This window comes from Elephas maximus, chromosome 22 (genome assembly GCF_024166365.1).
Source record: "Elephas maximus indicus isolate mEleMax1 chromosome 22, mEleMax1 primary haplotype, whole genome shotgun sequence".
Taxonomy (NCBI): Eukaryota; Metazoa; Chordata; class Mammalia; order Proboscidea; family Elephantidae; genus Elephas; species Elephas maximus.
The window spans coordinates 26958827-27029149 of NC_064840.1; the positions used below are offsets into that span (position 1 = coordinate 26958827).

General features: G+C 46.7%; 2 protein-coding genes across 3 annotated transcripts; both read left to right on the plus strand.

Moving 5' to 3' along the window:
- Positions 1 to 1906: 1906 nt before the first annotated feature.
- On the plus strand, positions 1907 to 19971 carry NIPSNAP1 (nipsnap homolog 1). Its single transcript, XM_049866453.1, has 10 exons — positions 1907 to 2035; positions 8475 to 8602; positions 8781 to 8826; positions 9042 to 9136; positions 14477 to 14547; positions 14703 to 14843; positions 15141 to 15172; positions 15559 to 15653; positions 16856 to 16939; positions 18833 to 19971. The coding sequence occupies exons 1-10, from the start codon at positions 1932 to 1934 to the stop codon at positions 18895 to 18897; spliced, it is 861 nt and encodes a 286-aa protein (XP_049722410.1). The 5' UTR covers positions 1907 to 1931; the 3' UTR covers positions 18898 to 19971.
- An 803-nt stretch (positions 19972 to 20774) lies between these two features.
- Positions 20775 to 54097, plus strand: THOC5 (THO complex subunit 5). Of its 2 annotated transcripts, XM_049866054.1 has the most exons (21): positions 20775 to 20953; positions 23693 to 23824; positions 25378 to 25521; positions 27392 to 27505; positions 27638 to 27735; positions 29761 to 29907; positions 31305 to 31419; positions 35185 to 35317; positions 36021 to 36056; positions 37294 to 37371; positions 38268 to 38308; positions 38554 to 38653; positions 40413 to 40521; positions 44414 to 44515; positions 45105 to 45201; positions 45800 to 45914; positions 47412 to 47515; positions 47661 to 47748; positions 50004 to 50119; positions 50782 to 50972; positions 53867 to 54097. In XM_049866054.1, the coding sequence occupies exons 2-21, from the start codon at positions 23729 to 23731 to the stop codon at positions 53928 to 53930; spliced, it is 2088 nt and encodes a 695-aa protein (XP_049722011.1). In that variant the 5' UTR covers positions 20775 to 20953; positions 23693 to 23728; the 3' UTR covers positions 53931 to 54097. The 2 variants fall into 2 exon arrangements, with proteins under 2 accessions (XP_049722011.1, XP_049722012.1); XM_049866055.1 differs by lacking the exon at positions 36021 to 36056.
- The last annotated feature ends 16226 nt before the right edge of the window (positions 54098 to 70323 follow it).

Below are 70323 nucleotides of genomic sequence, written 5' to 3' on the forward strand. Positions count from 1 at the left end.
AGTCTCCTACTCATCCATTCAAGCTCAGTTCCAAAGACAGGCCTGCTTCCAGGCCCTGGAGCGGGTGGTCAGTTCCCCTGCCCCAGGCTCGCCACACTCCATTCCAAAGGGAAGGACAGCTCCCACCCAGTGACACCAGTGGGAGCTGTGTCACGAGTGGTTACTCCATCTACCCATCCAGGCTTTTCCTGAGTGGGGATCCTGTGGAAATCACACTGACTTCCAGAAGGAGGCGCTCCCTCTCTATTGATCCCTCCGATAAGCCCAAGGAGTAAGGGTAAGCACAGGCCCAGTCGCGTCTCTAGCCCCCTCTAACGGCTCATCTTTGTTAACATAGAGAGCAGGCCCCAGTTCAGAGCCCTAACTACAACGCAGCAGTGACACTGTGTTCTCTCATTGCAGTTATCTTACTGGCATCACCTGTTTATGATAATTGATTGCTTTTCTATTATGATGATCTGCAGTTTCCTTTTTAAATAAATCACACAAACACTACATTTTTTTTTTTTGGTAGCAACTTTAGAAAACACACACAAAAAATTCATAGTTAAAAGCTCACATTTTCATACAGATTATTTCCTCAATCTGTACAGGGCTCTCCCTCCACTTACCCCCTCCCCCACCCCCACCCCCGTTATAACTCCTCAGGCTCACGCAAGAGGCTAAGGCCTCTGCTCTGGAGGGCTGACAGTCAGCAATGATTTGACTCTGTAGGGTTGATATGAGTCAGAAATTGACTCCAGGGCAAGGGGTTTCTTTGTTTTTTTGGTCCACCCACCAGGCCCGAAGCCCCAAGAAGGCCAGGAGTTTTTTCTGCCCCACTTTGCTGTCTCATAGACCCCCTGGCGGCACAATGGTTAAGAGCTCCAGCTGCTAACCAAAAGGTCAGCAGTTCAAATCTACCAGCTGCTCCTTGGAAACCCCATGAGGCAGTTCTACTCTGTCCTATAGGGTGTCTGGGAGTCAGAATCGACTCCATGGCAACGGGTTTGGGTTTGAGTTGGTGTCTCACAGCCTAGCCCAGGATCTGGCCAGGCTGACTCTCAGTATCTGCTGAACAAATCAGGGAATGCAAGCCTGTCACCCGGTCAGCGGGTGGGCATTATTTTGGGGCTTGTGCATGCAACCTGCCCCTCTGGAAGCGATGAGGGCCTGGGCCCCCAGATGTGGGGCCTGCAGACTCTCTGCCCCTGCAGAGCTCTGTGGTCTGGGGGCTTGTGGGCTGAGACAGGTAGGTTTTATCGACAGGCAAGAGTTGGGCAGGGCAGGGCAGGTGGAGGGCATGTGGCCCCAAGAGGCCCAGGTCAAATGGCTGAGAGGAATGTAACAGGAAAAGTGCATGGTGGAAAGATACGGTCCGTGCGGCCCAGAGCCTTGCCTAGTCTTTCTTAGATTATTAGGGGATTTGTTTCTTTGATAAACGCTGCCTGTGGACCCCTACCCAGAAAACCACTCAGGTGTACACCGCTTGTATACAATTTCAAGGGCCTTACTGAGGGTCGCTACAGATTGGCCCTCTAACTGCCCCATAGGGCACTTCTATTCTGTTCTCTAGGGTCACTATTGGTCGGAACGGACCCGACAGCAACGGGTTTGGTCTTTTGACCCTCTGCCGCTCATTCCCCAACGCCCTATTAAGAACTCCTGGTATTATTCAAAGTGCTCATTTTACCGAGGTGGACACTGAGGCTCCAAGTGGACAAAGTGCTTAATCAAGTTCACAGAGCGAGTCCGCGGCAAAGCCACAGAGGCTCAGAGAACTAGAACCCCGACTTCCGCTTAGCATCTGCGGAGTTGGGGTACGCAGAGGAGGAACGCCCACCTTGCCCCTGCAGAGCGAGTCGGTGCTCCTGGGGGCGGGGCTTGTCGACGTCCCGCCTCCGCCGCCGGCTTCGGGGGCGGGGCCTTCCTCCAACCTGCGCCGTTCCAACATGGCTCCACGGCTGTGCAGCATCTCTGCGGCGGCGCGGCGGCTGCTGGGTGGCCCGGGCCCCCGTACCGGGGATGCTGCGGCTGCGGCTGCGGCTGCGGCACGGTGAGAGTCGGGCAGGGCGCGGGAGGCGCGCGCGGGGCTTGCAGGGCGGGACAGGGGTCTGGGTCTCAGGGAGGGACTGGTACTCCTCGGCTTGGAACCTGGGGGCTAGGGGCGGGGGCAAGATCGAGGGCTGGGCAAAGAATGAGGAAGGTGGGAAAGATAGGGGCATGGCCCTTGTCCGAGTGGGGACTAGGGTCTGGGCGGAGAATGGAAGATGGGGGTGGCAGGCCCTGGGTCCTGGGGCGGGGGGCTGCCGGTAGAAGGAATAATACCTGATGAAAGAGAAGCCTCCTCCCTACTGGGGGTTCTAGGAGGGTGAGCTCCTCCATGGGGAAAGGTCCGTTCTCGGGGGAAGCAATGGGGATTCCCCAAAACAATGGCTACACAGGCATTGCTCCCCCACCCAAACAGTTCAGGTGAGGCAACTGAGACCGGCGGGGAGGAGGGGATGGCAGTTGTCGAAGCTCATGCCACTTGCTTTCCCATGGCAACACTGGGTCTGGGATCCAGGTCTTCTGACACCCTGTGCTCTTTGCACCACAACTGGGTGGCTTCCTGGGAGAGGGAGGCTGGCTGGCCATTCACTTGGCCTGGGCCTTTGTTTGTCCCACGGTGGCCCCTCCCTCCTTCGTCTCCAGGGCTCTGCATTTCCTCCATCTCTGCACTTACCACCCTGAGCACTTATGGCTCTTGGCTTGCCTGTCTCCCTACTAGACCTTCAGCTCATTTTTGTTTCCCCAGCACAGGGCTCAGGACAGTGTATGTTCAAAGAACATTTCCAAAGACGTGAGAATGCCCATTTCTCTACCTATGGAAAGGAAGCAGGGGCCCCTCCTGTCCACCAGCCCAGGAGTGAAGCTGCAGAGTTCTCTTAGGCCTTGCTATGAGATGTTAGATGGCTGGAGAGTGGGACTGCTGGGCTGCTGGGGAAGAGGAGATTGCCATGTGCCCCCATCCATCTGCCCAGTAATTGAGGAGAAAGCTGGCATCAGGGAAAGAGCTTGGAGTCTGCCTGCCACCAAGCAAATCTCACTCAGCCTTTTGTAGTGACCTTGGGCAAGTCATTTGACCTTTTCAAGCCTCAGGTTCCTCATCTGTAAAACGGGGGTGATAAAATAAGGTGTGTCTCATAGGGTTGCTAAGGATTAAAGAGGCCATCTGTGTGAGGCATGTAGCACATGGTGGACATGAAACAAATGTTGCCGCTTGCCCTAGCCTGCCTCTCAAGGAATTTCTGCTTGAGCCCCTTACAAGGTCAAGGCTGAAAGGGCTTTGGGGAGATCATCTTTTCTGAGCCTCCTGGTTTCCAGATGAAGAAATCAAGGCCCAGGAAAGGGACTTCACTTCCCAGTGTTACAGAATCAGTTGGTGGTAAAATCATCTGTGTGACGAATATCCGCAAAAGAATATTCACAAAAGGAGCATGGGACTTAGCCGTAGCCGCTGCTTCTCACGTACTTACTCTGTAACCCTGGACGAATCACTGGACCTCTGGAAAACTTGGTCTCCTTCTCAGTAAAGTGGGTTGGTGATCTACTGGGTTAATAATTATCAAGTCCCTTGAGGACTGCTGCTCAGCTTCCTACATGCTTTTACTTACACCTTGGTCCCACATAGGATACCTGGGAATATTCTCTCCTGCTGACCCTCAGCCTGCCCCACATCTCCCTGGAGTCACTAGGGGAGCCAGCAGCAGCCCTTCTGGCTTCTGAGGTTTGGAGGCAACAAGGCTGCTCGGGTGGGGACAGAACATGGACTTTGGAATGACCACCCTGGCTTGGAAGCCTCTTGGCCATGGACTGGCCATCTTTGAATAAGGCGTGGAACATCTCTGAGCCTCCTTTGTCTCAAAAACATTGTGAGGATTAGCTTGTAGCACATAGCAAGTGCTCAGTAAGCAGCAATCAACTGCTCCTTACCATTGTACCAGGTATCCTGTTGATAGCAGAACTTGAGTTTCTCTAGCTAAAAACACACTCTTGAACAATAAGGAGAAACATGGCCCCTTTCTGAAGTCAGCCGACTCAAATCGGAAGAGCATTTCAGGATGTGCACTGAGGCAAGCTTCCCAGCATATAAATCTGTAACATTCCTGAGCAGATCGATGTGTGGAGGGGTCACATCCTTGTGACGATGCAGGTATGTCGTCGATAGTAACTGCTCCCAAAGAAGGATGGAAAAGTTCTCATCTGGGACAAAATTTATTTTTGGTGAAAATACACACAGCAAAACCCGCTCCCATTCCACCGTTTCTAGACATAATGATCAGTGACAGTGGTTATATTCTTCACTTTGTGTCAACATTCTCATTATTTCTGTTCTGGTTGTTTCACTCCTGTTAATTTAAACTTCCTGCCCTCCAGTCTTCTCATCTATGCTTTTAAAATGGCAATTGATCATTTGGTCTTATGTAATTTTTTTTTTAAAGGATACAGTACTCAAGGGTGCCCATCTTTACTTTTTGAGCTAAGCTGTTTACTTAGTTTTAAAGTGACTTTAGGGAATAATTTCAATTCAAGGTTTGAAGAGTTCCTGGGACTCCTCCAGCCTCAATAGGTACAGTAAGTCTGAATTATTTAAGAATTTGAAGTTCTCTTCCATACTTTTCTCCCTATCTACCAGGATCCATCTGTTGTGTCCCTGATCAGAACTTTGCGTAGTGGTAGCCAGGCACCATCTAGTTCTTCTGGTTTTAAGGTAGAGGAGGCAGTGGTTCTTAGAGGCAGTTAGTCCTATAGCCTAATTCTTTCTCTGATTCTTGAGTATCCTTCTTTCTCTTTTGTTCCAGATGGATGGAACAACAGTTGTATCTTAGATGGCCATTTGTAAACTTTTATGACCCCAGACACCACTCACCGTACTGAGAAGTAGAACATAAACTTTAGAACTAAATTATGTCCGTTGACTGAATTGTGGGACAAATTATTTATTGAGCAACTCCCATGCCAAAATCACTGTGCTAGGCACCCTGAGGGATGGAAGGACATTAGCTAGTCTTCTGGTGAGGTTGGAGAGAGCAGACCTGTGATATGAAAATAATGAAAGGGTTGAGGGGGAAAAGGGCGAAGCGTTTTGTGGGAAGGGGCTGGACCAGGCTCCAGTGTCCACATTTTCGGGACACTGGGAGCAGACAAAGCTGTATTGTGTCTGTCTTGGCCTAAGAGGCATTCCTAATGTAGTTTAAGTACCAGAATCTGGCATTTCTGGGATGATGTATTGGATTACATGGGAAAACAAAACAGAAATCTGGACTGCTGTAGGGTAGTGATCCCCAAACTTGATTGTGCATCAGAATCCTCTGGAAGGCTTGTTAAAACCCAGATTGCTGGCCCCACCCCCAGAGTTCCCAGGTGATGCTGGTGTCTCACTTGGAGAACCGCTGGGCTGGGAGATCCTGGCTTATGGTCACCAAATTTAAAAGGGATTTGACTGGCAAGTGGATTGGAACTAGATGAGGAAGGTCTCAGAATCCCAAGTGGAGGCATTGGGCCTTTGTTTTGTAGGCAATGGGGAGCCATGGGAGGCTTTTGAGCAGAGCAATGACATAACAAAAGTAGTGCTTTGCAAAGATTGATGGGCAGATTAAGAAAATGGGGAGACAGTGGAAGCTGGAGAAAGCTAGGTAGGAATAGCAATAGTAGCTGTTGCCATGTATCAGCACTGATGAGAAAAATAAGACTCACATAGATGAAGTTGTCCAGGGTCACACGGCATGTAGTGGCCAAACCAGGATTAGAACCTGAGTTTGTCTAGAGCCTGTGCTCTTAAATACTAATACTAATTCTACTGCGATGGAAAGGGCCCCTGAGCCCCAAGTTCACACTCTGGGTTGAAGCCTGTTCTATTTTTCCTTTCTTACTTTCCAGCTTTCAACATTTTCAGTGACTATGTCTTAGCTCCCCCACCACTTCTCCATTCATTCCCCAAACAGCGATTGAACATGGACCTGTGCCAGGCACTGTGCCAGGCCCTGGGATGCAGCAGGGAACAGAACAGACAAGACGCCTGCTCTCCTGCGGACGACAGACAATAGACAAGGCACATCGTAAACAAAAAAATGATGTCCTGTGTTAGCAGGGGGTGTATCCTATAGAAAAAAGAGACAGCAGGATTGAGAGGAGTTGAGGGATTCAAGGGTAGGAGGATGTTCTGATTTCACTGAGAAAGTGAAATTTGAACTCTTGAGACTACTTGAAGATGCTAGCTTCAAGTTGAGACCCTGCCCTGGGATCCTGGACAAGTCTCTTCTTGGATTTTGCCTGTAGAAAAGATCTCTAGAGATGGGCTGCTCTACCCTGCTCATGTGACAGATGGGGAAACTGAGGCAGGAAGGAACAGGGAGGGGTGGGAACCCATCGGAACTCCTGGGCTCCTCCTGCACCCCCCAGCATGCCAGCCACCAGGCACTCTATTCAGGGCTGGCACTGGGCTGTTTATCTTGGTCAGTAATGATGTTAATAAATTACTCCATGCTCTGTCCTGGAGCAAAGGTCTTGGTTGCCAAATAGTGGGAACTGCTCTCCTCTCTGCCGCCACCCACTCCAGGAGAAACAGCCCCTCTACAAAGGTCAGGTCCCTGCTGGCAGTGGCTTTGTAGAAAATAGCTGGTTTCTCACTGTGTCTGCCTGATGTCCCCTAGGTCAGTGCCTGCTCTGAGGTGGGGGCTGGCTTAAGAGGAAAGAGTTGGTTGTTGCCTCAGCTCTGCCCTTGATTTGCTCTGTGACCTAGGGCAAGTTCCTTAAACTCCCTGAGCCTCAGTTTTCTTGTCTCGAAAATGGGGATATAATAGTACCAACAGTATAAGATCCTTGCATAGCTTCAGAGAGATCATACTACTAAAAAGTGGATCCCAGCTCCCTGGTGGAGAGGAGGTCACCAGTGAACGTAATTTATAGCGAGGCTCCCTTATTCTGGTCCAGAAATTTCACAGACCACACTGCCCATTTGATGAAAATTGTCTTCTTGGTTTTTGTTAATGAAGCAAATACATGCACAGTGACAGAGCCTATGAATTCAAAATGCATGAAATTTTTTTGTTTTTTTAACTTTACGAAAAATTACAATGCATAAAGAAAGCTTAAACAGCCTCCCTCTGCCCTCTCCCAGGTAAGCAGTCGTAACCGTTTGGGATGAATCTGTTCTCACCTTCCTGCATGCTCAAATGGTATTCAAAATGGTGTTTTAAATTCCATCAGTTGCAATGGCTGCTGCATATCTGGAAAACAGTAATGCTTTTATTTTAGAACATTCATTCTAGCCATAGAGGAGGCTTGTAAAGGGAGGGGACCTGCTAACCCCTAGACCCTCCTCTGCCATGCTCCCTGGCTGGGATCTGCCTTCCAGGGGGACTTGCTCTTCAGGCCTGGCAGCAAGCAGCACCGAGCAGCCTCTGGCAGTGTCAAAATAAATGCCACCCCTGCTGGGACCTTGAAGGGGGTGGCCGTTTTGGGTGTAGAAGGACCTGGTGGCCGGTCCCTCTGCTCTGAACCATAGTCCTCATGGGCAAAGCACATGTTCCCCATTGATTCACTCACTCACTCATTCTCATGGCACCTAAGGGAGCTGGGCAGGGCAGATAAGTGTCAATTAGATGTTGTGTGAGTGACTGAATCTTTCCTTGCAATGCCTTTCATTCCCCTCTGCCTGGAAAATGCAAAATCAGCCCTGGAGACTCAGCCAGATCACCTCCTACTCTAGAGTCTGCCCAGGTCGCCAGAGGCAATTAGGGCCTTGCTCATCTGGGCTTTCCCAGATGCTCCCAGCTGAAACTGTGTTTCAAGGCCCCTTTCTTCCAGTGGACTATGACCTCCTCAAGGACAAGAGTTATTTGTCTTCAGCTTTCCATTCGTGGGGGCTGGCAGGAAGTACAGGCCAAGTGCAGTGCAAGCTCCAGGGAGGGTGGTGAATGCAGCCTTCTCATCAGACGGAACAGAACTTTCAAAGAAAGCCCAGAGTAAAAGAGCCCGGTGTATTCTGGGAGGAGCAGACCCGAAGGGTACACAGGTCGGGGGTACAGAAGAGAAGACTGACAGGACATGTTGGGCTCTCCAGGGCTCTGGGCATCAGACAGTGTGGGTTTGGGGTTGATCCTCTTGGCAAGAGGCTGCAGCTGTACGGACCAGGTAGAGGACACCCTGGAAGGGGCTGAAGTGAAAGCAGGGAGGCCAGAGAGAGAGGCGGGAGGCAGGGCTTCCTCTCCTGGCCTCCTGAGGCCCTGCAGAGCTTTGAAGGCCGACTGGGCAGCTGGAATCTCTGGAGGGGACTGGATCTACCCAGCCAGCTCCCATGACATTTCACACACTGCAGCTACTGTGGGATTCTTTGGGCCCATTCCTAGAAATATGGGTCACTGGTCCCGGGGAGCAGGGTGGCTGAGCAGACAGAAGAGCCAGGGCTCCCCATGCACCTGCACGTCCCACTGAATTCCTCTGTCCTGCAGCTTCTATTCCAAGGACAACGAAGGCAGCTGGTTCCGCTCCCTCTTTGTCCACAAGGTGGATCCCCGGAAAGATGCCCACTCAACCCTGTTGTCCAAGAAGGAGACCAGCAATCTATACAAGATCCAGTGTGAGTCGCTGTGGAGCTGTGAACCGTGCCCTCCCATGGCCTCTGGGGGCCTGCAAGGCTCCAGCAGGGAGATCGGAGGGTCTGGGACATCCCCTGGCCCTGCCAGGCTCCACCCGCTCTCCCTCTCTAGACATACACAGCCCCTGCTTCACCCACCGCTCTCTATCCTCTGTTGCAGTTCACAATGTGAAGCCTGAGTGTCTGGATGCCTACAACAGCCTGACGTGAGCATCTTCTTCCACCCGCCCTCCCCAGCCCCTCTGCTCCCATAGCCCCTCTGCATACCTCTTCCCCGTGCCCCCTGCAGAAACCAGGGGATGTAGGCATCAGAGCTGTCCAGCCTCTGCATCTTAGAGGTGGGGAGACAGAGGCCCAGCCCTTACCCCAAGGGCCCTGCTAGCTGGTGTGAGCTCTGCCCCCTCTCCGTGCCCCTCCCCAGGGAGGCCGTGCTGCCCAAGCTGCACCTGGACGAGGACTACCCATGCTCGCTCGTGGGCAACTGGAACACGTGGTACGGGGAGCAGGACCAGGCAGGTGAGGGGCCATCCTCCTCAGTGCCACTGCCACTGCCCAGCCCAGGCCTCCGGCTGCCCTCCATCCCCTGTCCATAGCAGCACCCAAGGGGTCTTTCCAAATGCAAACCTCATCACCTCACTTCCCTGCTTAAACACCTGTCATGGCTTCCCACAGCTCTCGGCATGGCCCTGGAAGCCCATCCCTGCCCAGCCTCCAGCCTTGGGTCCCCATTCCCTTCCTGCTCACTGTGCTGCCCCCACCCAGAACTTTCTTTCCGTTTCCCAGATCAGCAGTTCTGCTCTCTGGTTCCAGGCTATTGTTCATGCTATTTCCTCTGCCTGAACATTCTTTCTCACTTGCCTGTTCTACCTCGCGCCCTCCCTTTTACTTATCTTTTTGTTCAGTGTAGACCTCACTTCCTCCTGGAAGCCCGCTGATTCCCTCCACCCAGGCTGGCTCCCCAGCCCCCAGCACTTGCCTTTTCGCAGGCTTGGTTCCACACCCCTGTTGCTGCCTGTGTGCTTGTCTGTCTCCCCACAGAGGTGGTGAGTTCTTGGGGGGCAGGGTCCGTGCCTGTCTGTCTTCACCACTGAGACCCCAGCTTCCCACACATGTTTGTGGAGTAAATGAGGGTTCTTGTTTGAGCTGATTCCTTACAGCTTCCCAGGGGCACCCCTGGCATGCCCCATCGCACCCCAACATGTCCATCTCAGCACCAGCTGTTAGAACCCACAGGTGAAGTTGGTTGGCTCACACCATCTCAGCCACTCAAAGGGGCCTTGGCATTTAGACCTGTGCTGTCGAAGACGGCAGCCACTAACTTCTGTACCTACTTGCATTTAAATTAATTTAAATAAAATGGAAAATTCAGGTACATTTCAAGTGCCCACTGATAGACACATGTGCCTTGGACAGTGCTGATTTAGACTGTCTGCTTGGCACAGGGAACTTGCCCTGACAGAGGGGCCTTTAAGCTTCCCTTGAACACCTCCAGCAGTGCAGAGCTCACTACATTGTAAGTCAACCTATCTCATCCTTTGAGAGCCCTCATAATTGTGTGTAGCTTAAAAAAAATGTGACCTGCGGATGTTGTTCTTGTTAGTTGCTACTGAGGACAAGACATTGCCCAGTCCCGTGCCAGCCTCGTGATTGCCAGCATACTTGAGGCCATTATTCCCTTCCAACCTAGGGGGCTCATCTTCCAGCAATATCAGATGATATTCTGTTCTCATCCATAAAGTTTTCATTAGCTCATTTTTGGAAGTAGATTGCCAGGCCTTCCTTCCTAGTGTGTCTTAGTCTGGAACCTCCACTGAAACCTGTCTAACATCGGTGACCTTGCTGATACTTGAAATGCCAGAGCTTCTAGCATCATAGCAGCATGTAAGCCACCAGTTTACAACAAACTGACAAATGGGTGGTGGGACTTGCAGATAGATCAAACCAAAAGAAAAAAAAAAACCAAACCCGTTGCCATCAAGTCAGTTACAACTCATAGCAACATTATACGACAGAGTAGAACTGGCCCATAGGGTTTCCAGGGAGTGGCTGATAGATTCGAACTGCTGACCTTTTGGTTAGTAGCTGAGCTTTTGACCACTGCACCACCAGGGCTCAGATAGACATACAGATTCCCTTAATTTATTCCGTTGCAGTAACAGACTGACACATCAGTACAGGGGTTAAGGAAGAAGCACACTGTCTTCAGTTTTCCCATTTTGTTAGGTGCCGTCAAGTTGATTCCAACTCAGCAATCCTATGTACAACAGAACAAAACACTACCCAGTCGTGCGTCATCCCCATAATCATTGTTATGCTTGAGTCCGTTGTTGTAGCCACACTGTGTCAGTCCATCTCGTTGAGGGTCTTCCTCTTTTTCACTGACAGTCTACCAAGCATGATTTCCTTCTCCAGGGACTGGACCCTCCTGATAACATGTCCAAAGTATGTGAGATGAAGTCTTGACATTTTTGCTTCTAATGAGTATTCTGGCTGTACTTTTTCCAAGACATTTGTTTTCCTTCTGGCAGTCCATGGTCTATTCAATATTCTTCTCCAACACCGTAATTCAAAGGCATCGATTCTTCTCAGTCTTTGTTATTCATTGTCCAGCTTTCACGGCTTGGGTCAGGCGCACCTTAGTCCTCAAGGTGACATCTTTGCTTTTTAACACTTGAAAGAAATTTTTTGCAGCAGATTTGCCCAGTGCAATGTGTCGTTTGATTTCTTGACTGCTGTTTCCATGGGCGTTGATTGTGGATCCAAGTAAAATGAAATCCTTTACAACTTCAGTATTTCCTCTGTTTATCATGATTTTGCTTATTGGTCCAGTTGTGAGGATTTTTGTTTTCTTTACGTTCAGATGTAATCCATACTGAAGGCCGTGGTCTTTGATCTTCATCAGTAAGTGCTTCAAGTCCTCTTCACTTTCAGCAAGCAAGGTTGTGTCATCTGCATAATGTAGGTTGTTAATGAGTCTTCCTCCAATCCTGATGCTGCGTTCTTCATATAGTCCAGCTTCTTGGATTATCTGCTCAGCATTCAGATTGAGTAAGTATGGTGAAAGGATAAAACCCATACCTTTCTTGACTTTAAACCATGTGGCATCCCCTTTTTCTGTTAAAACCACTGCCTCTTGGTCAAAGTACAGGTTCCTCATGAGCACAGTTAAGTGTCCTGGAATTCCCATTCTTTGCAATGTTATCTGTAATTTGTTGTGATCCACAGGGTCATGCCTTTGCATAGCCAATAAAACATAGGTAAACATCTTTCTGGACTCTATGCTTTCAGCCAAGATCCATCTGACATCAGCAATGATATCCCTTGTTCCACGTCCTCTTCTGAATCCGGCTTGAATTTCTGGCAGTTCCCTGTCGATGTACTACTGCAACCACTTGAATGTTCTTCCACAGAGTTTTACTTGTATGTGATATTAATGATATTGTTTGATAATTTCCACTTTCTGTTGGATCTCTTCCAGTTGGTTGGCCAGGTAGCTGTCTTCCAAATTTCTTGGCATAGACGAGTGAGTGCTTTTAGTGTCGCATCTGTTTGTTGAAACATCTCCATTGGTATTCTCTTAATACCTGGAGGCTTGCTTTTCGCCAGTGCCTTCAGTACAGGTTGGACTTTTTCCTTCGGTACCATTGGTTCTTTATCATATGCTACCTCCAGAAATAGTTGAATACCAACCAATTCTTTTTGGTACAGTGATTCTGTGGATTCCCTCCATCTTCTTTTGATGCTTTGTCATTTAATATTTTCCCTGTAGAATCCTTCAGAAGTGCAACTTGAGGCTTTCATTTTTTCTTCAGTTCTTTCAGCTTGAGAAAACCCTTTTGGTTTTCTTTCTCCAGGTCCTTGCATATTTTGTTATAATACTTTACTTTGTCTTCTTCAGCTGTGCTTTGGAATCTTCTCTTCAGCTCTTTTACTGCATCATTTCTTCCTTTCGCTTTAGCTACTCTGTGTTCATTTTAGGTATGACTAAATGTGCTCTAGCTGTACTCCTTGGATTCTCACAAGTGTTTGCTGCTTGTGATATGTATTTTGAGAGATGGGATTCTGAATCTTTAAAGCATATCTTATATTTTGTGTGTCTCAAAGTGTAGGCCCCTCAAGCGTCTGTATTAGAATCAGCTAGAGCAGACCCTCTGAGCTGTACCCTAGGAGCAGGGCTCAGAAATCTGCATTGTAATGACTTCGTAAGAACCACTGACCCATCTTCTACAATCATTAAGAGGGAGTCCTGATGGCTTAATAGTTAAGCGCTCGGCTGCTAACCGAAAGGTCTGGTTCGAATCCACCAGTGGCTCTATGGAAGAAAACACCTGGCAATCTGCTTCTGTAAAGATTTCAGCCTAGGAAACTGTACGGGGCAGTTCTACTCTGTCTTATAGGGTCACTATGAGTCGGAATTGACTTGTAGGCACACAACAACAACAAATAATCACTGGAAAATTCTCTTTTGTCTTCCGCTGCCTTCCCTGTAACTTTCCCTGCTGGTCTTACTATAGGAGTGAACCCCTCTTCCACAGGTCAGCACTTCTGGTTTTGGTGGACTTTCATCCATATAGTACTTTTGCTATTGATCTTTGAAAGAAGACTTTACAATGCAGGATCAGGCCATTTTGTAGATGGGAAAATCAAGGCACAGATGGAGTCAAAAGGCGGGTGGGGACAGGCTGCTGACTGGAAGTAACAGAGGCTACGCTTTCTTTGACAAGTGCTGGTCAGCCAGTGACCACAGCTCCAACCTGCCCAGGTGACTCTTTGGAGACCTGCCTTCTCTGATGGGCCTAGCCATGCTCTCAGGATGGCAAAACTGTTCACTTTTTTCTCCTCCACAGTGAACTAGGTCTCTTTATTGTTGGCAGTGGTGTTTCAGCGGTAGAATTTATGCCTTCCATACAGGAGACCTGGGTTCGATTCCAGCCAACCACCCGTCTTGTCAGTGGAGGCTTGCATGTTGCTATGATACTGAACAGGTTTTAGCAGGACTTCCAGACTAGGACTGAATAGGAAGAAAGGGCTGGGGATCTACTTCTGAAAAACAGCCAATGAAAACCCTATGGGTCACATAGTCTGATCTGCAACCGATCATGGAGATGCTTTAGGACCGGGCTGCGTTTTGTTCTGTTGTGTACGGGGTCCCCATGAGTCAGGGACTGACTTGATGGCAGCTAACAACAACATTATTGGATGATGTGATAAAAAATCCAAACTGTGCAAAAGTTTTCAGTGAAAAGTAAGCCTCCCTCCCACCCACGGCCCCAGACCTCAGTTCTCTGTTAAGGAGCATCTGCTGTCATGATCTCTGGGGGCTGCATCATGAGATGATGCATAGAGAGCTTCTCTGGAAATGTCTCATGTAGCACCCCCCCCGTCCCCCACCAAACACAGGGGGCAGCCTACTGTGCATGCTGTTCTGTTTCTTGGTTTTTTGTTTTTTAATTTGCTGTCTTGGAGACTGTTCCGTATCAGCTCGTCAAACCTACCCTCTCCTTTTATCCAGCCTTATGCTTGCTGCTGCTCCCGCGGAAATACATCTGATATCGTCTTGCTTGCTATTGAAGCAAGGTTGGGTGGGAGTACTACCTCATTTTCAAGATGAGGACATTGAGGCCTAGAGGGGTCAAAGGCTGAACCCAGGTTTCTTGGACTTGTGTCTCGGTCATCTCATGTCCAGTGCTGTCCTTCACCAAGACAGGGAACTCAGAGAGTCTTGATGTTAGAGGAAACCAGGCTGGAAACCTCTCCCCCACCCCTCATTACATATACACACTTGTTATCCAGCCTTGGGGTAAACAGGGTGGGGTCCCAGTGGCCCTCTGACCTGTACCTCCTACCCCCCGACAGTGCACCTATGGCGATTCTCTGGTGGCTACCCAGCCCTCACAGACTGCATGAACAAGCTCAAAAACAACAAGGTATGTTGGCATCTGGCCAAGCCTTCCTCTAGTCAGGGAACCTGTTGTTGGCTGTGGCCCAGTCCTGTGCTGGGGGCTGCCTCCATCACCCTGTGGGGCACACTGTTGGGTGGGGGTACTTTCTGACTGCTGTGCCCATACTGCTGTGCCCACAGGAATACCTGGAGTTCCGGGAGGAGCGGAGCCAGATGCTGCATTCCAGGAGAAACCAGTTGCTCCTTGAGTTCAGCTTCTGGAATGAGCCAGAGCCCCGAGCAGGCCCCAACATCTATGAGCTGAGGACGTATAAGCTCAAGGTACCTTCCTCTTGGCAGAGCCCTGCCTGCCTCCTACCTTCCCTGCTGCAGTGCTACTTTGCAGGTGCGCCAAGATGGGCCCTGGGCCCCAGCACCTAGACTGGGCCTTCTGGCTTCCCCCTCCCTGCAGGCTCCCTGCAGGCTCAGAACAGAGGTGTATATGCATCTGTGCGGATGTGCACACCCAGGTTCGAGTCAGGGCCTGAATGAGGCTCTGGGAACAGTGATACTGGGGAGGATCCAAGGTGAGGCTCCAAGATGGGGCTCATTCCCATCCTTTCTCTGCCTGTCTTTCAGCCGGGAACCATGATCGAGTGGGGGAACAACTGGTGAGTGGCGGTATTAGTGCTGGGGTGGGAAGACCCTACCCATCCTGCCTCAGCCAAGGGCCCTAGTAGGCCACCTTACCCAGGACCATATCATAGGAAACCCAGGATTCTCTGCCCCTCCTGGACCTGGGAGAAGGATGTCCAAGGAGGAGGTGAGGATCTCCTGGAGGATTGTGAGGCCTTCCCTGGGAGAACACACAGCCAGTGGCTGCCCCTCTGTCACCCCATTTTCTGAATCATCTCTGCCAGCTGGTGGCCATATCTCCCTGTGAGGTGTGGCTGAGGCATCAGCTTGGGCACACTTCAGGGAGCCCTTTGCACAGGCGGAATTCCCAGGCCTCCCCCAGAGTCCTGGCTTCTGCCCAGCACTCTTCTGCCATCCCCAGGGCCCGGGCCATCAAGTACCGGCAAGAGAACCAGGAGGCAGTGGGCGGCTTCTACTCGCAGATAGGAGAGCTCTACGTTGTGCACCATCTCTGGGGTAGGCTGGGGACCCTCTGGGAGCCCATGCTAGTCCCTGCTCTGCCATCAACACTCTGTGTGGACAGTGGGGATATACCAGTGCCCTCACGGAGCTGACATTCTAGCAGAGGGGAGACCACCTCAGATGTGAACTAAAAAGAAAGATCATTTCAGATTATTACAAATGCCTTGCAGAAAAGAAACAGGGAGATGTGATGGAAGAAAACATAGAGGACCTACCTTGACTGGGGTAGACAGAGGCAGCCTCTCTGAGGGGGTAAAATGTAAAAACAGCTAACGAATAAGAAGGAGCCAGTGGTGAATTGCTGGGGGAAGGGCATTCCAAGAGGAGGGAACAGCACGTGCAAAGGCCCTGCAGTGGGGAAAGGTCTTCAGGGTTTTGAGGCGGGGGAGGGAGGTCAATGTAGAGAGTGTGAGGAGATGGGGTAGGAGAGGGGGAGAGGCGCAGATCAGGCTGGGCCTCAGAGACCATGAGGTGATGGAATTTTCTTCTAAACGCAACAGGAAGCTGCTGGAGCATTTTAAGCAGTAGCAACACAATTGGATTTATGTTGTAATATGATTCCTCTGGCTGCCGTGTGGTTGGTGGTTTGTAGGGGAGCAAGAGAGGAAGTGGGCTATCAGGAGACAGTAAGACTAGTGCAGGTGAGAGAGGATGATGGCCTGGCCTAAGGTGGTGGCAGTGAGCATGATGAGAGGCCACAGATTCATTTTCTGGAGGTAGAACCAGTGGGACTTGTGGATGAATTGGCTGTATGGGGTGAGGGAGGGAGAAGAAGATTCCAGAAGAACTCCCAGGCTGCTGTTTGAGCCGCTGGGTGAATACTGCTGTCACTTAATGAGATGGGGAGATCTAGGGGAGGAATGGATTAGAGGGTCAGGGGTGTAACTGGCCCTCGGAAGTATCCCGTTTGAGACACTGGCACATCCAAATGGAGACATCAAGTGGGCACTGGATACATGAGTCTGGAGCTCGCAGGAAAGGTCAGAGCTGGAAGTATAAATTCGGGAGTTGTCCGCATAATCAGCATATGTACTAGCTGGATGAGACTATCAAAGGAGACAGGGTTTGCTAACAGTCCAGGGCATGTGGGAGGAGGAGGTGGCAGGGCAGGGTTTGGGGCAGTAGGAGGAAGGCCCATGCTGGATACAGGATCAAATCCTATGTGCCCAGGGAATAAGCATATGCGTCTCCCACAGCCTATAAAGACCTGCAGTCTCGGAACGAGACTCGAAATGCTGCCTGGAGGAAGACGGGCTGGGACGAGAATGTCTACTACACAGGTGAGCGCCACCTCTGGGAGTCAGTGGGGCCCTTGGTCCTTTGCCAGGAGCCCTGTCTGAGGATGGAATCCATTCTGCGTGGAGGTCTAGCCTTGCTTGATTACCTCCAGTGATGAGGAACATGAAGTTAGTGAGCTTCTATCCTGGTGGCACGTTCTGTGTGATCCAGGCAGTTATGAGTGCTCTGGGGGACGATAAGGTAGCCCAGAGGTCCCTGCCTCAGAGATGTGGAGTAGCTGAGCACACACCTTGGACTTGGCTTTTCACCTTGCTGAGGCTGTTTCTTCCCCTCTAAGATGGTGATGGAGATAGTGCCTCCCTGAGAGCTATAGGGAGAATTCCTTGAGGTAATCTATAAAAAGTGCTTTGGCCAGAGGCTGGCCCAGAGGAAGCACGCCACAAATGTGGCCTGTTGTTTTTGCTCAAGGAGTTTGCCACTTTATTGGTAACCCCTGAGAACCACCTGGAATCAGTAGGTGTTGATAGAGCCCTCACCCCGGGCCAGGGACTGTTGTGGGTAGGTGGGTGGAGAACACAGAACTGAACAAGAGCCTGTCCCTGCCCCTTGAGGAGCTTAGGGTTAAGCTTACAGATGCCATCTGGTGTGAGGAGAGAATGTGCTTGCTGAAGGAGTCAGCGGGAGCCTGGCTGCTCAAAGTGTCCCAACGGACAGTTTTGGCATCCCCTGGAAGCTTGTTAGAGATGCAGAATCTCAGGCCCTCCCAGACCTACTGACTCAGAATTTGTACTTTAACAAGAGCCTTGTGACCTTAGACATGGCTGGTGACTTGCATGCATGTTTAAGTGTGAGAAGCCCTGAGGAGGTAGAAAAGAAGTCTGACTTCCTGGGTGACCTTGGGCTGTTCGTGACCCTCTCTGGGCTGCAATTTTCCCATCTGTTAAATGAGGCAGTTGGACAAAATCAGCGTTTTTCAAACCTCAGCCACTCGAGGACACCCTCACAGCTTGCCCTATCAGCATACTCTCGCCACAATTATTTTCTTGATATTTTTCCTTAAAATATCTTTCTTTCTTCTTAACCTGGAGCCCTGGTCGCACAATGGTTAAGAGCTTGGCTGCTAACCAAAAGGTCAGCAGTTTGAGTCCACCTTGGACACCCAGAGAGCAGTTAGCAGTTCTACTCTGTGCAATATAGTCACTGTGAGTTGGAATCAACGCGACAGCGACAGGTTTGGGTTTTTTTTGGCTCTTAACCTAGCCTTGGAAACCCTGGTGGCGTAGTGGTTAAGTGCTATGGCTGCTAACCAAAGGGTCGGCAGTTCGAATCTGCCAGGTGCTCCTTGGAAACTCTATGGGGCAGTTCTACTCTGCCGTATAGGGTAGCTATGAGTCGGAATCGACTTGCTGGCGCTGGGTTTGGCTTGGTTTTGGTAACCTAGCCTTTTGTTTGTTTTTCAAAAATTTTTTCACAATTTTATCTGTGAAATCACTTTTCACTATGCTAGTTATTTTTTCGTATACACAGGAAAATAAATACATAATTGTTAAAATTTTAAAATGTTCATCTCATTACTACCTAAAAAAAACTAGCAGTTGCTGTCGAGTGGATTCCAACCCAGAGTGACTCCGTGTGTGTCAGGATGGAACTACTCCATAGGGTTTTCAATGGTTGATTTTTCAGAGTGAGACTGCCAGGTCGGTCTTCCGAGGTGCTTCTGGGTAGCCTTGAACGTCCAACCTTTTGGTTAGCAGCCAAGTGCTTTAACCTTTTGTACCACCCAGGACTCTGTTACCACCTAAGTCCCCTCTTATCCCACAATGTTGGGAACCTGGTCCTCTCTCTGGGCCCTTCCAGGAGGACATTCAGAGCCTTCTCCTCCTCCAATGGCTAGTGGGGGTAGGCGCTCACGACCTCTGCCTCTGTCTCCGCAGTCCCGTTGGTGCGACACATGGAGTGTCGGGTCATGATCCCCTTGAAGATCTCACCTCTGCAGTGATGTTGCCTCCACATCCTTGCCTTTCTCCCTCAGGTCCTGGTTCTGCTCACATCGTTTCTTCTCAGATCTGCAGGGGTCTAGGGGGCAGTGCTCAGCTCAGGCAAGGGGGTGCTGAAGGATGATAAGGTCTGAGATTTGCAGCTGTGCCCAGACCCTGCCTGCCTTCCCCGGCCTCTTCCTTCCCTTCCTGCTGGAAAGTTTCTTGTTTCACTGACAGAAGAATAGCAGCCTTTTATGTCTTCCCACATCTTCTCCTAAGATTCCTCAGCTTAAAGCCCTAGCCCTTAGTTATCACCACAGAAATTCCCAACTGCACTTTAGTTGCCCAAAAGGTAGTGTGTCCAGTGGTTAGTAGTGGGGTGGGAAGAGAGGTGGTTGGCACTGTGCCAGGTCCTCAGGAGCTCCCTGGCCTCCACTGGGCCAGACAGTCTGAGTCAAGTCCCTCCTGCTGGGGACAAGCCTGGAACTGCCAAAAACTCTCATATCAGCAGGATCAGGAGGAAGTCAGCACATTCCATGGGGGGGTGGCGGGGAGGATGGGCTGGGAGAAGGGACGGGGGATGGGAAAGATTTCGAGGCAGGAGACGGAACATGGGATCAGGGAACCCAGAAAGCAGACCCAGGTTTGAATTGCAGAATTTGGAATCCAGAATTAGGAAGATAGAATAGAGATGACTGAAGACCACTTGGGGAGGGATTCTAATACAAGACAGACGAGGAGAAATTCATTTGTTTTTCCCTAAGTAATGGGGTTGAGACCTTGAATGTGTAGTTCCAGTGTCTCCCACCCTCTTCCCTGCTTCAGGCAAAGGGACAAAAGCAGGGCCTGTGTTTCCCCCACTGGCATTCCTTTTTCCCCACTCCACATTCCATTAGCCCAACAACCCTCATTTTACTGGGACACCGGGAGTATAGAATGGGGTCAGTCATTCTGGGTGCCTCCTCCATGAACCTCATACCTCATGAACCCCTTGCTTGCTTGATTGTGCCTCCCATCCAGAAAAAGTTGTACTGGAGTTGCTGATGGAACCAATTAAATATTTACTGTAAACCTCATGTGTCTTTTTTTTCTATCTGTAAGGACCTATGGCAAATGCCCAAGGCAAGGCAGAGCTGGCTAACTTCCAAGTCCCACCTAGCTGATCTTTCCCCCTTAAGGGCTTTGTGTTCCCTTAGCCACTATCAGGTGGGGGGCCATTTTCAGCCTCACCCAGGGGTAGGAGAAAGAAATGGCCATGTACTGATTCAGGACATGGGCGTTTCTAGCCCCAGATAAGTAGGATTTTACATTAAAAATTCAGGATATTTCATGCCAGGGCTAGGAATCACTTGAAGCTGTCAAATACTGCGTTAGAGCTGTGACTATCCTAGGTAAATTGGCCCTAAAAATGGGGAAACTAGTGATGTACCTGTGAAAAAACAAGTGTAAAATGGGGCTAATGCCTTCGCTGTGTGCCTTGGGGCCCTGAATGTGACAGCATGTTTTGAAGGCAAATCCACTGGGGTCTAAATCTTAGCACTACCTCGTTCTAGTGTGATCTTCAGCGTAACAACTTTATTCACTCAACAGACACTTGCGAAGCACCCACTACTTGCTGGGCACCACTTTTAGGCCCTGGGGAGAGTGCACGAAGCCCGGAAGTTTTTGCCGTAACGGCTCCAGTTTCCCAGTCTTAGAGGAAAGCGTTGGGGTGGGGAGGTGTTGGCCCGCTGAGAGCCTCGCTGACAACCGAGGCGCAACCACCTTCCGCTGCTGCCCAGCTCAGACGTTGTCAGCGCTACACGCCGGCGGTCGCTGGGAGGCTCTGGGCTTCGCTTCCGGCTTCCACGCCTCGCTTCCGGCCGGCCGTTCCTTCCTTCCGTTTCTCTATGGTCACCGCCGGAAGTGGCTCGTTACCGGGGGCAGGTTCGCGACACCGTGAGGTGTGGAGGAAGCCGGGTCGGCAGGGCGCGCGCGGAGCGGAGGGCGGAGCCACGTGTTCCCGAACAGAAACGTCGCTGGTCCGAAGGGCTCCGCGGGGCTGGTGTGACCCGGGCTCTCCACCCTCCCCACTAGGTACCTCGCGCTTAGTTTCCGCATCTGTAAATGTTCGCTGCATGATTCTCAGAGTCCATGTTGTAGCCTAATGGTGTTTGTTGTTGTCAGATGCCGTCGAGTCGGTTCCAGCTCATAGCGACCTTTTGTACCACAGAACGAAACACTGCCCGGCCCTGCGCCATCCTTAAAATCGTTGTTACGCTTGAGTCTATTGTTGCAGCCATTGTGTCAGTCCATCTCTTTGAGGGTCTTTCTCTTTTTCGGTGATCCTTTGCTTTACCAAGCATGATATCCTTCTCCGGGGACTGAACCCTCCTGACAACATGTCCGAAATATGTAAGACGCAGTCTCGCCATCCCTGCTTCTAAGGATTGTACGGGTTGTACTTTTTCCAAGACAGATTTGTTCATTCTTTTGGCAGTCCATACATAGTATATTCAATGATGATTAAGACGGTGATAAATACGTTCACTGCAGGCTCCTCAGGGCCCTGGTAGTGACGACGACGGTGATGGAGGTAACAGTTCGCATTTGTTGAGCACTCATACAAAAAAAAAAATTTTTTTTCATACCTGTAGGGCACATTTTACCAGTGTTGTCAAAGTCGGGATTCAGCCTTTTGGGTGTGGGTGTCACCTTTTGGGGTTTTGTCAAAACAACTTATCATCCATAGATTCCTTACTACAGTTTTAGTTGAGTCTTTTTTAAAACTTAAATTTATTTTAAAAGGAGACTTTGCTACTATAAATTAAAACTGCTCTCACTTGTTGTATGTGGATGGTAATGCTAAAACCTGATGTATGAAAGCAGATCACTGTTAATAAGCTCTGACTAGATTTTGCTGTCTAAGGTTCCTGAAAAGAGCCCTTTATTCACAAGTGAATATTAGCATTCATAGATGTTAAAGACAAACTAGGTGAACTTAGATGTTTTCCATGAAGTAATTGGAATGTTTGAAAAACAATTGAAAAGGGATTAACTTTCTCCCTAGGTGTTTAGCCTTGTTTAAGATCACCCATTCACCATTTAAAATCACATCTCCAGCCCCAGCTCATCTTCAGCTCCAGTACCCCCTTAAGGAAGGCACTGTTATTCTCATTTGAAAACCCAAGGCAAGTTAAATGTTTAGCACTTAACTTTGGTAGCCATAAACTAATAGAGTGGAGATGCCAACTCAGAACTTTCTGACTGACTTATTGGCTCCCTCAGTAAGTGTTGGTAACAGATGTGTTGGGACAGGGACAGTGCTACTGATCTTGGGGCTGTGGAGATGACCAGAAGTGGCTGAAGTAAGGATGCTTTGTGATCCTAGAGCCCCATGAAATGTAGGGTCATTCTCTTAAATTTCAGGGTCAACCAGGGAATTAATGGCATCACTAGATGAGGATGGTGGCAAGACTAGGGAGAACAATAATGTGTCATTGAACGGACCCAAGCTTTGTAACCTTGGGCAAGTCATTCACTTTTCTGAGCCTCCATTTTCTCATCTGTAAAATGGGGATAATATTAGTTCTTATCTCAAGCGTTTATTGTGAGGATCAAATTAGAACATACCCAGAAAGTGCTTAGATCAAGATTCAGCATACAGTAATCAATCAGTAGTATTGGGGATGGGTTAATATACCAAGCTGAGGAGTTTGGATGCCAATTTAGCCAGCTTTTATAGAACACTTTGCCAGGCTCATGGGAGAGAAGGCAGAGCTCATAGTCCAGGTGGGGAAGACAGGTAAATGGTTCAAAGGGGTAAACTATCTAATAAACCATACCAAACCTTTTGCCATCAAGTCGATTCCAACTCATAGTGACCTTATAGGACAGAGTAGAACTGCCCCATATGGTTTCCAAGGAGTGCCTGGTGGATTTGAACTGCAGACCTTTGATTAGCAGTTAACCACTATGCCACCAGGGTTTCCAATTACTTAATGGTGTGTCTAGAGAACTCAAAGGAGGGAAGGCCTTCGGGAGGTCTAGTAGTAGGCTTCCTAGAGCAAGTGAGCATTGTTTTGTCTTGAAGGATACAGAGGTGGAAAGGAAAACGGTTACTGCAGGCAAGGGAAAGAATGTGGAGTGTATTGGGAATCAGGAATGGTGTGTGTACTTACACCTGGAAGTAGAGATCTGAGGGGGATGAGGAATAGGAATGAAAGAAATGTGGTTGGGATATTGGGTTGGGGACAGACCATGAAGTGTCTTTATACCAGGTCAGCAAATATGGACTTCATATGGTGCATTGTGAAGGGCTAGCAAAGGTTTTGAAACAGAGAAACATCAAGTTGGTTTTTTTTAAAGAAAGAATTTAGACCACAGTGTTGGACAAGACAGGAGGCTGTTACAGTGGTTCCGGAGAGGAATACAGAGGGCCTGACCTAGAGTGTTGAGATGAAGAAGATAACATGATGCCTGGGATCACTGGGTAAACACCTGAATGAAGGGACACTTCTGTAGAGAGAGTGTGAGCAGGTTGTGGATATAGGGGAGGGAATGATTGAAGTTGATTTTGAGGTCAGTTTGGACAGTAGGATGGGTCATTGTGCATTTAAAGAAGGTGGAGGTGGAGAAGATGAGTTCATTTTGGACAGGATGAGGGATGCTTCTCTTGTTTTACAGATGAGGAAACAGGCTTTGGAGAGTTAAGTAACTTTTCTTGAGTTACCAAGTCTGTGAGTGGCAGACTGCTAGTTAGACTTCAATTTTCTGACTTAAGAAAAATCTTCAATCCGATTCCAGAAAATCTCACAAGCTTTCTCCCCTTAACAGTTCTCTACTGTTTCTACCTGACCTTGCTGAACAACCATGTCATCAGAATCAAGCAAAAAACGGAAGCCCAAAGTGATCCGAAGTGATGGAGCCCCAGCTGAAGGGAAGCGAAATAGATCTGATACTGAGCAGGTAAGATCAACCAGGGTTCCTGTGCCACTGAGAAATTGCAGCTTGTGGCCAAGACCCCAGCTGTGGGTTTGGGGGCAGTTCAGGGTTGCCCTTAGCCGGTGACAACTTCCCAGGTGGCCTCTGCTTGGCCGAACCGAACCGGTTGCTGTCGAGTCGATTCTGACTCATAGCGACCCTAAAGGACAGAGTAGAACTGCCCCATAGGGCTTCCAAGGAGCACCTGGTGGATTCGAACTGCTGACCTTTTGGTTAGCAGCCATAGCTCTTAACCACCACGCCACCAGGGTTTCCCTCTGCTTGGCCAGGGGACTGAAATTCCCTTGGCACTACAAAACCTGAAGTGTCTACATCAGCTTTAGGTGCAGCATTCCAAGAACTGAATAACAAGCCTATATTAGACACGATTAACAACTGAACAAGGAGCCCTGTTGTTGTAGGGTTAAGCACTCAGCTGTTAACTAAAAGATTGGTGGTTCGAACGCACCCAGTGGCTTCACAGGAGAAGGACCTGGCGATCTGCTCCTGTAGAGATCACAGCCAAAAATACCCTCTGGGGCAGTTCTACTCTGTCACATGGGGTCGCTGTGAGTTAGAATTGTCCCAGCATAACCCGACAACAACAACAGTGCCTGAACAGAGAACGTATTTCAGTACAGTGTGTGTGTCTGGTTTTCCTGATGGTCCGAAGAAGACAGTCCACCTACAGCACACCACTGGGGCTTCAGAGATGTTACGTACCTGGGTTTGCTACTGAGAGTACCAGAATCATCTGCCCACAGAACCTGTTCTCTGATCTGAGAGCCCGTGTCATCGGGCTCTTCTCTGTCTTAGGATCTGTCAAGCTAACTTAGGATTTTAGCTGTTTTGATTGGGTGTTTGTTTCGTTTTTAACTAGAGCAGGGAAATATACCAGCATACATTTAAATAAAAAGTGGTGCTTTCCTCAGATTTAGGAAATTAAGCTTAAATGCAGAGCCTTATCCTTTTTAGCCGTTGATTCTGGCTCTTGCTTAAGGCTCATGTACTCTGTTTGTGAAGGCTGGGAGATATTTCAGCCTCTGCTAAAACTTGATTTGACAACCTAAGCACCCATCAGTAGGAATTTGTTTAGATGAATTCTGGCTTAACAATATCATGTAGCTATTTTGGGGGAAATTTGTATTTATTGGGATGGAAAATCATAGTAACCAGCATAGACAATATGATCCCATTGTGCTTAAAAATAAAATGTATATTTAGCTCACAATGTTAATAATAGAGTTGTTTCAGGCTACGAGGTTACAGGGAATTTTTCATTTTCTTTTTGATGCTCCTCTGAGTTCTGAATCTTTGACACCAAGCATGCATTAGCTTTGTAATCAGAAAGGATAAAAAAGTTCCCGTTCTGAAAAGAAGAAAAACATTTGACTTGAGGACCAGATCCTTTGGAGATCTGATTTGGGGCTTCATAGTTACTGTTCTTATGTAACAAGCGATATCAGCTAACTGTCTCTGGTCCTGACAGAGAGACTCTCACCCCGCCCCACCCAGGACCTCTCTCCTTGTCTCCACAGGAAGGTAAATACTACAGTGAGGAGGCGGAGGTGGACCTGCGGGACCCTGGCAGAGACTATGAGCTGTACAAGTACACGTGCCAGGAGCTACAGAGGCTCATGGCTGAGATCCAGGACCTGAAGAGCAGGGGAGGCAAGGACATGGTAAGGAGTGGGACTGGGTGGCCATGAACCTGGTGGGTCTGCATAGATGGAACTAGACGTTGTCGGCTCAAGAAGTTTTTATAGTCACCAGGGCCCGCCTCATCTTGCTCTTCTGTACTGGCCATAATCAGGTGGTTGGAGCCCTGAGGCTCCAGAGACCTACCTATTGTTGAAATGTCTTATCACCACCCAATTACCAATTATCGTAATGAAAGCACAGAGTTATTTATTTTTTCCCATAAATATAATCTGATAATTCATCCAACTAATATTTATTAACTGCCAGGCTTTTTGCTACGTGTTGAGAAATGATGGTAGATATAAATTTCCTCGATGTTTTAAGAATACCAAACCGAAAAAATGTGTTGTCATCAAGTCGATTCCGACTCAGGGCGACCCTATAGGACAGAGTAGAACTGCCTCACAGGGTTTCCAAAGCCGTAATCTTTACGGAAGCAGGCTGCTGCATCTTTCTCGTGTGGAGTGATTAGTGGGTTCGAATCGGTGAGCTTGTGGTTAGCAGCTGAGTGCTTAACCACTGTGTCACCAGGGATTCTCATTATAAGAATTGATACATACAGATAAACAACAGACCAAAAATGAAATTGTTGTTAAATGGCTTTAAGGGCAGAGAAAAAAACTGTGGCTAAAAACCAGATGGATAAGTTTTAAAATGATGAATCCGGTTGTTTTCCAGGAATCTCACTAATTTGTGCTCATGCTGTCCAATACTGTGAAGGTTATCACATCGAATCTGTTTTATCGTAGCCAACCTGTGGCACTCTCATTGTTATTGTCATTTAAATTATTCTCTAATGCCATTTACAGGCATCAAATTTTATTCATGATGTCATTGTTGTTAGGATTTCTATACAAAATCCCCAGGGACAGTTTTTTGTTTTTTTTGTGTGAAAATATACACAACAAAATGCACACCACTGCAACAATTTCTTTGTGTGTAATTCAGTGACGTTGGTGACATTCTTCAAGCTGTGCCATCTTTCTTGACAACCTTTTCCAAACTGTTTTACTATCATTAACACAAACTCACCACCCTCCTAAAGTTCTCACATATCCTTTCAAGTTGCTGTTGTCAATTTGATGACATGTAGATAATTCTTTAAAAGAGTATAATGCAAACATTCTTTTCTAATTAGGCTAAATTATTTGGTTCAAAGATGACTTTAGGGGACAGTTTCAATTCAAGGTTTAAAGATTTCCTCAGGGTAATGGTTTTGCTGCATCATTTGGCCTCAGTGGCTCCAGAAAATCAGGATTCCATGAGAATTTGAAATTCTATTCCTCATTTCCCCCCTTTTGATCAGGGTTCTCTGTAGAATTCTTTATCTAAATGCTCATCAGTGGTAGCTGGTTACTATCCAGTTCTTCTGGTCTCATATCAAAGGAGACAGTTGTTCACGGAGGCAGTTGGACACAAATTCCGTTTCCTCCACTGATTCCTGACTCTCCTTCTTTCTCTGATGTTCCCAGCAAATAGAGACCAATTGTACCTTAGGTGGCTGCATGCAAGCTTTTAAGAACCGAGGCACTACTAGGAACTAGGAGGTAGAACAGATGCACCAAAACCAATCTTAGGCCAATTGACTAGAATGTCTAGAGGCAGGTATTAATTGTGTATTGACTGTACTTGCTCCATATTCGATTCTTGTTAGTTTAGTCCAAGCAGAAATTGCTTTTTTACTTAGGAACCTTATCCAGTCATTCTTCCATTTCCCTCTGACATTTCTCATGTTTCTGAGCTCCCTCCAGTGTCTGTTTTTGCCCCTGCGTGGGTCAGCAGTGAGGGAATAAAGCAGGCTGGCCCCAGCACCTGTTGCCAGAGGTCTTGCCCGGTTTTCTCTGCCCACAGGCAGTTGAGATCGAAGAACGGCGGATCCAGAGCTGTGTACATTTCATGACTCTCAAGAAGCTTAACCGGTTAGCTCACATCAGGTTGAAGAAAGGAAGAGATCAGACCCACGAGGTAGGAGTTGAGAGGTTTGACTGTCCTCCTGCCCTTCGTCTACCCTTTTCTTTGTCCATTTTACCCCTTCCCTGGGTTTGCTGCCCTATTTCTGACTTGCCCTCCTTACCTCTGACCTTGTCCTCTTTTCAGGCGAAGCAGAAAGTAGATGCCTATCACCTGCAGTTGCAGAACCTGTTGTATGAGGTGATGCACCTTCAGAAGGAAATCACCAAATGCCTGGAATTTAAGTGAGTTTGGGAGGACAGGGCTTTGGCACAGATGGTCTGTTGGTAAACTGAGTTTTGCTTAGTGTCAGCCGGCCTCTTTAAAAAGAAATCTGATGAGCTTGAAAGACTGAAGAATCTGGAAGAAAGACAAATAAAAATCAGAAGCAATTGTTTTAGGCTGGACAGATGACCTCAGAAGCCTGTTTGACTCTTTGGCTTTTTGAGCTCTGTACCTGATAAAAGCAGTTCTCTCTCCCCAGCAGGGACTTTACCTTACCAGTTTGATTTCCTAGCATGCTGTACGGGGACAGCTCACTTCCAGTCATAGCCTTTTAACCTTTTGACTGAGTTTTCCTCTCTAAAGTCCCAGCAGTTCATTTTTACAACTGCAGTTTATTCTTTAGAACCTCACCTTTTTGCTGCTTCGCTGCCTTCAGGTGAACAAACTACAGTTTGTCAGCGTCCCTCTTAAAATGTGATGCCTCTTGGAGAAAAGCTGATACTACAGAGATGAGAAGGAGGGAGGAGGATTCAGGGGAAGGGAAGGGGAATGGTTCCTTCTTGAGCAGACCTGTTTGTGCAAACTGAAAGGAGTCAGGCTTATTTTGTAATAAATTTGGGATAATGGGGGCCGTGTTAGGTTGGGTTCAGCTTGTTTTCCGTAACGACGACAGTGATTTTTGAGAGGCATGTTCATCTCCTCCACAATGTATCGCCTAATAGATACTTAAATACTAAAAGAAGTAAAATCAGAACAAGGTCTGTACCTGAGTTAGTACTGTCTTGCCAGTGTCAGTTTCCTGGTTTTAATAGTGTCCTGTGGTTTATAAGAGACTTTCATTGGGGGAACCTGGAAAAGGGCATATGGAAACTCTGTACTATTTTTGCAATTTCTTGTGAGTCAAATGATTTCAACTTAAAGAGTTGTAAAAATAAATAAAAAGAATGGGATGCCCAGACCTGTACCCATTGCTTCAGTTGGAAGCTAACAGATCCAGAATACCATGGACATGGGGCCAGTGGCAAGGCAGGTGACCACGTGGAAGGGGCGTGGGCCCTGGAGTCAGAGAGCCTGGCTTCAAATCCCAGCTCTGTCACTCACTCGCTTCTGTCACCTTGGGCAAGTGGCCCAGCCTCTCGAAGCCTGTGTCTCATTTGAAAAACAGAGACAAAAATCCCTGCCTCACGGAGTTGTGAGAATTAAATGAGGTGACGACAGCACGTTGTTGTGTGCTGTCGAGCTGATTCCGACTCATAGTGACCCTATAGGACAGAGTAGAACTGCCCCATAGGGCTTCCTAGGCCAAAATCTTTACGGGAGCAGATCACCAGGCCTTTTCTCTAGAGGAGGCTCTGATGGGTTTGAACTGCCAGTCTTTAAATTAGCAGCTGAGTGGTTAACCATTGCACCACCAGGGCTCCGAGGACCGCATATACTGTGCTTAATAGCTGCTGCTGTTATTACTGTCGTTTGATCCAACCTGAGCACTCTACTATGTTAATGCAGCTAAGATGATTGTTTTTTTTTTTCTTTTATAATCATGTGTCACTATGGATACAACAGTGAAAGCCTCCGGATCTTTTTCACATCTGTTTCTGCCATGATGGGTCTTCCCCATCCCATGCTTATACAGTTAATGTTTTGAACTTAAGTGCAGACTTTTATGTTTATTCCTGTTAAATCTCTTGGTTTCATCCTTACAGTCTAGGCCTAGGTTGTAGTGTTTTTATTTGACTCTCTTGGCTTATCAGCTCTCCTGCTTAGCTTGGAGATGTCTGTAACTTTGATGAGGACTCCTTCCAGGTCCTTAGCTAATTCACGGAAGGTTGGACAGCATGGGTAAGAATCCTGTGGCACGTTCCCAGCTTCCACCCTTCATGCAGAAACATCCACTCGTGAGCATTTGTTGAGGAGACTGAATTCTAGGATCCCGGGTAGTTGTAGGTCAGGGCCGAGTGGGGATAAACGGAGGGCACCATGGTCTCACTTAAGCCACAGTTTGAGTTCCTGAGAACGGCAGCTTGACAACTGGTTTTTGCCTGCAGGTCAAAGCATGAAGAAATTGATCTGGTCAGTTTAGAGGAGTTTTATAAGGAGGCTCCTCCAGTTATCAGCAAGCCTGAAGTCACCATGGGAGATCCTCACCAGCAAACCCTTGCACGTCTGGACTGGGAGCTGGAGCAGCGGAAAAGGTAGTATTTCTCCTTCCTGGCCTTGGCAACCTGTGGACGCATAATCATGGCAGGAGAGTACTTTATCATGACCCAGGATCAAAGGGCAAAGCACCGTGGGACCAGCAGGATAGTCGGAAGACTGAGTCCCATGTTGTGATCTGGTTCAGACTTGACCAACCTTATCAAGGGTGGGACTGAAATTGCTTACAGCTGTTAACAGAAAGTTGAATAACTTTTTTCCTTTAAAATCTTAATGTCTGAGACCTAAATTCTTTTGTACCATAAATCTAATTTTGTGTTGGGGATATAAGCATATCCCTGAGGAATTATAAAGTTTTGCAAACATTATTTTAGAAGATGATAGGTACTCCATTGCATAGATAAATTGTAATTCACATAATCATTCATTGTCCTATTGGATTTTTTGGTTGTTTTTGGTTTTTTGCCATCATAAATCTTCAAGGCAAGGTTTTATATATAAGACTTTCTTTACTAACTGTAGTAGAATGTCTATAGTATGTAATTTAACCTAGATTTTTCTAAGAATATAGTATATAATATAGTGTATAGTGTAGTTTTTTTTTTTTTTTCTCATACTGGACTTTTCATGATTGCATTTGTTCCATTTATACTGACTTTCCCCTTTCATTTTCGTACAAGAATTTCAGGGCTTTTAGTGACATGTCTGCTCTGTTTTACATTGGAGGAGCAGCTGTTTTTATACCTTGCCTTATTCTGTTAGAGAATGTATTCTGTGCTTTTGGTCCGTGTTATGAATTAAATAAGCATTGAGTCTAGTTCTTAGGGAATTGGTGTTAGTTTTTTAGCAGATGGTGTTGGCCTGTCTCTCCCCTATCCAGTCCAACACTTGCCCTTGGCACAGGCTGAGCTGTGAGTGTCACATCTCAGTGGCCCTGGACTGGTATATATGCCCGCCCCACCTCACTCAGGCCAGTCTATAGGCTTTGTTTGGGTCGTGTGGTTACTAGGTCCATATATTTGTGAACTGTTGGGTCTAGCATCTGAGGCAAATCGTGGAGCAGAAGGTATAGGGATACCTGTAGTGGTTGCAGCAGAGGCTCAGGAGTCAGGACAGATTCAAAGCTCAGTTCTACATTTACTATTAGTATTACTATTTACATTTCCTGGGTGATCTTGGACAAGTTACCTACTTCCCTCAGCCTTAGTTTCCTCCTTTAGGCATAAGAAATGTCCCCACCTTCCAGGGTTTTTATAAAGATCTAATGTACTAATGCTTATAAAGAGCTCACCAAAAAACTTGCATGTTAGTAAGTGCCCAGTAAACATTAACAGTTAATCATGGCTGCTGCTATTAGGTGGGGCCTGACAATGAACAGACATGTCTGGGTATCCCTGGGGAGCGTTGGTGACAGTGCTCTGTCGTCCCCCAACAGGCTGGCAGAGAAGTACAGAGAGAGTCTGTCCAACAAGGAGAAGATCCTCAAGGAGATTGAGGTGAAGAAGGAGTACCTGAGCAGCCTCCAGCCTCGCCTCAACAGCATCATGCAGGTGAGGCCCTGCCACCCTTTTGGTTTGTCTTCACCACTCCATGAAACTTCGCTGACCAGATGCTGCCAGCGACCATATCACCATTCAGGTCTTGCTGGTTTTGTCACCCTAATCAGTATTACAGTATAATGCAAAGAGGTCTTATCTATAGTCCTGCTCAGGTGGTACAGTAAAGGCATGTGCTAGGTGGAAGAAGCTGGCTGGATGGGCTCAGGAACACACACACCCACTTATCTGGAGTGATTTCTTCGCCTAGCCTTCCCTGGTAAAATACTCAGACTGTGTTAGTTTACCACCTGCGTGCTGTCACCAGCCCAGCAGACTTCAGGCAACCTTCCTGTGGACATCTGTGAGGCCCCCTTCAGCAGATCCACTCACTCTGATATTCGAATATTCAAATATTCAGATATTTAATCACATTTGAAAGGCATTAGATACCTTAGAGAGGGAAGTCCCTACTTTACCCATAAAATCTGATGTCCTTCTATATAGGTGACCAGATTTTTTGTTTGCTTTATGAAGCCAGATTTGGTCTCCATTCTTATAGTTTCATGAAGCAGGATAAATGGCTTATTTGGAGGAATTTTCTAACACAAGACCCTTGAAAAATTGTAGGATTTGGCAAGATCTACATTTTCTCCCTTCAACTCTAGGGATAGAATTAGGGTTAACAGAAATAGTCTCCACTAGCACTTCATAAGGGGACAAAAATAAAAACTGAAAGTCTATTGTTTTGATCATGCTTAACACCAAGTCTCAGCATTGTTCAGTTTTCTCCTGTTCCTGGGAACTCTCTAATGTTCTTAAATAGGGTACAGTTTAAATAAGTTATTGTAACCCTGGTTGCACAGTGGTTAAGCTTTCAGCTACTAACAAAAAGGTTGGTGACTTAAACCCACCAGCCACTCTGTGGGAGAAAGATGTGGCAGTCTGCTTCCGTAAAGATTACAGCCTTGGAAACCTTATGGGGCAGTTCTACTCTGTCCTGTAGGGTTGCTATGAGTTGGAATCAACTCGATGGTAGTGGGTTTTACAGCCTCGTAGCTGTGATGGAGGTATGGGACATCATGCCTCTCTTAGTTATGTAGTGCTGCTGTAATGGAAATACCACAAGCCTCTGGCTTTAACAAACAGAGATTTATTCTCTCACAGTCTCGTAGGCTGGAAGTCTGAATTCAGGGCGCCAGCTCCAGGGGATGGCTTTCTCTCTCTGTCAGCTCTGGAGGAAGGTCCTTGTCATCAATCCTCCCCTGGTCTCGGAACTTCTCAGCGCAGGAACCTCAGGTCCAAAGGATGCACCCTGCTCTTGGCATTGCTTTCTTGGTGGTATGAGGTTCCCTTGTCTCTCTGCTGGCTTCTCTTTTATATCTCAGAAGAGATTGACTTAAGGCACAACCTAACCTAGCAGATTGAGTTCTCCCTCATTAACATAACTGCCTCTAATCCTGCCTCATGAACATCATAGAGGTAGGATTTACAACACATAGAAAAATCACATCAGATGACAAAATGGTGAACAATCCCACAATACTGGAAATCGTAACTTAGCCAAGTTGCCATATATTTTGGGAGACACAATCTGTAACAGTGCCACTGATAGAAATAATAACTGGACGGAAAAAAGATCTATCATGTTATTAAAGAAAAAATGCAAGTTGTAGAACAAACATATGGTATGATCTCCTTTGTGTACTTTATTTACAAAGTATCTATATGGATACGTACATGTGTAAGTCACAGGTATGCTAAGAAAAGCCTGTATTCATACCAAACCATTAACAATTTCATCTGGGGCTGGAAACTAGGAGTTTTGACTTAATAGACTTCAGTATAACTTTTTAAAACCATGTGTATATGTTGAAATAAAATATATATATACAGAAAAATGTGCAACTTGTAAATGTGCGACTTAATGAGTAAGTGAACACACCTATGTAGCTGGCACCCAGATCAAGAAAGAGAACATTATCCCCTTTCCAGAAGCCTCTTGTATCTTCTCCCAGTCACAATGGTTACTCCTTGGGTTAACTTGACTTGTAACCTCGTAGGCTGGTTTTGCCTTTTTTCAGACTTCATATAAAAGGACTCATCTGGTATATATACTTTTTTGTGTCTGGCTTTTTTCGCTCAGCATTATGTTTGTGAGATTTATCTATGTTGTTGCCAGTACCGGGAGTCGTTTATTTCGTTGCTGTGTTCGATTTTGGTCGTTTCCAGTTTGGGGCTGTTATCAATAGTGCTGCTATGAACGTTGTCATACTTGTCCTTTGGTGCACATGTGTACACATTCTGTTGGATGCATGCTCATTAATGATATTGCTGGGTCATCACATGCACGTATATTTAGCGTTAGTGGACACTGGTAAACAGTTTTCGGAAGTGATGTACCAATTTACATTCTCACCAGCACTATATGAGAGTGCTAGTTGCTCCAAATCCTTGTCACCAGTTGATATTTCAGGCTTCCTAATTTTAGCCATTCTGGAAAGTATCACATTTTGGTTTTAATTTTTATTTCCCTGAAGACCAATGACATTGAGCGCCTTTTGTATACTTACTGGCGTTTTGGATAACCTTTTTTGTGAAGGGCCTGTTCGAGCCTTTTGCCCATTTTCCTGTTGGGTTACTTTGAGTTCTCCATATATTTTGGAGATGAATCTTTTGCAGCTATCGTTTCCCATTCTGTGACTTACGTTTTCACTCTTGTAATTGTGTCTTTTGATGAACGGAAGTCCTTAATTTTCATGTGGTCTAGTGATCAGCCCTTTCCTTTAAAAATAGTTCGTTTATGTCCAGTCTAAGAAATCTTTCTGTATCCCCAGGTAATGGAGATATTCTCCTGTGTTTTCTGATAGAAGCTTTATTGTTTACCATTTACATTTAGATTTACATTCCACCTGGGAGTGATTTTTGTGTACAGTGTGAGATAAGGGTGAAGATATCTTTTTTTTTCTTATTCAGCGTACCCATCTATTGGGAAAAAAACGTTTTTTCTCCGTTGTTCTGTAGGGCCCCATTTGCCATAATATATAGATCTTAGTGACCTATTTGTGTATCCTGGTACAATTCCTGTAGCTTTATCAGAAGTCTCAACACCCAGTAGTGTAAGTCCTGCAGCTTTGTTTCTCAGGATTATCTTAGTTATTCTTGGTCCTTTGCATTTACATATAAATTTTGTGCTCAGCTTGTTTATTCTTTCCCACTGGGATTTCTGTTGGAATTGCATTGAATCTGTAGACCAATTTGGGGGAAAATTGTTACTCTGACAACGTCCAGTCTTCTAAAACATTAACATGTAACATATATCTTCATTTATTTAGATCTATATTTATTCTTAGGTATTTGATATTTTCTTGAGTGCTATTGGAAGTGGTTTCTTTTTATACTTTCCTCTTCTTACTGTTTCTTGCTAGTACAGTGAAACCTGTGAGAGCCGGAACTCGACAGGACTGCCTTGTTTTTCTGAGTTGCGTATGTTGTCTACCTTTGACAAGATGCAGTCTTACCACTTTTCTGTTGTTTGTTTTAGTGGAAAAATTTTGAATTTCCTTCTCTGACAGGTTTCCGTCCTAGATAGGTTCCAGCTTTCACAGGTTTTACTGTATTAAAAAAAAATTGTTTTTTTATATTGACCTTTGTTTGTTATTCTATTAGTTTACGATGTGTCACTGTTATAAGTAAACTATATACAGTAACTAAGTGGCCATATGAGCATATGTGGATCACCTGAAAAAGGAAAAACAAAAATCCTTTTGTTGCATACAGGCATCCCTCCCGGTGCAGGAGTACCTGTTCATGCCATTCGACCAGGCCCACAAGCAATACGAGACAGCCAGACATCTGCCACCTCCTCTCTACGTTCTCTTTGTACAGGCCACTGCGTATGGGCAGGCCTGTGGTGAGTATGGGTGCTGGGCAAGAAAGAGAGGCTATGGGAGCAGCTGCATAGCCCATGAGTCCTTTGGAAGCCCTGCCTGCTGAGGAGCACTCCTGGCCCTGCTCCACTGCCTGCAGGTGACAGTCACTGCCTCCCCTGTGCACCGCCCAGCATGGCTGCCTTGACCAGCTAGCCTGAGGCTGGCATTTTGGGATGGATGGCTTTGAGTCTTTCATGAGCCTGGCCAGATAGCCGTTGGGTACAGAGCCCAGGCAGCCTGTCCAGGCTCCCAGGTGGCTGCTGTGTTCACCCCATCAGGCACTCCTGGCAGGTGGATCACCACCTCTTGCTCAGCTTCAGAAAGAGGACTTGGTGACCACAGGTCCTGGCCTGCTCTCCCAGGCTTTCTCCATGCCCCCAAACAGGCTGCATGCTGTTATGGTGAATCGCCAAATTAAAGGGTGTGTCCTCAATAAGCTTGAGGGATGCCCATGACTCTGCCGGGGCTTTGAGAAGTTTTTGGAGACCCTGGCTGTTGCCCTAATGCAGCTTTCACCCAGCACCTAAACTTTTCTCCCTGCCTCATTGGATGGACAGCCATTGCACAGCGCATGCCTCTACCCCCAGCCCTGACACCAACACATTACCGTCTCTCTTCTTGTGTCTTTCTGGTCCTTCCGGCCCTCTCCCTTCCCTTTGTTCTCCGTCTTCTTTCCATCATCAGCTCACATGAAATCCTCCTCCCAGCCCCCTAGGCAGGGTGAGTAATTTTATTTTCTTTTGTGTTTAAAATCAGTGGGTCTCCTATCCCATTTTACTGTAGAATTCCAGGATTAAACTACTCAACAACATAGTGCACCATTTGCCATTTGGGGATGGAGTCAACAGCTTGTTTGGTGTGGGGTTTGATGGCTCATGAAGGGTTGTCAGGGAAAAGGAGCAGTCAACCGCCTGGGAATATTATCTCAGTGGCCTGCCACTTGGGGGAAGTTTGCCATCCCTTCTTAGTGAAGTTGGACAAACCATTTCAGGCTCTTGTGATTCTTAGTACCCTTATGAATGGAATAGGGAGGGAAAGTGGCCAGTCTGACCTCACCAAGCTAGACCCACAAAGTTCCACAAGGGCAGGAAGGGCAAGCCCAAGGTGTTAATTCTCTGTGGTATCAGGCCTGGTGCATGAATAGGCCAGTTAGCTTAATGCTTTAGAGGACCGGCTCAAGTTGAACAGACCTGGTCTTGAATTCCAGTTTATGTGCTTCCTGGCTATAATATCTAACTTCTCCAAGCCTTGACTTTCTCATCTATAAAATGGCTTTAATAGTAGTATCATTCTTACAACGTTATTGCGAAGACTAAAGATTGTTTTAAAATAATTTTATAAATTAGAATTAAGAGCGTCAGCTCATTCAGTCTTCCCTGCCCAATAGGGAAGATACTGTGGTCAAGTCCCCATTTCATAGAAGTGGAAACTGAGGCTCAGAGTAGTGATGTTTTTCCAGGTTGTGTGATTGGGATTTGGAGGGACAGGGACTCAGGCCGAGGGCTAGTCTACAGGGTCCAGGTACCTCCCTGGTAAATGTGACAGTGCCAGTCAGGTGCTTGGTGTAGTGAACAAGCACTCAGGTGAGAGCACCATTTCTAGGAGCTTCTGGGTAAGAACCTTTAAGACAACTAGCAGAAGAGTTCCATGTAGTATTAGGCCCTAGGTTTGAATTTTTGTACCTTGGTATAAACCTGAAAAGAGAGGTGTTTACCACAAGTCTCAGGCAGTGCCTGTCCAGGCATCTGGGTTGTTTGTTCTCAGTAAATGATGGAAAAAAGACTTAAGCTTCCCACCTTGTTCCTTTTCATCTGGAGAAAAGGGCTTGCCCTCCCACCCCTAGTCTATAAGGAACTGTGGCAAAAGCAGTAGATACCCGGTCCCAGAGCTGGCCTGGGCATGTAGCTCAGCTCCTTCCCTCAGTGGCTTTCCCTACGAAGCTTTTTCTTGCCCCCAGATAAAACATTGTCTGTGGCGATCGAAGGCAGTGTGGACGAAGCCAAGGCCCTGTTCAAGCCTCCCGAGGACTCCCAAGGTAATGTGGTGGTTTAGGTGACTCCCCTAGGAGACTTGTGTAGCTCATTCTAGGGGAACCAAGTTACCACCCCAGGGTGGTGCTGGTCCTTTGGAAATTGACTGTGCTGGTTCTGCCTGGTAGGAAGCTTGGCTTTAGTATCTTAGTGCTCTGGGGTGGACAGGGAGGCACTCAGTTCCTTGAGTCAGATGCTGCCCTTGGATTTCAGCTCTGCTGCTCAGTAGCTCCAAGACCCTGGGGAAGGGATTTACCATTCCTCCTTCTCAATTTACTCAACTGTAAAAAGAGGATTGTAATGTCTCATGTAGAACCATTACGTGGATGGAATGATGTGTTGCACACAAGGGCCTTAGCACCGTCCTTGGTACATAGCAACCCCTCAAATTATGTGAGTTACTGCTGTTGCCACCAGCACCACTATTAATGGTTTGTAGCTCATAAAAATGACATTAAAAAGCCTTTTAGAAAAACAGGGGTATATAGAAGATCGAACAGTAAGGGGACAGGGAAACCGGATTACTGGAAACAAAATATCCAGAATTGAATTAATGAGAATGTTGACACATTGTGAAAAATGTAACCAGTGTCCATGAGCAACTTGTGTAGTAGTTGTTAAATGGGAACCTAATTTGTTGTGTAAACTTTCACTGATAACACAGTAAAATATTTAAAAAACAAAAACGGGGGTGGTAGGATTATCGTTCATTTTTGTTCTTTTGCATTACTGTGTTTTCTGTACTGAATAAAAAACAGTGAATTAATTTACTGTTTATTCTAAAGAAGCCCGCTGACAAGAGAAGCAGTGTCTGGGCCCCTTCAAGCCCTGTGGGTTTAGGTGCGTTGGGGAGCATTCTGGAGCCCCCTCATCCCTAGCTGCCTTCTCTCTGTGCTTGCAGATGACGAGAGTGACTCAGATGCTGAGGAGGAGCAGACCACGGTGAGAGCTGTTTTCTCTTGTGGGGGCGCCAAGCAGCCGCACCAGGGTCTACTTGTTGGCCGCCGCCAACCTCCCTAAGATGCAAAAGGGAAGAGGTTTGAAAGAAAGGACTTGGGGAGTCTGGCAGCCCAGAGAGCTGAAGCAGCAGGTCCCAGGCAGTAGTGCTGAGGCACTGCGGGTAGGGACAGGGAAGGGGAGAGTCCCTTGGCCAGTGCTCACTGGCTCGGGCCCCTTCCTTTGTCCAGAAACGCCGGCGACCCACGCTGGGAGTTCAACTGGATGACAAGCGCAAAGAGATGTTGAAGAGACACCCGCTGTCTGTCATGCTCGACCTGAAGTGCAAAGGTGTGCCACAGCCAGTCCAGCACCCTCCTTGCCTGGGGAGTTCCATAGCACTGAGAGCCTGGCCAGCTGCAGGCGCAGGGGGTCAGGCCAGCCGGAGGCCTCTTTGCCCAAGGAAGGATTTGTTTCAAACTTCTCTGCTTTTCCTCCTTGTTTTGCATGAAGTTTTAGTTATTTATAAGCCATAACTGTAACAACATAGCAACAAAACTCTAGACACATAAGGGAAGCTTGGTAAAACGACACCTTTTTCTGAATTTGACAAGTCAGGTACACAGAACAGGCAGGAGTGTACAGGTTTTGATGAATTCAATAAATGTAAGTCGATTGATTTAATAAATATAAGTAGAGCTTTATATTCTGTGGGGAACATATGTGTGTTTTGAAACTGGCTGTGTACAGAAAAAGCAGTACATGATAGAACATCCCAGGCATATAAAAGTCAGCAATGGAATGTAAGAGTTAAAAAACTCTGTACTCCCAGACTCTTAGTTCTAAGTCTTATCCCCAAGAACAACCATCGTTACAGGTTTCTTATTTTTTCCTAGTAATGTTTTGTGCCTTTAGAAATTTTTCTGTGAGGGGGTGTTTATCCCTTTCCCTACTGGTTTGTTTTTTTCATGGTTAATTCTTGCTTTTTTTCAAGGTCAGAACAAGGAGTACTTGTTGCTTGATTTCAGGGTTAAACTCAGGGTTACTTCTTTCATTTCCAGCTCTGTCTTTATGGGTTCTTCTTGATGAATTTCAGCGTTTGTACACATGAGTGTTTCTAACTTAAATTCAGGGTTCCCTACTTACTTTTTACACAAGTGGAAATGTGCTATACACACGGGTAGATCTCTTTGCCTTTTCTTTTTCAGCTTTTTATTTTGAGATAATTTTAGATTCACAGAAGAGTTGCAGAGATGATAGAGAGTTTCCATGTAACCCATATAATCTTCACCTGGCACCCCCTAATCTTATCATCGTCTTTACCCACAGCACAATGGTCAGAACCAATGTTAATTTCATTGGTACAGTACTACTAAGCTACAGAATTGGTTCAGATTTCCCCAGTTTTAATGTCCTTTTTCTGTTCCAGGATGCAGCCCAGGTCCCACATTGCATTCAGTTGCCATGCTCCTTAGTCTCGTACAGGGAGTGACAGTCTCTCAGTCTTTTTGTCTTTCGTGAACTTGACATTTTTGAAGATGAAGCTTAGGTATTTTGTAGAATGTCTCTCAATTTGGAATTGTCTGGTGTTTTTTCATGATTAGACTCAGGTTTTGGATTTTGGGGGATACTGCCATAGATGTGGAAACCCTGGTGGCATAGTGGTTAAGTACTACGGCTGCTAACCAAGAAGTCGGCAGTTCGAATCCACCAGGTGCTCCTTGGAAACTCTACTGGGTAGTTCTACTCTGTCCTGTAGGGTTGCTGTGAGTCAGAATCGACTCGATGGCAGTGGGTGACCATAGATGTGGCATTCATCATCACATCATATCAGGTACATGATACCAATATGTCTTATCACTGGTGATGTTAACCTTGTCATTTGGTGAAGGCGGAGTCCGCCAGGTTCCTCCACTCTCAGATTACCATTTTCCCTTTCTGTACTGTGTTTGTTAGAAGAGACTCGCTAAGTCGAGTCTATACTCAAGGGGAGGGAATTAAGCTCTATCTCTTAGAGGGGGAGTATCAAAGAATTTGCATTTTTTCTATAGTACTGTTGACTCCAGTCTAAGTGTTTACTCATAAATTATCTTTCTCCCCCACCCCCCAGATGACAGTGTGCTTCACCTGACCTTCTACTACCTCATGAACCTCAACATCATGACCGTAAAAGCCAAAGTGACAACTGCAACGGAGCTCATCACCCCCATCAGTGCCGGGTATTGTCAGGGGCTGCAGGGTGGGGCAGGGAGTTGGGGATGTGGTGAGAGCCTCAGTGCTGGGCTGCTCCCTCACTGGCTCTGAGGAGGCTCTGTCCACAGAGCCTAGAAGCCCTGGTACCTCACTGGTATTTAGAAAGCACTCACCGACTTTAATTTGTGAAGTCCTGTTACTACACAACAGATGATAAGGGTGACTACAGAGTATTTGCAAAATGAGTAGGCAGGGCAGAGCACCAGCTTTTTATAACTAGTAGTAAGTGTGAACGTGAAAAGGAGATTTGGCAGACATTATCAGGTTGACAAATTTAGGTCGCTCTTTTCCTGTTCTCTCTCTGTCCCAAGGTGCTGGGATTTTCGCTTTGTAATAGCTCAGCTGAATCTAGGTTACCTGGGTAGTGGAAGGAGGGACTGTGGTGGGTCCCTGTGGGGGTTTTGAGGAAGGTGAGCCGAGGCACAGTAATGACAGCCACCAGCTGAGCATCCCCAGGGAGCCCCTGACTACTATAGTCTTGTTGCACAGCCAGGGCAGGTGGAAGGGAGGGCCAGAAGGGCCGGGATGAAATAACCTCCACTCACAAGAATCCTGCCCCCGGCACTATACCTACAGGGTCCTACCGAGCCCCTATGTCATCTGTGGAAAGATGCAACCACTACAGCTCAGGGAGGCACAGATCTGGTGGCTGGTGGGGCAGGGATCTTCCCACAGCTGCCTGAAGGTGGGATGTCCCCTAAGTTTCAGACCCTGCACCCGGAGCTCCCCTCCTCTTCAGGCTGTAGACCCGTCCCTGTGCTTGAGCATGTTCTTGGACCACCCAAAGGCAGTTCCCACCTGACCCCAGCAGAGGGAGCCCAGGGCTGGCTTCTTCAGGGTGCCCACTTAACACTGCTCAGCCATTGCTTGTAGTCCAGGAAGCAGTTTCTGGGGCCCATGGGCATAGTGGAGATTCTTGCCATGAGCATTCTGCCTGCTCACTTCTTAGATACCTTATCCACTAATAGCAGTGCCACAGGCTGCCCTGTATTGCATCCTTAACTCCAGCTCCTTCTTAAGCTTGTATGTGCTACAACAAAGGCAGCACTGCAGACTGGTTATGCGTTTGGGCTCACAGAGCTGAGCAAATCCCACTGCTGCTACTTAGAGCTGTGTGTGTAACTTTAGGCAGGTTACCTGGCCTCTGAGCCTGTTTTCTAGTATCTCCTTCCAGGGTGCTTGTGAAGAGTCAGGTCAAGTGCTGAGCACAGATGAAGCACTTGGTACACATGAGCTGTGTTTATCATTGTCAACACATTTAACTCTCATGGTAACTCTACAGAGTGAAGAAACTGAGGCTCTGGAGAGTTAAGGAACTGCCCCGAGGTCATAGGTAGTGAATGGCGAATGATGATTCAAAGTCAGCCAGGTCTGTGTAATCACTGATCGATACTGCTTTTAAGGCCCCAGAGAAGGAGGAGACATACAACCAGGATTAGATCTTTAAGGGCCTTCAGGTATTGTCTAGCTCATCCACCTGTTTTACAGATGGAGAAACTGAGGCCCAGGGGGCGTATGGCCCAATTAGTGAAGCTCTGGGTGTAGAATCTGAGGCCCCAAACTCCCAGCCCAGAGGCCTTTGCTCAAGTATAGATTGCTGTAACCCCACAGGGACACCAGCCCAATGCCTGGTTTTATTTATTTATCTAATTTTTGGAAACATGGATGTATACATGGATGGAGTCAACTCTGACTCACAACCTTATGTACAAAAGAGCAAAACATTCCGTGGTCCTTCGTCATCCTCATGATTGCTGGCATATTGGAGCCATCATGGGTATTGTGCCCTAAAACATAAGACGCCCCAGCATAATCACAAGAGCACAGTAATTTCTTAATGTCATCAACTATCCAGTTAGGGTTAACATTTTCTCATAAATGTTTTTTGTTGTTTTCTGTTCACAGTTTGTGTTCCAAATTTGGATTTCTGTAAGGTTCATAGATTGCGTTTGGGTAGAGCCTCCAACAAGACTCACTTCATCTGAATGTTCCCACCATCTTTTTTGTTCTTGCTGTTTATTTGTTGAGGAAAGTGGGCTGTTTGCTCCATAGAGTTTTCTAACTGTGGATTTTGATGATCGTATCCCTGTGGTACAATTTAACAAGTTACTCTTTCCCCCTGGATTTTCTGTAAATTAGTAGCTAGATTTAGAGGCTTGCTCAGATTCTATTTTGATCTTAGGCAGAGGAGGCAAGGCTGTATCATCGATGTTGTTGGGGACTTCATCGGGAGGCACAGACTGTCTTTGATACTAGTGACTTACTTGGACCTACTAATTCATTAGGGTATTCGTGTTTTTAATGCAAACATTTTAATCAGAATCATACCAATGTTGCTGGCTTTTCCTTAAAAGTTACTTTCTTCGAGTCCAATTTAATTCATTAATTTTTTATTAAGCCATTAAACCATTTTTAATCATTTCCATTTTTATTTTACTAAGTTTTTTTTTTTCTTTTCCATTAAAATTTTATGAGAAAGATTTGACTCATTGAACAGTTTTTTTGTATTAGAGTTTTATATATACAAAAAAAAAACTATTGCCTTTGAGTCTGTCCCGACTCATAGCTACCCTATAGGACAGAGTAGAACTGCCCAATAGGGTTTCCAAGGAGCGCCTGGAAGATTTAAACTGCCAACCTTTTGGTTAGCAACCGTAGCTCTTAACCCAATATGTCACTACGGTTTCCGTTTTATGTATAGCTTCCCCTTTTATGTCCATTATTTTTATCAAATGCAGTTTTCCTGAGCCATGTGTTATAGATCTAAGTTTTGTCAAGATTTGATTCTTCCATTAGTTTTTGTCAATCAAAGAATTTTATGTGTGGTTTTAGATGTTCTGTTTTGGTTAATTCTTTCTACCACTGATGGTCACCAAACACTGGTTAAAAGTCTGAAAATTTTTACTTTTCTAGCTTCTCTTCTCCATGTGAGACAGTGAAGGAGGCAGAGACCCCCTGGGGGCACGGGGAGACTCTAGGTGAGACAGAGGCTAGGGAAGAGCCAGAGTCACCACTGTCCTGATGTTAAGTCCCCAAAGGCATGCTGGGGCCAAAATGCTCCTGGGATGCAGATCAGCAGGTCCTCCCAAGTTGCTCCTGGTACTGTCCTTGGAAAGATGATGAGAACCCTCTGTTGGTTCAGGGAAAGAATGGGTCTTACTTATCCTTTGTGATAAAGCGAGTATTTTCTGCGCCAGAGCAAAGCCATCTCTTCTCTGCTTGTCACATTAAATTACAGACTGTGTCCTAATCATTCCAGGTGAGTGGCTATGGTGTCACTGCCTCTCTCTCTTTACAGCACTGGGTCACCTTGTCTCCAGTACATGTGATGATTCCTTTTTCCAGGAGCATAAAGGGGTATTTTTCTGTGATTAGCACGAGATTTGGCCAAAGCGAGCTAGACACAGCATCAGAGCAGCACACTCGTTCCCTCTGGGGTGGAAAGGAGTTTATTCTGCTTCCGTGAGAATTGTAGTTATATCTGTTGTCGGCGTCACTGAGCTGTGCTCCCCTTTGGCAAGGCCTCGGCCCCCATGTAATTCTTGAAGGGATAGGTTTTAAAAAAAAAAAAAAATCAGGTGGTTAAGAGTATTGTTTTTGATTAGACCGTGCAAATCCTGGCTTCATTACATACTAGCAGTGTGATCTCGGGCAAGCCATGTCTTTCAGAGCCTTGAGTTTGTCCTCTGTAAAATGGAGGTGATGACACTCCCTACTCGTAGGGTTGTGAGGATTCGGTGACCTCAAGCATAGAAAGGGTCTGGCCCCCAGGAAGCATTCAGTGAATGGTGCCCAAGTCCTACCTTGAGGCAAGATGTTGGCTGGCATTCTCACTGCAGGCTCTTCTCCCCTTTCCAGTGACTTGCTGTCTCCTGACTCAGTCCTAAGCTGTTTGTATCCTGGGGATCATGGAAAGAAAACGCCGAATCCAGCCAATCAGTATCAGTTTGATAAAGTTGGGTGAGTCAGCAAGGCTTCCTCGGATCCCAGCCTCTCCACTTCTGAGTTTCTTGGGTGGCTTAGGCCCAAGGCTGCAGACCTATTAGGGTTAGAGTCTTCCCCGAGGGGTGGGAGGTCCACAGAGTAGGAGGGAATGTCTTGTGGAGAGAAGGGACATGTGCCCCTTCCTGCTTACAAGGCAGAGGGAGGTCGTGGTGTGGATGGCAGGGTCAAAACTAGGGGAGGATGGTAAGAACACGAAATACAATAAAAATGTGCAATATTTTAATTCTCAGAGAATTAAAAAAAAATTTTTAATATTTAAAAAATTGGTAGATTAGTGAAGAAATCAAGCCCTACATTTTTATTTGAGATTTGCATGTGAGTTAAAGGCTGCAAGCGGGAAAAAGGATAAGTGACCGTGAGAGAGATGGAATTCACAGGAGCCAACTGATGGAGTGAAGAGGCGTTGATGGCAGCCTGGGCTGTGAGCTCACTGAGCCCATGGACCAGATTTTTGTGGGAGATGGAGACTGGGGGAAGAGCTGTCTCCTGCGACCACAGCAGACGTGATTTATAAAGCCATTTTATCCTTTGTTTCTTTCTGCAGCATCCTGACTTTGAGAGACTATGTGCTTGACCTGGGTCACCCCTACCTGTGGGTTCAGAAGCTGGGTGGCCTCCACTTCCCCAAAGAGCAACCACAGGTACCTGGTCTCCTTGGCTGAGGAGCTGCCCCTCCTCTCCTGCTGTGGGCTCCAGAGAGGCCTCTGATGGCCTTTTGGGGCTTTGAACCAGCAGAATGCTTTCCCTTGGGGCTGTGGTCAGTCCTCCATCAGCTCAAGAGAATTTGAGGCACAGGGGACCTCATCTCGAAAATGTCTGAGGCCTACAAATATTTAGGTAGCTTTGGCATTCTCCCTGAGTCTGGTAGCCCTCTAAATCAAAGTAAATTGGGTCCCTGCTCTGGGCAGCTTGGTTCCAGGCTCAGCTGCCTATCGGTCTCGTGTACAAGGATGCCAAAAGTGACGAGTAAGTAGAACCCCAGGGGGACCCGGCCCCTTAGCAGAACCTTTCCTTTTCTCAGGAGGTAGCAACAGCCGCTTGTTAACACAGCAGCTGTGTGCTCCTTCTGGGACTCTGCCTCTGCCTGTCACAGCAGGTCAACCCTGCCGTTCCCATAGGCCTCCTCTCAAGGTGTGGGCGGTCCAGGTTGCCACAGGTAGGAGGTCCCAGGAGAGTGGTGGTGCCTGACGAAAGGGAGGAGAGCAGTCAACAGTGTGTGCCATTCACTGTCATTCACAGCATACGGTGATCGCAGACCACTCACTGAGTGCCAGCCACATGGAGACCACCATGAAACTGCTGAAGACCAGGGTGCAGTCTCGCCTGGCCCTCCATAAGCAGTTTGCATCCCTTGGTAAGCGGGGGCTGGGGCTGGGGCTTGGAAGCTGCTTGGAGAGGGAAAAGAATGACAGTCTTTCCACGCATTCTTGAATCCTGACAACAAATCAAAGAGGGCAGGATTCCTGGCTCTTACGGAGCAGAGGCTTTGGGGAGGGCTGCAGTTCCATCCAGGCCGAGGTCAGATCACCCCTCAGGGCCATCGGGGCTGTCCCCTCCCTCAAGACAGCAAAGCTTTCTGGGTGGCCCATGTTAGCAGATCAGTCAGGAGCAACTCCATCCTAGGTCAGTGCGTCCCAGGCTTTGGCGTGCATCCCATGGGTCTTTAATGCGAGCCTGGTACCAGCTAGGCACTGAGCACGGTGTTGGGGAAGAACTGTGAACAGCTGATGGAGCCCCTGCCTCCTGGAGCTTATACCACTCTCCCAGGGAATGAATGTTTTCTTGAGTGAGGCCTGGCACTGAGATAATTCTGATGAGCTGCTGACCTAGGCGGTGGCCACATAGGGACTTCCTTGAATTTGTTCATTCAGTAAATGTTTATCAAGTGCTTAGCATGTACAAGGAGCCTCCAGGTGGTGCAGATGGTTAGCTGGAAACCAGAAGGTTGGTGGTTCGGACCTACCCAGAGGTACCTTGCAAGACAGGCCTGGCAATCTGCTTCCAAAAGGTCACAGCCTTGAAAACCCTACGGAGCATTTCTACTCTGTAACACATGGGGCTGCCGTGAGCCAAAATCGACTCAACAGCAGCTGGTTTGTTTGTTTGCCTTTTACCATGTACAAGGCGCTTGCAGGGTGGTTGGAGTTAGCATCTCTCTGATCTAAAAAAGCCTCTGTTAAGAAAGGCATTGCATCTCCAGGGCCTACCTGGAGACCTCACCCTTGGTTCGGCTCTTGTTGTGCTCCACATGGACACTGATCTCTCAGGGCAGCATTGTTTGTCTGCCAGGCCCTGCTCCCCGTCAGCATTGCTGTGTTTGTTTTGTCCCAGGGTTGGTTGTCTTCCTGGACAGTATTTTCTGTGTTGGCATATTTGTTTACTGAAGTGCCAGCAGGAATGTCCCCTGGAACAGTTCTCTAGCTCTCCTCCCCAGCAGAAGAACTGGCACAGAGCACTTCAGTCGTTTACTCCATCAAGGTCAGCTAGGAAAACACAGCCCTCTCGGCTCTTTGATCTAATTAACAGTCACTGCTGCATAGGCACCATCACTGTCTGTGGCTGCAGGGATTTTAGTTTTGCTGGCTGACGTTTGCATCAAGGATGAAACCAGGAATGTAGGCACTCATGCCTGATCTTCACCCAATACCATATGCCTGGGCCCAGCACTAGCATTCAGGTTGGTGTCTCTGTATTCCCAGCACATGCTGAGTTTATACCGCCTGTGTGCCTGGCGTACCAGGACAGCTGGGAGGGCCATCTGAGACTTCCAGAGCACCCCAGGAGGACACTGGGTACTCAGTTGTGGCACGTGCATTCTCCTTGTGATAGCACCTATCTTGCTCTCTTTTAGAACATGGCATTGTGCCAGTTACCAGCGATTGCCAGTACCTCTTCCCTGCAAAGGTGGTCTCTCGCCTGGTGAAGTGGGTGACGATTGCCCATGAGGATTACATGGTAGGTAGCAAGGCAGTGCTCAGCCTTGCTTTCCTGGGGACTGCAGACCCATGTCACCTTTCAGCTTCTGCCCCTTCATGTGCCGGGCTGAGCATTTGACCAGAGGACCAGGCAGTTCACTCCCTCTCCATGCTGACTGTTCTAGGAGCTGCATTTCACCAAAGACATTGTGGAGGCGGGACTAGCTGAGGACACCAATCTCTACTACATGGCCCTCATCGAAAGGGGCACAGGTAATTGCTCTGCTGATCACAGTGGTTCCAGGTGAGGGGAGCCGCTAAGAAGGGAAACTTCCAGGGGTTGTCCAACCCAAATGAAAAATCCTGTAATCTTGTGGTAGGTGCTTAGCAAGTAGTAATGGTTGTGATAGCCACTGTTCAGTGATGATGTATTCTGTGATACAGGCACATGCCTGCTGTATCTAATTTAATTCTCCCCTCAGTCCTGGGAGTAGTAATGTCGTTCCCATTTTATAGGTGAGGAAATTCAGGCTTAGTCACAAAGTTAGTAAATGGTGGATTCAAAGCCAGATAGGACCTCTGAGCTTCCAGCTCCTCCACCTTACCGCAGTCCAGGGTCAGATATCCTGTTCTCCCCTCTCCCCTCCAGTGGTTGTAAGTGATGCCTTATAAAGTGCAAGGTCACAAGGCCTCCGTCCCTCCCTCTTCTCCAGAGTTTTTGCCTACACTTTACAGGCATTGGAAACTCTGATTCCTCACAGCTCTTTGGCTTCTGACTTTGCTAGCCTTTTCTTCGGGAGCCTTCCAGATTGCTGCCATGGACTGTTGTGTGCCGCAGGGCCTCAGCAGGCCCTGGCACAGCCCACAGATCTGACCCCCTGGGGCTCAGTGCTTGGGGCTGCACAGCCAAGAAAGTTGTCTGTAGAGCTAGCACAGGGTGGGAAGGGATGGCAAGGTTGGACTCTGATATTAGAGTCTCTCTCTCTCTACCCCACTTTCTTCCCCTCTCTTTTTCCCTTCCTCATGTCTTTTTAGTTTGAAGAAATTTAAGATTTCAAATAGAGTTGAAGCCCTTTGATCTACTTTATTCCCTCCCTCGTGATAGGTGACCACTATGTGGCATTTGTGCGTTTGCTTCCCACTCTCACCCCCTTTTTAAAAACACTTTGGCTTCATCCCTAACAATGAAGAGCACTGTTTTGAAAGGGCACAAAATATTTGGTCCAAGAAATGTCCAAGCCCCAAGAGCAGAAACTCTTTGAGTGATCAGTTCTGCTTCCTGGTTGATCTGATGAAGGCTTGGAAGGATGATAAGTATTCCAGAGTAACACAGAACAAATGTGAGATTAATGTAAATTTTCATGCCATGCATGAGAGAAATTAAACTAAGAATGAAATTTAAGTGACTAAATGGGCAACAATCCCAAATACATATAATTCTTCCATCATTTTTCAGAGAATTTGAAAACTATATATGGTATAGATTAAAAGCAAACAAACAAAAAAATGGTGAGGAGAGATAAATCCAGAAATATATGCAGACTGTTATGACAGAAACAACCCAGTAGTAGAGAAAGGAATCGTTTTTCAATAAATGTGATCTTCGGGGAAGAATTATCTTAACCTGTAGTCTCCAGTCCTGTGTTATTTGAATGACTGGTGGGTGAAAGACTTAAACTCTTTTTGTATTGATAAATAACTAAAGAGGAATGACAGGCTTAGCCCACTGGAGGGAAGGAGATGAATGCCATTCTACTGCAAAAGGTGAAGGCTGTCACCAGAGAAAACGTGAATACGTGTTGAACAAAAACTTAGTTTAACAATTATGAACATAGGCTTTAGCATCAGGCAGGTCTGGTTAAACTTAGCACTGCTGCTTGCAGCTGTTTGATCTTGGGAAAGTTTCTGGCAGAGTCTCAGTTTTCTTTAATATGTGGAATAGGGTGATAATAATGGTACGTATCTCACGATCATTGTCTCAGGAAGAAATAAAATGGGAATGAATGACTCAGCTCAGTGCTGGGTACACAGTAAGTCCTCAATAAATGTTGGCTATTAAAAAAAAAAGTTCCGTGTAAAAACTATATAAAAATAGAAGGAATAGAATAGGATATATTTGACCGATGTAACAGTCAGTGCACAATACTGTTGAAGAGAAAAGCCAGGCAGTAAACCTTCACGTGGAAAAACTCCTTATCTTTCTAGCAAATAAAGAAATGCCGTTTAAAACCAACCTCTGTCAAAGTCTAAATAGAAATCTTGGGCAAGCCCAGTGCAGACCGGACCCTGGGGTGCTGGCACAGTAACTAGCTCAAGGTCCTTGGAGGGACCAGAGTCACAGGACCACACATGCTGCAATGTCAGGGTTTCTAGAACAAAAGTAAACGTCAGTCAGCACCAGAACGTGCTCTGCAGCACCCCGGTTAATATGAGGCATTTGAGCTAGCTTCAGGGCCCAGTGGGAAGAATACATGGCTGGCAAGCTGAGTCTCAGAACTAAGTTTTCCTTCACTCCCCTCCCTTCCCAGCCAAGCTCCAGGCCGCCGTGGTGCTGAACCCCGGCTACTCCTCCATCCCACCTGTTTTCCAGCTCTGTCTAAACTGGAAGGGGGAGAAAACCAACAACAATGATGACAACATTCGGGTAAGGCCTGGCTGGGGGTGGCAGGAAGCAGGAGGGCGTTGTCAGGGGCAGGGGCAGTGGCAGAACCTGCTGCAACTGAGGGCTTGGGCACTGGTTTAATTCCCGGGACAGAGGGTCTTGTGGGATTTGTAGAATTTTTGGAGGCTGCATGGTATACTAGTGGAAAGAACCTAGACCCATCTCACCCACTTAATTAGCTTAGGGTCCACAGGTTTCCCCATTTCTAAAATAGGGATAAAAGGTTGTTGCCTTGAGTTTCTTTGAAAATGTGAATGAACTCAAAAGTGTTTTTGAAGCACTGGAATGAGGTGATGTGTGGGATCATTGCAGTTGTTAATGATCAGTGTGCTTGTTGATTTGGTAGCGATGGTCATGAACGTACATCTTTAACCCTAGCACCATCTGACTTGGGTCTTATCTTGAGATTCCTTGTCTACACCTCCATCTTGGCATGAGAAGCAGAGAAAGTTACAGGCCAGAATCAGGAAAACCCTGTTGTTTTCTACGAACCTCTCTGGCTTGATTTGGCATGGCCAGCTTTTGCAGGGGCACCAGATGCAGGTCTGTGGAGGCCTCAGGGCCCCCTGGGGATGAAGCCTGGCCAGTGTGGTCTGCACCCACTGGAGGGCAGTGCTGAGATGCTGATTTTCCCACCCATACAGGCCATGGAGAGCGAGGTCAACGTGTGCTATAAGGAGCTGTGTGGTGCCCGGCCTGGCTACCAGCTCTTGACCAACCAGTTGCAGCGCCTGTGCGTGCTGCTAGATGTCTATCTGGAGACTGAGAGCCATGATGACAGTGTGGAGGGGCCCAAGGAGTTTCCCCAGGAGAAGATGTGTCTGCGGCTTTTCAGGTGAGAGGCTGGGCTCTGATGACCTCTGGCCCTGCCTTTCACGGGTCTTGGGGGCAGAGATCAGAGCCCAGCATGGAGGCATGAGCTCTCTCACGGGTGAGCCACCCCCATACACACTCACCTTTCCAGGTGCACTTGTCTGTTTACAGTAGAAATTAAAATCCTGCTGTCAGATTTCCTGAGGAGAGCTTGTTCCCTCCTCCCTGAAACTTTCCCTGCAGCCCACTTCCTCCCCACCTGGATCAGCTGTTCTTCACAAACAGGCCATGCTTAGGGCAGTGTTTCTGGTCTCCTCTTCCTTGAAGGTGGGCCAATAAGTGAACAGCACTGGACCATGAACCAAGAAGAGGTGGCCAAAGCTTACTTTCTCTAGTTCCTATGGAAAACAGTAGGGTTTTGTTTGCTTTTTATTATCCAAATATGCTTTTTTAGATATGTGCATCCCTGCCAGCCCCTGGGGAGTCAGCTGTGGCCGTCCTAGGAATCGAAGCTGCAGGCAGTGAGTGGGGAGTTACAGAGGGAAGCAGCTTGGGAGGGAGCCAGGCAGGAGAGCAGATCTCTGTTTTGCTGCTTACCAGTCCTGTGACATTGGAGAGCCATTCACCTCAGCTCCCATGCCTGTTTCCTAAAAGCTGAAGTGGAAGTAATTCTACCTCACAAGGAATTAGAATTTCTCTAAAGCTTCTGGGGTGGTTCCTGGCACAAGACAGATGTTCAGAAAGTACTAGCACGTCCTAACTGGGGTGTTGGGTCCTTTGTTTCTGTTTTATCCCCTAACTCGTATTCTTGTTGTTAAACAGTCAGTTTCAAAAACCTGGGAGTCCATTGTTCAGACCCCCCTCCCTTCTGGGTGAGGGGTTGGGGAGGAGCAGTGTTTGTGGAGGGGGAAGGGTTATAATCTGTCTTTAATCAGGGCATCCCCTTTGTTCCTTTTCAGTCCAAAAGGTGCCTCATCTTCCGCTAGCCTTGTTCCTGGCTCCTGGAAGCTGTCCCACCATCCTCCCACCTCCGTCTGGCACCTCCACCTGGCCTGGTTCATAGTGTTGTCAGATAATAACCAGCTCTGGCCCCATGTGGCTGCTAGGAGGTGGAGCTGTGCCTGGATGCTGGTCCCTTCTAGCGCTCGCTCTCTGTAGTGAGTCTGGGTGAGACCTCAGCTCTTTCCACCCTCCCAGCCTGCTGTAGCACATTTCCAGGTGGGAGCTCTTGGCTCTCTAATGGTTCCTGAAGGACCCACTTCCTGAAGTACTTTGTGTGTCTCCCAGCTAAAGGCGCTCTTTCAGCAACTCAGAGTCAGTTATCTCCATGGTGCGAGATGTGAGGCTCTTGCCCTGGAGTCCAGCTGACCACTGGGTGAGGCCAAGGGGCTAGGTGCAGCGTGGCTAACCTGACTTTGCCCCTGTGTGGTCACCGCCGGGCTCTGATCTCTCCCTCCACAGCAGGCCTGATGTTGCCCAGATGACTCTGTGCCCTCCTGGGGTTGGGAGGCATATGACACCCTGATTCTGATCACGAGCTTTGGGTTCAGAAAGACCTGGGTTCAAATTCCAGCTCCTCCATGTCCTATAGGTGCAATTAGGGTCTATTCATGTCAAGCCTCTGAGCTTCAGTTTCCTCACCTGTAAGGCAGCACCTGCCTCTAGTGTTGTTGGGAGGATGAAATTAAATAAGATTGAACATGGGAGTAAGCCCTCAACCACTGGTGCTAGAATAATAACTGCCATTCTCCCCTCTTTACACTCCCCACCACACAGACACACTCATACCACATACACATACACACCACACACATACACACATGCATACATACACGTATAAACGTACAGATACACACATGCATATACACAAACACACATAGACGCACTCATACCATATGCACATATACATGCATACACGCATAAATACGCATACACATGAACGCACAGTCATACCAAATATACTTACACAGATAGGCATACATACACATGCATACATACACAGAAGGCACACTCACACACACACATACACACACATACCCCCTTGGACCAAGACCCAGGATGTTGCCTCTGGCTATGGACTGTCAACCATCACAGGCAGACAAAAGTGGGAGGAAGGGGCCCTTCTAGCTGGACATGGATTCATCATGGAGTTGTGAGAAGAGGTCCCTCTGTGGAGTTCTGCTCGGGGGCCCAGGATTACAACCTTATCTTCGCAGGGGGGAGGCTTTGGACACAGGTCTTGCCCTGCCGCCTCAAATGTCTGTGGCTGACAGGCTTTGGCGTCATACCTGGTCTTGGATGTTGGCTCTGCCATTTCCTGGCTGCATAATGTTGGACAGTCAGGTGACCTCCCTGAGCCTGTTTCTTCGGTCTGTAAGACCTGGGAAATGATACAGCTAGCTCCTGGGAGATAGGAAGGACCCAGGACACAGCTCCTGGTAGGCCCTTAGGGCAGATTCTTTTCACTTCCAGACTCTGTGTGTGAGAATCTCCTTACACAGGGGCGCAGGGAGAGAGTTTCTAAAATGGGCTTTGTTTTTTTTTTTAATTACAAAAAATAAAACGTATTTGTTTTTATTACAAAAAATAAGAGATGTTAAAACATTTAAGCAGCATGAATAATGCAAAAAGTGAGGGTGTCCATGCCCTGTTCCCAGAAGTGCCCACGGCCAGCAAGGGCCCTTCCAGATGTGCGTTAATGCATTTACAAGCACAGGAATACATTTTTACAAAAATGGTATCACACCTGACATGTTCTGCAGCCTGCTTTTCTTACCATGTTCCATGTCACGTAACTCCACCTCTTTTTTTTTTTTTCTAAACCACTATATAATATTCCCTTGTGTGGATGAATCATAAGTTATTTTATCAGTCAGGAGGACTTGCTGTTAACTGCTTTCCCTTCTGTTCCCCTAGGGGTCCAAGTAGGATGAAACCGTTTAAATATAACCATCCTCAAGGATTCTTCAGCCATCGCTGACCACCACGGTTCCCTCAAAGCCACCACGGTTCCCTCAAAGCCCCACCGTGGCGCCTGCACCTCTGTTCTGCCCTGGCCCATGTGTGGCTCTTGATAGTGTCCAAAGGCAGGTGTTGTGTTTCCAGCCTATTAAAGTGTCACCTGACCAAATGGCCTTTGTTTTGTGGCTCCTTGGTGGGGGAGGGGCAGCTCTGCCCTCCGGAAGGGCAGGTGGGAGCCAGAGCACAGTGTGAACAGGCAGTTGTGGACGGGCATTCTCTAGGTGGCTGGGAAAGCCGAGTGCACGAAGACTCTGACTGCCTCTGCAGCGGGGTGCTGTCCTCTTGTCCACACACCATATTTGTTTCTGCCTTGGGGACCACATTACCTTGATATTTAGCACACTAGTCCCTGCTGTTAAGAGGTTGCAGGCAAAGCCAAAGTCAGCCTAGCAGAAAAATACTAGTGAACTTCTCACATATTAAATTAATCCTTGATCAGCGTTCCCTTCTCACCTATCAGTTGCTTAAGCCTTAGGGAAAATAGGTGAGACCATCTGAAATTCTTACCCAGTTACCTCCTTGATGATCCTCCTGCAAGAGTCAAACAAAATGAAGGATGGCATAGAGTGGTCGTGGGCAATTTTGTAAGAAAAGTTATACTGTGTCTTCCCCACTCTGCCAAAAAATTAGTACTCAATTCTTTCTTCATTTTGAGAACTAAGATATGAAAATACGTTAAGAATGATGTCGTGAGTTGCCATTGAGGTGATTCCAACTCATGGTGACCCCCTGTGATAAAGTAGAACTTTCTCCATAGAATTTTCAGTGGTCGTGACCTTTTGGAGGAAGATTGCCAGGCTTTCTTCTGAGCTGCCTTTGGGTGGGTTCGAACCACCAACCCTTCTGTCAGTAGTCAAGTGCTTAAACGTTTGTGCGACCCAGGGACTCCTTAAGAATGCCAGAAACCCGAACCCATTTCCGCAGAGTTGATTCCAACTCATAGCGACCCTATAGAACAGAATAGAACCGCCCCATAGGGTTTCCAAGGAGCAGCTGGTGGATTCAAACTGCCTTCTTTTTGGTTAGTAGCCAAGCTCTTAACCACTCTGCACAACCAGGGCTCCCATCCTAAGAATAAAGATGTAAAAAGATTTAAGAGTTATTTACATAGTTGCGATTATAACTTAAAGCTCCTGAATACAAGATAAAATACATTTGTATTTTTCAAGATAGCCCCAAACTGTTTTTTTACCCCCAATATACTTTGAAGCTTTGGTCTCCGCTGCAGAAGTATTCACTTTATGTGGAGTTTTCTCGTGCTGATTATCCTGGAGTAACGTGGACCTCGGGGATAAAAAACACTTCCCAGTAATAAGGGAGACTCTTAGACCGGCCAGGACTTCTCCAGTCGCTGTTAGATGACGTCACTGCCGGCGCCTCTCCTTCCCTCAAGCTACACCATCCTTTTGAATTCCAGAGGCAGATACAGTCCAGCCCAGAAGTTCTCAGACTTCGCTGAGTGGGAGAGTCACCCACCTTAGGAGGTGATTAGAAACAGGTTCCCAAGCCCCACTCCTAGGATTCTCAGTTGACCTGGGATGGACCGAGGATATAGTTTTAAAAAGCTCCCCAGGTACAGCTTGTCCTACAATTGGAAGGCACTGTCTTCCCTCTCGGCTCATTTTTCTCAGTAACTCCTCAGACACTGCAGGAGCCAGATTCTCTGCCTGCAGTGCCCCTTCATCACGTCTTCTGTACCTAATGCAGAAGCAGAGTCTGGGGGCTTCTGTCTCCATATAAGGAGATCTTGCCTTTTCCCTGACCTGTTTGCCTGGGACTTTGTCCCTGCTGGCACCCCTGGGTCTGGCCACCTTCAGGCCTTTGTCTTACTGTCTGTGCTGATTAAGATTGAAATGGGGCCTACAAATAGCTCCCTTCATGGGCTGCATTGCAGCTTCTGAGTCTGTACTTGGCTGGGATGCAGCCAAACTGAGCGTAAAAGCTCATCTCCAGAAGCTGGGACAAGGTTGCAAGGAGGGTTTGTGAGGGCTGGCTGGAGGCTCTGCTTCCTAGCAGGGGGTGTCGGAGCCTGTCATCCTCCAAAGAGATCTTTCCTCTTCCAAGGATCCGCTCTAAACAGAAAAACCCTCCTGGCCTTAGAGAAAAGGTGTTTTTTTTTTTTTAAAAAAGGCCCACCCATGCCAATCCTGTCTGTTTAGGCTACTGAACTGGTCCCTTTGGGCTACTGAACTGAGCCGTTTGAGCCTAGGGTGGGCAGATTGGAGATGGGGCCTGATTTGGGAGGACCTTAAAGCGTCCTCCTCATTTGGAGGTGACCTTTGCCTTCTTGCAGGTTAGACCCCTGGCCACATCCCAGACTGCAGCCCCTCCCTGCATGCCTCCCTTCACCTGGGACTCAGCCCCCCTTCCTTGTCTTTTTAAAGCTGCCATCCATATTCATGATTTCTTAGTATCTTGTGGCCGCTCTTTTATTTTTTCCCCCACTTACCCTCTCCTAATTTTTCTCTATGAATAAATCAAAAAGGACCCTTTCCTTTTAAGGGTGTTCCTGCTGATCACTCTGTGGAAACAAGGCTAAGAAAAAAACCTATCAGTGGGGAAGAGCAGAGCTGCCTGACTCCCGGAGGAGTTTGTCCCTGTCTGTGTCCTCGGACTGTTCTTTCTCAGGTATTCAGAGGCCTCCAGGATGAGTACAGGTGTTACCATCCATTTAGCATCTGTTTTAGGTCTGGTACTGGGCTAATCACAATTTTACATTTATTGTCCTATTCGATTCCAATAGGCCTCTAAAGGGACGTCGTGCCTTCATTTTTACAGATGAGGAAACCAAGGCTCAGAGGGGCTAAAGAACTTGTCTGAGCTCACACATTTCTTCAGCCACCCACTCAGGGCTCAAGCCTGGGTCTGTCTGCCTTCTGGGCTTTTGCTTTTCACAAGAGTTAACTTCAGGCACAAAGAACATTCAGGCTGGCAGTGGCACCCTTGTGGGGTGTTCATTCATTTTACAAAAGGGCCAGTCCAAGTGCAGCCTGTGCCTTCCTGTGACTCATGGCTGAAGCTTGTGTTTAGGATCAGATGTGTCAGCCTGATTTCTTGGATGGGATATGAGTGTGGGCTCACTCACTTTCTGGAGCATCTCAGCCCAAAACACATTCTGTAGTGGAGTGCTGTCTGTCAGCACAACCCTCTTTTTTTACCCTGAGCACATGTCAACATTCCCAGGAACTGCTTTAAGCTAAGTGTGTTTATGGGGCACCTGACCAACCCCACTGCCCTATCTCTTTCTTGTAGGGAGGGAGCAGGGTCCTCCTGCAGTACAAGAAGTACACCTACAGACTATCTCCCTGCTTTGGCTGCAGGCCATGGGCAACTGACAGCCACAATTGAAGCTGATCTTGCTTTGTCTCTTCTCTGTGTAAGCAGAGCATTGTACCATCCAGCTTGTGTCTGAGTTACGTCTTTCTTGGCAACCCCGACACCTGCAAACTATGGAGTGAGCTGTACGCTCTGTGAGATGGGATTCCCTTGCTGGAAGTGGTAACAGGTGTTACTTGCTCAACACATTTCAACAACACAAGTACCTCAGGAGTAACATGGTAGTCAAGAGTTAGAGCTTTGGTTTCAGACTGACCCATCTGGGTCCTTGTTCTACTGCCGAGCAGCTACATGACCCTGGGCAAGTTGCTTGACTCTCTCTAAACCTCAGTGTCTTCATCTGCAAATGGGGATAACAGTGGAAGCTTCCTTGGAGGGGGTTGTGAGGATGAAGTACCAGCTCTCAGCACAGTGCTCGGCATTTAGTACTGTTCAGCAAAGGGGAGTGGTTCTTGTACCTGCCCTCCAGGTTTGAGCCTGGAGAGAGGCCTCCTGGGCTAGGAATGCTTTTCCTGCCTAATCCTCCTGGCCCTGCTGGAGGGTTCCCTGGAAGTCTAGTTTTTTCTAGCCCGGACCCTCCTTTCCAGTAGCCATGTCCAATAGTCAGTCACTAAGCTGTGTTCTGCCCTCAGGTGGAGCCAAGCTTTCATTATCCCTTGTTCACCCTGAGCCACTCACAGCTCAGCCCACACCTGTTCCCTGGTATATGTGGGCCTCTGTCCTGGTCCCCACCAGAATGCCACCATGACTTCCTAGGCTCCCACCATATCTTGACCAAGATCACTAACTTGGCTTTCTCACCCTGCCTCTAGGTGACCTAAATGGGGGAAGGAAAAGCCCTGCCTTGCTCATCTTTAAAACCAGCATCTCCACTGGGACCCTTGGGATGCATTTGTGGGATGAGCGAATAGATGGTGACTTTAAAATATTTCAAACACGGATCTGGTCTCATATGTTGAAATGTAAAGTCCTCATGAAAGACCTAAAAACCTACTGCTCACCCATGTGCTGGAATATAACAGCAGCTTGAATAAAAATGTTGGGTGGTTTTGGTGGGCAGCAACTTTTAAAATGCCTAGTGGGTCTTATTTCTCTAGCCGTCTCACGAAAAGACATACACACAACCATGTTCATTGCAGCATTGTTCACAACAGCAAAAAGATGGAAACAACCTAGGTGCCCATCAACAGATGAATGGATAAACAAACTCTGGCACATATACACAATGGAATACTACACAATGATAAAGAACAATGATGTACCTGTGAAGCATCTCACAACATGGATGAATCTGGAGGACATTATGCTGAGTGAAATTTGCCAACCACAATAGGAGAAATGTTGTATGAGACCACTACTATAAAAAAACAAATACGAGTTCATTTCAGCTCACTAAAGCCTAGGATATGGATCTTTATGTGTTCCATTTCATTTTTGACATTTTCCAGTTTTCCTATATTCGTACTTTGTACACTCCAGGTTCCAATTATTAATGGATGTTTGCAGCTGTTTCTTTTCATTTTGAGTCACGCCACATCAGCAAATGTAGGTCCCTAAAGCTTGACTCCATCCACGCCATTAAGGTCGACTCTACTTTGAGGAGGCAGCTCTTCCCCAGTCTTTTGAATGCCTTCCAACCTGAGGGGCTTGTCTTCTGGCAATATATCAGACAATGTTGCACTGCTATTCATAAGGTTTTCACTGGCTAATTCTTTTCAGAAGTAGACCTCTGGGTCCTTCTTCCTCGTCTGTCCTAATCTAGAAGCTCAGCTGAAACCTGTCCTCCATGGGTGACCCTGCTGGTATTTGAATATGGCGGCATAGCTTCCAGCATTACAGCAACACACAAAGAAAAGACCTAAATGGATGTCAGAAGAGACTCTGAAACTTGCTCTTGAACATCGAGTAGCTGAAGTGAAAGGAAAAAATCATGAAGTAAAAGACCTGAACAGAAGGTTTCCAAGGCCAGCTCGAGAAGACAAAGTAAAGTATTATAATAAAATGTGCAAAGACTTGGAGATAGAAAACCAAAAGGGAAGAACACATGTAGCATTTCTCAAGCTGGAAGAACCAAAGGAAAAAATGCAAGCCTGGAGTTGCAATACTGACGGATGCTACTGGGAAAATATTAAATGATGCCGGAAGCATCAAAAGAAGATGGAAAGAATACACAGAGTCACTATACCAAAAAGAATTGGTTGACATTCAATCATTGCAGGAGGCAACATATGATCAGGACCCGATGGTACTGAAGGAAGAAGTCCAAGCTGCACTGAAGGCATTGGTGAAAAACAAGGTTCCAGGAATCGACAGAATACCAAATGAGATGTTGGAACAAAGGGAAGCTGTGCTGGAAGTGCTCACTCATCTATGCCAAGAAATTTGGATGACAGCTACCTGGCCAACTGACTGAAAGAGATCTGTGTTTATTTCTATTCCCAAGAAAGATGATCCAACTGAATGCAAAAACTATCAAACAATATCATTAATATCACATGTCAACAAAATTTTGCTGAAGATCATTCAAAAGCGGCTACAGCACTTTATCGACAGGGAACTGCCAGAAATTCAAGCCGGATTTAGAAGAGGTCGTGGAACCAGGGATATCATTGCCGATGTCAGATGGATCCTGGCTGAATGCAGAGAATACCAGAAAAATGTTTACCTGCGTTTTATTCACTATGCTAAGGCATTCGACTGTGTGGATCATAACAAATGGATAACATTGTGGAGAATGGGAATTTCAGAACACTTAATTGTGCTCATGAGGAATCTGTATACGGATCAAGAGGCAATCATTCGAACAGAACAAGGGGATACTACATGGTTTCAAGTCAGGAAAGGTGTGCTTCAGGGTTGTTGTATCCTTTCACCATACCTATTCAATCTGTATGCGGACCAAATAATCCAAGAAGCTGGACTATATGAAGAAGAATGGGCATCAGGATTAGAAGAAGACTTATTAACACCCTGCGTTATGCAGATGACAGAACCTTGCTTGCTGAAACTGAAGAGGACTTGAAGCGCTTACTGATGAGTATCGAAGACCACAGCCTTCGGTATGGATTGCACTTCAACATACAGAAAACAAAAATCCTTACAACTGGACCAATAAGCAACATCATGATAAATGGAGAAAAGATTGAGGTTGTCAAGGATTTCATCTTACTTGGAGCCACCATCAATACCCATGGAAGCAGCAGTCAAGAAATGAAAAGACACATTGCATTGGGCAAATTGGCTGCAAAAGACATCTGTAAAGTGTTGAAAAACAAAGATGTCACCTTGAGGACTAAGGTGTGCGTGACCCAAGCCATGATATTTTCAATTGCCTCATATACATGTGAAAGCTGGACAATGAATAAGGAAGGCCGAAGAAGAATTGACACCTTTGAATCGTGTTGGCGAAGAATATTAAAAATACCGTGGACTGCCGAAAGAACGAACATACTTGTTTTAGAAGAAGCACAACCAGAATGCTCTTTAGAAGGAAGGATGGTGAGACTCAGTTTCACTTATTTTGGACATGTTATCAGGAGGAATCAGTTCCCGGAGAAGGACATCATGCTTGTAAAGTAGAGGATCAGTGAAAAAGAGGAAGACCCTTAATGAGATGGATTGACACAGTGGCTGCAACAGTAGGCTCAAGCATAGCAACAATTGTGAGGATGGCACAGGACTAGGCAGTGTTTCATTCTGTTGTGTATAGGATCACTATGAGTTGGAACCAACTTGAAGGCACCTAACAACAACTACTACTACTATAAAAACTCATGAAAAGGTTTACACACACAAGGAAACAATCTTTGATGGTTACGAGGGAGGGGAGGGGTGGGGAAGGAAAAACACTAAGTAGACAATAAAAAAAAAATAGACAATAGATAAGTGGTAACTTTGGTGAAGGTAAGACAGTACATAATACTGGGGAAGCTAGCACAAGTGGTCCAAGGCAAGGTCATGGAAGCGCCATAGACACATCCAAACTCCCCGAGGGACCAAATTGCTGGACTGAGGGCTGTGGGGACCATGGTCTCTGGGAACATCTAGCTCAATTGGAATAACATAGTTCATAAGGAAAATGTTCTACACTCTACTTTGGTGAGTAGCATCTGGGGTCTTAAAAGCTTGGAAGCGGCCATCCAAGATACTCAACTGATCACACCCCATCGGGAGCAAGGGAGAATGAAGAAAACCAGAAACACAGGAAAGATTAGTCAGAAGGACTAATGGACCACAACTACCACAGCCTCCACCAGAATGAGTCCAGCACAACTAGATGTTGCCTGGCTACCACCACCGACTGCTCTGACAGAGATCAAAATAGAGGGTCCTAGACAGAGCAGGAGAAAATTTCTAACTCCAAAAGAAAGACCAGACTTACTGGCCTGATAGAGACTAGAGAAACCAGAGTGTATGGCCCCCAGACACCATTTTAGCTCAATAATAAAGTCACTCCAGAGGTTCACCCTTCAGCCAAAGATTAGACAGGCCCAGAAAACAAAATGAGACTAAAGGGGCACGCCAGCCCAGGCGCAAGGACTAGAAGGCAGGAGGGGATAGGAAAGCTGGTGGTTGGGAACCCAAGGGGGAGAAGGTAGAATGCTGACATGTTGTAGGGTTGGTAATCAGTGTCACAAAACAATACGTGTACTAATTGTTTAATGAGAAGCTAGTTTGTTCTCCAAACCTTAATCTAAAGTACAAAAAAAAAAAAAAAAAACCTTAATAACAAAAGTGTAGCTATCACAAAATGTTTGTATATATTGGGCATCCATCACGGTGATCTTAGTAATATCACTGACCTTATTAAAAAAAAAAAACAAAAAAAACCAGGAAGTTAAAAACTTAATTAAGGCTTAATATTTGTAAAAATATCATAAAGGGTTCCAGATAGTTTATAGCCATAAATGTGGGCAGTTGGTGATCACGCAGTCTCTTAGGACCAATCCTGAGGATGGCCTGAGGAATTGTTACTTTAGGCAGAGAATACTTTGTGGGTCACAGGGGGCAATAAACCCAAGGTCTGGCAGTTACTCTCCAGCAGGTTAATTCCGTAAGAGTTTGGGCGTTTTTGATCTTTCAGTCGTTAGACACCAGCAAGTCTGCAGGGCATAGCTACTATTTTTACAGGAGTCACTAAGGGCGATTGAGAAAAGGAGTGCCTTGTGTGTCACATTCACTGCAGCTCTGTTCACAATAGCCAGGGGGTAGAAACAGCCTAAATGTCCATCAGCAGCTGAATGGTAAGCAGAATGCAGTATATACAGACAATGGGCTATTACTCAGCCGTAAAGAGAAATGAAGTCCTGATACATGCTACAACATGGATGAATCTTGAAAACATTATGCTGAGTGTATTAAGTCAGTCAGAAACGGACAAATATTGTATGATTCCACTTATAGAAATATCTAGAATAGGCCAGTGTATACAGTCCTAAGTTTATTAGTGGTTACAGGGTTGGGGGGGGGTGCAGTTTTTGCTAGGAGCACTGAGTTTCTGTTATTGGTGATAGAATAAATTGGAAATGGATAGTGGTGATGGTTGCATGTCATGAATGTAACCAGTGTCTTTAAATCATACGTGTAAAAAATAATGAACTGGCAAATTTTTTCCTCTATTTTTTTATATTATTGTGGTTTAAGTGAAAGTTTACAGCTCAAGTTAGTTTCTCATACAAAAATTTATACACACATTGTTATGTGACCCTAGTTGCTCTCTCTATAATGTGAAAGCACACGCTCCCTTTCCACCCTGGATTTTTTGTGCTCATTCAACCAGCTTGTTATGCCTTTCTGCCTTCTCTTTTCGCCTCCAGACAGGAGCTGCCCATTTAGTCTCATGTATCTACTTGAGCTAAGAAGCACCCGAATATCATTTTATATCTTATAGTCCAGTCTAATCTTTGTCTGAAAGAGTTGGGTTTGGGAATGGTTTTAGTTTTGGGCTAACAGAAAGTTTGGAGGCCATGTCTTCTGGGGTCCCTCCAGTCTCAGTCAAACCATTAAGTCTGGTCTTTTTACTAGAATTTGAGTTCTGCACCCCACTTTTCTCCTGCTCTGTCAGGGATTCTCTGTTGTGTTCCCTGTCAGGGTGGTCATTAGTGGTAACTGGCACTATCTAGTTCTTCTGGTCTCAGGCTGATAGAGTCTCTGGTTTATGTGGCCCTTTCTATCTCTTGGGCTCATATTTTCCTTGTGTCTTTGGTGTTCTTCATTCTCCTTTGCTCCACTTGGGTGGGGACCAATTGATGCATCTTAGATGGCTGCTTGCTAGCTTTTAAGACCCCAGACGCCACTCACCAAAGTGGAATGCAGAACGTTTTCTTAAATTTTATTATGCTAATTGACCTAGATGTACCCTGAAACCATGGTCCCCAACCCCCCCCTTCTGTCCCCTGAAGTGTTTAGTTGTATTCAGGAAACTTCTTAGCTTTTGGTTTAGTCCAGTTGTGCTGACTTCCCCTGTATCGTGTGTTGCCTTTCCTTTCGCCTAAGATAATTCTTGTCTACTATCTAGTTAGTGGCAAATATTTTGTTATATGTATTTTTACAACAAAAAAAAAAATTAAAAAAAAAAAGGAAAAGGAAGGAAGAAGGGGAGGGAGGGACGGATGGAAGGAGAAAACAGTGAAAGAATATAAAGTCAAGTACCCAGAACTTCTCCTGGGACATAGAAAGTGCTCAATTATTTCTTTATGTTATTCTTCAAAACATTAGCATTTTTAAAACGGCTTTCAATGCCTGATTGCAAATAACTGAATAACTTTGGAAAATTAGATCTACCCAATGAATGCGGTACTTTTTAATCAAAACAGGAAGAAAAAAAAACAAACCTGTAGCTGTCAAGTTGATTCCGACTCATAGCAACCCTATGAGTAGAACTGCCCCACAGGGTTTCCAGGGAGCATCTGGTGGATTTGAACTGCCGACCTTTTGGTTAGCAGCCGTAGCTCTTAACCACTACACCACCAGGATTTCCAAAAGGGGAAAAGGGAGATTCAATAATAACAATAGCACTGTAAGATAAATTAGCATTGATACTTCTAAGGCATATTCATACCAAAAAAAAAAAAAAATGCCTAATGAAGCACCTGCCCTGGGCAATACAGAAAACTGGCAGATGCTTTGAAATTAACACTATTTCTTTTCACTTCATAGGAATAAATTCCACAGAATCAGTTTTGTTGTTGTTACGTGCCGTCAAGTTGGTTCCAACTCATAGCAACCCTATCTACAACAGAACGAAATATTGCCCAGTCCTGCATCATCCTCACGGTTGTTGCTATGTTTGAGTCCATTGTTGCAGCCACTGTGTCAATCCATCTCATTGAGGGTCTTTCTCTTCTTCGCTGACCCTCTACTTTACCAAGCATCATGTCCTTCTTCAGGGACTGATCCCTCCTGATAACATGTCCAAATTATGTGGGAGGTAGTCTCGCCATCGTTGCTTCCAAGGAGCATTCTGGCAGTTCTCCTTCTTGACAGGTTTGTTCGTTCTTCTGGCAGTCCATGGTATATTTAGTATTCTTCACCAACACCACAATTCAAAGGCGTCAGTCTTCTTCTATCTTTCTTTTTCATTGTCCATCTTTCACATGCATAGGAGGCAATTGAAAATATCATGGCTTGGGTCAGGCTCGCCTTAGTCCTCAAGGTGACGTCTTTGCTTTTGAATAAAGAGATTTTCTGCAGCAGACTTGCCCAACGCAACGCATCCTTTGATCTCCTAACTGCTGCATCCATGGGTGTTGACTGTAGATCCAAGTAAAGTGAAATCCTTGACAACTTCAATCTTGTCTCCATTTATGGATTTTTGTTTTCTTTATGTCGAGGTGTAACCCATACTGAAGGCTGTAGTCTTTGATATTCATTAGTAAGTGCTTCAAGTCCTCTTCACTTTCAGCAAGCAAGGTTATGTTATCCACAAATCACAGTTTGTTTATGAGTCTTCCACCAATCCTGATGCTTCATTCTTCTTCATATAGTTCAGCTTTTCAGATTATTTGCTCATCATACAGTTTGAATAAGTATGGTGAAAGAGGACAACCCTGACACACACCTTTCCTGACTGTAAACCATGCGCTATCCCCTTGTTTTGCTCTAATAGCTGCAAATGTATAAGTTCTGCAGGAGCACAATTAAGTTTCTCAAATTCCCATTCTTTGCAATGTTGTCCATAATTTATTGATCCACATAGTCGAATGCCTTTACATAGTCAATAAAACACAGGTAAACATCTTTTTGGTATTCTGTCATTTCAGTCAAGATTCCATCTGACAGCAAGGATATCCCTCATTCCATGTCCTCTTCTGAATCAGGCTTGAATTTCTGGCAGTTACCTGCCAATGTACTGCTGCAAACACTTTTGAATGATTTTCAGCAGAATCAGTACAATATTCCCTACTGTATCCAGAAAAAGGTCCCTAGGTGATGCAAACGGTTTGCACTCATCTACTAACCTAAATGGTGGTGGTTTGAACCCACTCAGCAGCATCATGGAAGAAAAGTCTGGTAACATGCATCCGTAAAGATTACAGCCAGGAAAACTCTGTGGAGCAGCTCTATTGTGTAACACATGGGGTTGCCATGAGTCAGGATCAGCTGGTGGTGCAGCAGTCAAGAGCTCAGCTACTAACCAAAAGGTCAGTAGTTCGAGTTCACCAGCTGTCCCTTGGAAGTCCTATGGGGCAGTTCTGCTCTGTCTTACAGTGTTGCTATGAGTTGGAACTGACTCGATGGCAGTGGGTTTTTTTTTTTTTTTTGGCTAATACATCTCTAGGCCAGTTTTCCAAAAGTAGAAATATGGGGGTAGAGGGCATAATTTTTTTTTTATTGTGGTTTAAGTGAAAGTTTAGAATTCAAGTCAGTTTCTCATACAAAAACTTACACACACTTTGTTATGTGACCCTAGTTGCGCTCCCTAGAATGTGACAGCACATTCCTGTCCACCCTGTATTTCCCGTGTCCATTCAACTAAAAAAAAAAAAAAATTAGAGGGCATAATTTTTGTGAATGCTTCCAAATTCTCCTTCATAAGGGGTGTATTAGCTTACACCCCACCCCCGCAGCAATATGAGAATATCTGGTTCTCCACAGCCTCACCATCATATTATGTATCATTAAACTTTTTGATTTTTGCTAATATGATAATTAGAAATTACATCTCAGTTTAGTTGTGTTTTTTTTTTTTTTAAGCAAAAAAAAATGTATTTACTGACCCAGGTAATGAAGAAGCACAGTGGTGGATGACCTCAGGCACAGCATAATTCAGGTGTTCAGTGTCATCAGGACTCAAACTGTCAACATTTCCAAGCTGCTTTCTTCTTTGCTGTTCTTTGTTCACAGGGTGGCCTTCAACAGAGCTTCTCTGCACCAGGTGTTCCCACAGTAGTATGGGAATTGGTTCTCATCACACATACATCTCTGAACTAATCACGGCAGCAGAAGACAGCCTATGATTGACGATGCCTGAACATGTGTGCATGCTGGGGGTCTAGGTGTATCGGGTCATGCAAACAGCACGGCCTGTATTATTTTCCTGCGACTGCTTTAACAAATTGCCACAAATAAGGTGATTTAAAACAATACAAATTTATTCCTTTAAAATTCTGGGGACCAGAGTCCAAAATCATTTTTACTGGATAAAGTCAAGCTGTCAGCAGGGCTGGCTTTTTCTGAAGGCTCTAGGAGAGAATCTGTTTCCTTGCTTTTTCCAACTTCTAGAGGCTGCCTGTATTTCTTGGCTTATGGCTCCTTCCTCCATCTTCAAAGCTTACCACTCCAATCTCTGCTTCCATCTTCACATCGTCTTTTCCTCTGACTCTTCCTGCTCCCTCTTACAAAGACCCTTGGGATTTCATTGGGTCTACCTGGATAATCCAGATAATCTCCCCATCACAAAATTCTTAACCTAATCCCATCTGCAAAGCTCCTTTTGCTACATACAGGAACATTCACAGGTTCCAGATTAGGACATGGACATCTTTAGGGGCCATTTTCAGCCTATTACATGGCCTGAGTGCGTGGAGGTGTGGTTTCCCAAATGGAAATGAAAGAAGCAGTTGTTAGAAAAAGAGAGAATGAAGCGGCTGTCCAAAACACAACAATTGGTCTGTGTTTCCCTGGAGCAAAAGAGGAAGGAGAGTTAGTTAGGAATAGGAGGAGGAGATGAAACGTGTGGCTAATTGCCTCCACAAACAACTGTCTCCTTTACCATGAGACGAGAAGAACTAGATGGTGCCCAGCTACCATTACAGGCAGGCCCCCGGGGCTATGAACAAGATCCATTCGTAACTATGTCTTTAAGTCAAATTTGTAGGTAAGTCGCAACAGGTCCGTATGATTTTTACTTAGCCTTACTTTAGTGTAAGAAAAGGCTCAAAGTCTTTTCAATTATTTAAAAGCTGCAAGTGAAGCAAGTGGAAGTGACTGTGATGGAGAATTTGTCGTGAGGAGAAGTTGGTTCAGTCCTTTCAAAGGGCGGGCAAATTTACATAACATTAAAGAGCAAGTATGAGTTGTCTGTAAGTCAGATTTTTGTGACCCTGGGGACTGCCTGTACTTAGTCATGTGTGTCTGTCTGTCTGTCTGTCTGTCTAACTGAAATAGGCCCTCGGGTGGGAAGGGAGGGCAGTCAGCCACCCTCCTCCTCCTTCTCCTCCTCATCATCGCTCTGTTTGAAGGACAATGTTGGTCTGCATCCCACGTAACCCTGCTGCCTGCTCCTGACAGGCGTGTCCTCTTTGAATCCGTCTTGAATTCTGGTGGTTCCCTGGTGATACACTGCTGCATTTGTATTTGAATTATCTCAGCATAATTTTATTTGCGTGTGATATTAATGATATATTGTTCTATAATTTCTGCATTCTCTTGGGTCACCTTCTTTGGAATGGGCACAAATACGGATCCTTTCCAGTCACCTGTCCAGACAGCTGTTTGCCAGATTTCTTGGCATAGACGAGTGAGTGCTTCCAGTGTTGTATCCCTTTGTTGAAACATCTCAGTTGGTTTCCCGTCAATTCCTGGAGCCTTGTTTTTCGCCCGTTCCTTCAGTGCAGCTTGGATTTCTTTCTTAAGTACCATCCTCCTGACAAAAGAGCAGCTAGTAGCGCCATGATTATGTCAAAAATCGTTTATGCCTAACGACTAACCGAAAGTTGGATGGTTTGAATCCGCGCAGTGGTGCTGTTGAAGAAAGGCCTGGTGGGTCTACTTCTGTAAGATCACAGCCATTGAAAACCCTACGGAGAGCAGTTCTGGTATAAAACTCACGAGATCGCCGCGAGCAGGACAATTTAGCCTCTGGGTTGCCGGGGTAGGGAGTGGGGGTGTTTGTTACATGACATAATCCAGGTAAAGAGCTGAGCAGGTCAAGGCTCTAGGTCAGTGGTCAGCACACAGCAGCTGCCATCATCACCCCTAGAACCATTATCGCCACTCATGAACTCATGATTCCAATCCTCAGCTTCTCCCTGAGCACCACACCAGGTGCTGTGCTGCGGGAGGTGTCGGATGCATCTCCTGATCTGGAGGAACTTACAGTCTGAGGGTCAATGAGCAGGACAGACTGCAAAGCTCCAAGGAAGGATGAAGGCGTCCAGAGAGAGTCCAGGGCAGGAGTGCCGGGTAGCCCATGGGAGATGGTATTTGAGCCACTAGAACATTTGAAATGGGGAGGGTAAATGAGAAAAGATCCCAGATGGCTTGTGGTGGTCATTCCCTAAGGACTGAGGCTGGAGAGTCAGTGAGGGTCAAAGGTGAGGGGCCTGGGAGTGCAGCTCCACATCCAGTGCTAAGCGGGAGCCACGGGGGTCAAGTGTAAGACAAAACCACTGCCTAGATGATGGCCATTGCCCACACAGCCTCGGAAAACAAAAGGCTGTGTAATCCAATGGGGTTTCAATCAAGTGGAGCGGTTCCTTCTTTCAATAACATTTATTTGGGATTCTTCTCTAATTATGGAAGTGAATTATGCACAGTGCAGACAAGGGGATATACACACACACTGGGGGAAAAAAGCCAAAGTCATCTGTACCTCACAATCCCTAAATAAGGTACCTGGCTGGTGCAAATGGTTTGAGCTCGACAATTAACCTAAAGGTTGGTGGTTCCAGCCCACCCAGATGTGCCACAGAAGAAAGACCTGGCTATCTACTTCCCTAAAGGTTAAAGCCAAGAAAATCCTCAGGGCACAAGGGCTGGGAAAACAAATCAACTGACCAATTGTGGAGCGCCTACTATACATGCCAGCCTGTTCTCATGTGTGCCGTGTGCCACCTCATTTGATCTTTCCAGCAGCACCATGGCGTAGAGACAAGAGAAACCTCATTTTAGGATCAGGAAACAGACACCCACATCCAGTGCTGGGATGTGGCAGAGGTTTGGACCCCGGCCTGGTTCACCCGAGGAGCGGTGAGGAGGTAGGCTTCGAGGGTGAGGGCTGCTGAGCTCCAAGGCCCACCCTTGGCGTGTCTGTCCTTCTAGAAGTTAAGGAGCAGGGGGCAGTAGGGGCTGAGTGCAGGAAGGTGGGTGGAGGGCTTTCTGGTGCCCTGTAGCATGCTGCAGGGGACCTTATCAGGGCCCCCCAGGCCCAGACAATCGGCCTTGTCCATCTTAGGTTGGACTTCTCAGCCAGTAGCAGAACATGAGCTGCACCCTCGAGGCTGGGCCAGAGATGAGGGGGCCTCAGTCACAGGGTTCTGACTGTTGGTGAGCACGTGGAAGCCACAGTGAGGCAGTGTCTAGCCTGAGGGATGGCCCCGCTATGCTTTTCCGACTACTTGTTCTGGCTACTCGGTGGGGAGGGACAAGCCCAGGTGAGGAAAACAGCTAAGGATGACGTTGAAAACCCCTCAGGGCTGCGCTGTGCCTTTTGGGTCACAGAGCACTTTTACTTTTACTCCCATTCTGAGCGTGGAAAGGAAAGATGAGGCTTCTGAGCCAGTCTGGCTGTGTGAGCCTCAGCTTCCTCATCTGTGAAATGAAACCTGTTAATGCTGTCTCTCCTTCCCCAAGCT

Excerpts from the sequence above, each read along its gene's own strand:
- NIPSNAP1 (XM_049866453.1), top strand. The coding sequence starts at position 1,932 with ATGGCTCCACGGCTGTGCAGCATCTCTGCGGCGGCGCGGCGGCTGCTG. Across the intron at positions 2,036-8,474 it reads GCGGCTGCGGCTGCGGCACG|CTTCTATTCCAAGGACAACG; the intron begins GTGAGAGTCGGG and ends TCTGTCCTGCAG. Across the intron at positions 15,173-15,558 it reads ATCGAGTGGGGGAACAACTG|GGCCCGGGCCATCAAGTACC; the intron begins GTGAGTGGCGGT and ends TGCCATCCCCAG.
- THOC5 (XM_049866054.1), top strand. The coding sequence starts at position 23,729 with ATGTCATCAGAATCAAGCAAAAAACGGAAGCCCAAAGTGATCCGAAGT. Across the intron at positions 27,736-29,760 it reads ACCAAATGCCTGGAATTTAA|GTCAAAGCATGAAGAAATTG; the intron begins GTGAGTTTGGGA and ends TTTTGCCTGCAG. Across the intron at positions 36,057-37,293 it reads CTCCCAGCCCCCTAGGCAGG|ATAAAACATTGTCTGTGGCG; the intron begins GTGAGTAATTTT and ends TCTTGCCCCCAG.